This window comes from Nematostella vectensis, chromosome 7 (assembly GCF_932526225.1).
Source record: "Nematostella vectensis chromosome 7, jaNemVect1.1, whole genome shotgun sequence".
Classification (NCBI taxonomy): Eukaryota; Metazoa; Cnidaria; class Anthozoa; order Actiniaria; family Edwardsiidae; genus Nematostella; species Nematostella vectensis.
In genome coordinates, this window is record NC_064040.1 from 17,368,373 (window position 1) to 17,431,865 (window position 63,493).

The 63,493-nt window shown below is 41.5% G+C and overlaps 5 protein-coding genes across 13 annotated transcripts; 3 read left to right on the top strand and 2 right to left on the bottom strand.

The window, feature by feature from the left end:
- Positions 1-13,062: 13,062 nt before the first annotated feature.
- LOC5499735 (DNA polymerase kappa) lies at positions 13,063-17,674 on the bottom strand. The gene is made up of 2 exons (XM_048729754.1): positions 15,329-17,674; positions 13,063-13,442 (listed from the first exon to the last, which is right to left on the bottom strand). Exon 1 carries the CDS (start codon positions 17,627-17,629, stop codon positions 15,377-15,379), a length of 2,253 nt encoding a protein of 750 aa, XP_048585711.1. The 5' UTR covers positions 17,630-17,674; the 3' UTR covers positions 13,063-13,442; positions 15,329-15,376.
- A 393-nt stretch (positions 17,675-18,067) lies between these two features.
- Positions 18,068-20,216, bottom strand: LOC5510697. Of its 2 annotated transcripts, XM_048729760.1 has the most exons (3): positions 19,687-20,216; positions 18,876-19,013; positions 18,068-18,242 (listed from the first exon to the last, which is right to left on the bottom strand). In XM_048729760.1, the coding sequence occupies exons 1-3, from the start codon at positions 20,087-20,089 to the stop codon at positions 18,169-18,171; spliced, it is 615 nt and encodes a 204-aa protein (XP_048585717.1). In that variant the 5' UTR covers positions 20,090-20,216; the 3' UTR covers positions 18,068-18,168. The 2 variants fall into 2 exon arrangements, with proteins under 2 accessions (XP_048585717.1, XP_001631166.2); XM_001631116.3 differs by having other exon boundaries at positions 18,068-19,013; positions 19,687-20,214.
- Positions 20,217-20,679: 463 nt separating this feature from the next.
- Positions 20,680-26,197, top strand: LOC5510705 (rRNA-processing protein FCF1 homolog). 2 transcript variants are annotated; one of them, XM_032379877.2, is made up of 9 exons: positions 20,680-20,835; positions 20,921-20,988; positions 21,130-21,192; positions 21,281-21,429; positions 23,979-24,051; positions 24,384-24,471; positions 24,831-24,925; positions 25,824-25,858; positions 26,020-26,197. In XM_032379877.2, the coding sequence occupies exons 1-9, from the start codon at positions 20,833-20,835 to the stop codon at positions 26,031-26,033; spliced, it is 588 nt and encodes a 195-aa protein (XP_032235768.1). In that variant the 5' UTR covers positions 20,680-20,832; the 3' UTR covers positions 26,034-26,197. The 2 variants fall into 2 exon arrangements, with proteins under 2 accessions (XP_032235768.1, XP_032235767.1); XM_032379876.2 differs by lacking the exon at positions 26,020-26,197 and having other exon boundaries at positions 25,824-25,890.
- Positions 26,198-26,289: 92 nt separating this feature from the next.
- Positions 26,290-51,724, top strand: LOC5509353 (leucine-rich repeat-containing protein 74B). Of its 5 annotated transcripts, none has more exons than XM_048729757.1 (14): positions 26,290-26,514; positions 26,603-26,771; positions 28,725-28,897; positions 36,301-36,408; positions 36,751-36,894; positions 37,668-37,749; positions 38,127-38,212; positions 38,350-38,465; positions 39,405-39,483; positions 39,753-39,848; positions 40,486-40,707; positions 42,296-42,381; positions 43,150-43,265; positions 49,296-49,434. In XM_048729757.1, exons 1-13 carry the CDS (start codon positions 26,437-26,439, stop codon positions 43,217-43,219), a joined length of 1,509 nt encoding a protein of 502 aa, XP_048585714.1. In that variant the 5' UTR covers positions 26,290-26,436; the 3' UTR covers positions 43,220-43,265; positions 49,296-49,434. The 5 variants fall into 5 exon arrangements, with proteins under 5 accessions (XP_048585714.1, XP_048585715.1, XP_048585712.1 ...); XM_048729758.1 differs by having other exon boundaries at positions 43,150-43,233; XM_048729755.1 differs by lacking the exon at positions 43,150-43,265 and having other exon boundaries at positions 49,296-49,614.
- A 4,772-nt stretch (positions 51,725-56,496) lies between these two features.
- Positions 56,497-61,581, top strand: LOC116616247 (keratin-associated protein 10-4). Of its 3 annotated transcripts, XM_032378286.2 has the most exons (3): positions 56,497-56,665; positions 57,301-57,402; positions 59,523-61,581. In XM_032378286.2, the coding sequence occupies exon 3, from the start codon at positions 59,530-59,532 to the stop codon at positions 61,018-61,020; it is 1,491 nt and encodes a 496-aa protein (XP_032234177.2). In that variant the 5' UTR covers positions 56,497-56,665; positions 57,301-57,402; positions 59,523-59,529; the 3' UTR covers positions 61,021-61,581. The 3 variants fall into 3 exon arrangements, with proteins under 3 accessions (XP_032234177.2, XP_048585718.1, XP_032234178.2); XM_048729761.1 differs by lacking the exon at positions 56,497-56,665 and having other exon boundaries at positions 56,994-57,402; positions 59,527-61,581; XM_032378287.2 differs by lacking the exons at positions 56,497-56,665; positions 57,301-57,402 and adding an exon at positions 57,489-58,370.
- Positions 61,582-63,493: the final 1,912 nt, after the last annotated feature.

Sequence of the window (63,493 nt, forward strand, 5' to 3'; positions counted from 1 at the left end):
CACTTGTTAGTAATTTTGTCCTGGATACCTTATGTCAAATGACTATTATTTTTCAAACATTTTTTCAACTTATATTTTTGTTATTTTTTAAACTGAATTGTTTAATTAAATGATTTGTCAAATTCATAATAACGTCTTTTCCTTGGTGTTTCTAAATTACTCTAATTTCTCCAGTATTAACACCTGAAGTAGGTGGAGTTTAAACGGCCATTTTGTAAAAACAGGGGGAGGGGGTTGAAATCATCCCTTTAGTTACCCAATTAGTAGGGGGAAATAAAATAGGGAGTAAAAATTGACTCCCATTTTGAGGGTGAATTGTACTCTTTTAATGGAGTAACAACAAGCAACCTAGTAAATTACTCCACTTAGCTACCCCCTAAAGTGGGTAAAATTTACTCCCCTGAGAGAGTAGGAAAAAAAGGAGTAAAAAAATAACTCCATTTTGAGGGTAAATTGTACTCTTTTAATGGAGTAATAGCAAGCAACCTAGTAAATCACTCCCTTTAGTTACTCCCCTACAGGGGTAAAATCTACTCCCTTGAGAGAGTAGAAAAAAGGGAGTAAAAAATTACTCCAAAAAGGGAGTCATTTTGTACCTCGGTTTTTTACTCCCTTTTTGGAGTTAAAACTACTCTCTGAAACTAACAGTGTATACATGTTGGTTTAGAGTAAAGCCTACTTTGTACAGCAAAAGAGGATTGCTATAATTATAATATATAATAATATATATAGCTATTTGGCCGTTCTATCTAGTTACGTTATGTGAACTAGAAATTCAGCTAGTTTTTCAATGAGTATATAGTCTTCTGCTGTGCACACATCGTTTTGCCTAAACGTCTCTTGTGGCGTTTTTGGCTCTGTGAGTGTTGGTGAGCTTTTGGCCACTACGCCATAGTGTTGTGAGCTTTTGGCCACTACGCCATAGTGTTGTGAGCTTTTGGCCACTACGCCATAGTGTTGTGAGCTTTTGGCCACTACGCCATAGTGTTGTGAGCTTTTGGCCACTACGCCATAGTGTTGGTGAGCTTTTGGCCACTACGCCATAGTGTTGTGAGCTTTTGGCCACAACGCCATAGTGTTGGTGAGCTTTTGGCCACAACGCCATAGTGTTGGTGAGCTTTTGGCCACTACGCCATAGTGTTGGTGAGCTTTTGGCCACTACGCCATAGTGTTGGTGAGCTTTTGGCTACATAGCTCGAATTAGCTTTCAGTGATGCAGTGTCAATCAGAGGTGGGGAGGGGTTAGCATTTCCATTTACGCTCACTGTGTGTTGTGCGTTTAAGCTTCCGCACATTAAGAAAACGCTTAGCTACACAACGAGTCAAGTTCACCACGGAGGAGGAGGGAGCTGAATTCTTTGCGATTCTAGTGATTTTGTTGTCGGGCAGCTTTCCTGCAAACAATCTCGAAATCAATACTACTCAGATCTTAAAGGGTAGATAATTTCAAGAAGTAGTTTTCTGTATATGTAATTTAGAAAGATAAGGCTTAGGGCTATTTCTCTTTCTAATTCCTGAACATTTCTAGAATCTTGTGAACATTTTTCTGCGGGCAGCCATAACACCCCAAAGTTGAGTTTCTAAGCTGTCAGGGATTGGAATTTCAACGAGTTTATTTTCTTGTTTAAGCTTTGTAGCGAAATTCAAACAGAAGGATCTACCAGAGAGAAACATTGATATAAAGATAAACCAAAGAAAATAAATAACGAAAAATCAGTACCGGGATAGCGTCTTTTTTCATATATTTCCTGTGTTTTATTTTTGCTTCAACAAGAGTTAAAATCGAAGATCGTAGAGGTTATGTTAAGAAATTCACAAAACAAAATATATGATTCATTATAGAGAAAATTGAGGTTTTTTCTAGCCATTAATCTAAGTAATTTAATGGTTAAAATTCTTCAATATCAATTACTACAAAAAATGCATTTTTCATTGAAGTTGTCCATCGTCGCTAATTGATTTCCTATCCAAATTCTCTCTCCCAATTTCATACGAATTAAAAAGACAAAGATAAACTTGAGTTGGGCCTGTTTTTACGCCTCTCATGAAATCGTTGAGCAAAGCGGACTTTGTATAGAAACAAGAGGCTCAACGGAACCAAAAATAAATAAATTCCTCTCAGAGATCTTACGAGTACCTCGGAAGTATTACCGCCAGATATGCCAAAGCGCCCGAAAGCTTCGACAAACAACAAAAGACAAACGCTCTGCTAATGTCATCGCTCTCTTGTCTGACAGCGACCGACCACTTAAAACAGATCAATTAATGCATAGTTTGGTCATAGCGGAGTAAAAATGCATTGTAGCCTAAGTGGGTCAAAATCTATCGATGGATTTTAACCAGAAAGAGGGGCACTTTGGCAGCACGTTGCTACCATCTCAAGGCGGGTCCGAGAGCGAAGCATAGTCTGTTTATACAAGTTTTAACGATGTTGTTTATAAGAGATGAAAGGAATTTGGTCGACACGGGTAGGGGTGGGCGTACAGGACACGCATTTCCTCCCACCGACCGCCAAAATGCGGGGTTCTAATAAAAAGCATTGCCAAAATAAAAAGCTTAGATATTTAGCATACATCATGCCTGCCCTAAAAATCATTGCCTACGCGATTGCAAATACGGCAAATGTAATCTTTCAAAAACAATAATAGTACCCACGTAACATACTCGATAGGAAATTATTTAAAATAATATTTATGTTTTATAATATTTTTATTACAGAAAATAAAACATAAAATAAAACAAAAATGCATTAAATCTATATCGAGACTAGAGCGCTGAGTGCTATAGTTTAGAGCAGAAATATAATATTCAAGTAAGGAACTTAAATATATAGCTAATAAACAAAAATATTCAAATATTTCCAATAGAAAATAAACAGACTACCGTATGAATTTCCAGCCGATGGGTAAATAATATTCTTAAGTTAACTAAACACATTTCCGTTACTAATGCAACATTTTTAAAATTACATACCATCTGCTATAAATATTTCTTTCATCATCGAGGCTAAGATTACACGACATTAAAACACGAAAGTACGGTAGAGCAACTCTCCCTATGTTTTTCTTTATATTTAGCTCCAACAGATAAAAACTCTATTCTCGTGACCCCGAGAGATGCAAGACCCAAACCCTCTGATAAAAATAATAAGTCGTTAAGATGGTCAGAGCGTACATAAGGGTCGCGAAATACTCTTTGGGGATTGCGGTGGAACGGACGCCGGCTTGGCTACTAAATTAGAACAGCGGGCGTTTGATTCGACAACTAGAACACACAAAAACAAGTGGAAGCTTAACCTTTTGGTTCTTAGTCCCCACACAGAGACAACCGCTGGTGGATTAGCTTATTAAAACGATAGATAGAAAAAAACATCGAGGGGAACACCAGGCGTCTTGTTCACCCACGCGCATGCGCAATGAACAAGGCCCGGTCGCTCGATTAGTCGCTAACTTTAAAATATTTGCATGGTTCGTAAGAAGGGCTGTTCAACACACCCTGTGAGTCGGAAAATGCATGAAAATTCTTCAAGTTAGTTTGAATTAAACATTAATTTGCGTATGTGAAGGGAGTACCTTACGACGGAGTAACATTGTTCAACTATTATGTTACACATGTACTGTAAGTTGAAATGTAATATAAAATAGCTAATACAGCAGACATACTCATGCAATAAAATGTTTTTTGGCCTTTTTAAAAAAAAAAAAAAATGGCGGCTTTTTAATGAAACGCTTAATGGTTCTGAAAGCAACCCTTCCCATGTTTCCATGTTTTTGTTATTATGGTATCGTCCCACGGTTTTGGTTTTCGTCTCCTTTTCGACTATCTAATGGCATTTATCTGCATCATATTCCAAAATTTCCCAATTCGACGAGAAAATGGAAACAATGCCAAAAAAAAATATATTTCTCTTTTAAGCAACCCGTTCTTTTTTTTGTTATAACGTCAGGTATCTTTGTTAACATGGATAATCCTAGCCTCTTAATGGACCCACGCGGGTTCCTAACTCAGCGGCACTAAGCACTTAATCGCTAGATTTTATAGCGGTGCTGAAGCAAGGCGACAAGTTTTGACAAAAGCCTATCTGATTCTGCTTGATAATGTTGTGATCCATGACGCGACTGATAGCAGATAAGACTGAATTCTATACAAGAATTACGAAAAGAAGGAAACGCAAAGATTAGCACCAGCACAAACACCGGCCCGAAAGAGCTTCATGTTTAGCTTTTTTCAAGAGAAGCGTGCTCGGAAATCAGAACAGGCAGTACATTGCATGTTAGAGAGAAAGCATGTTGATAAACATTTTTTAGTTTGTTACATTTGTTGATAATTATTACAGAGAAGAAGAAATCTTACTTCTTTCACAGGAACGTTTGGTATGTTTTGAAAACACATATTTTCGTTGTAGCCTTGCCTGGGAAAGATCTTTTTTCACGTAACAATTTAAGGCATTGCTTTCCAAATACTGTGATGAGAATATCCTCGGGCGTTTTAATAATAATGATGGCATCAAAGCGAAAAAAGACGCTGTGTGTGCTGGGAGGGCAGTGATAACCCTTTTTTATGTTTAGTGTAGAAATGGCTTGCTTTTAGAAATGGGCCCGGACGAAATCGAAAAAAGTGACCGGATTTCCTTGCCCTACTAGACTAGTCATATTCTAGGAAGTGACCAGATTTCCATGCACTATTAATCATATTCTGGGATCTAACCATCGAATAGTTTCAGTACTCCAAATCAATGTATTTATTCGTCAATATTATTAAACAAATGGAACATGTTCTAAGAGTACTTCTAATATGCCATATCATATTCGGTATGTTTGATCTTTATCAAAGCATTATTATTTTCATCGAAAGATTCTTTGAAGAACCCCAAAGAGGCGACATTCATAAAATAATGCAAGTCCTGTACATATTGTCATAAAATTTTAATATTGAAATACTTTAAGACGCTCCCGAGTGAGCGAATCTAATACAACGAGAATAAGAACATCCTGCGCAAAAACAACAACAATTACTTGGGACATATGGGCTGTAATAAGCAAACCAGTGAAAAAAAGCACAGAATCCGACGAAAACAAAGAGAGTGATTAACGTGCGCTTTTTTATCACCTGAGAGGGATGTTCGTAAGCGCATCTAGGCCGGGCGCACGCACCGCACTTGGCAAGAATGAGCTTATTACTTAGTCTGATAGAGTGAGTGCTATTAAGCTGCTCTCTGTAAGAGTTTGAGGGGTTGGCGGCTTCTCCTGCTAGGTCTGGAAAATAAGATTAGTGCGTGGATATCGCGCGAGGGAAGTATTTGCGCGCGTGAGGGCGCTCCTCTCGAGGTGTGCGCTGATGTCGCGCACACATACGTGGCAAAAAGAAATCATTTACAAAAAATCAAACTTTGTTTAGCTAACAAACTGAGGCTTGTTTATCTGAACAATAAAATTTTAAAAATGACAAATTTACTTCAAAATAAAACATTTATCTCGAGAGATTTCCCCCCTTATTAAGCGCAATAAAGTAAAGCAATGTTCGCAGGAAGCTAAAAACACTGACACAGCGACTTAGAGAAATCCTTTGTTTGTGTCTTTAAAACAGTTATATTTTCAAAACAGAATACATGTTTCTTATAAAACGTAGACATCTTTAGTAGAAGAGAGCCTTCATAAAATTATACTGCAAAAACAAGAGCAAGAAGAAATCCATCATGTTTGGGGTCTTTTCGTCAGGCCATCAAGACAATTACCCTAATAGGAGGATGCGGCACATGCAAAACCGGCCATATTATATTAGAAAATCATCACCTTTTTTATTTTTTTAATAGGAATCTCCCCTTAGGTGAAAAGACGCTTGCATAAAATCAAAAAATAAAGTAAAAACTAGAGGGCCACAGAGATCCGTTCTATCTAACCATATCAAGAATCTCGATATATTACTACCATACTACTTCTGGTGAGCAGATTCGGAAATAAGTCCAAGAATTAACGGTGGGTTTCAGAACAACAAGCTATTAATATTGATTAATTTAGAAAACATAAATAAATAAACATTTTCTCATTAATATAAATATACTTTGACCTGCGGCAATCGGGTATTCAACATTCACAAGGGATGGGAACCATCAAAGTTCAAAAGATATATGGCGAATAAAATAAACTACATGCTAAAAAATACTCGTCCAACTATATCGAAAATGACACCCGAATGTCTGAAGGCCCCTGGCGGAAATTCAACGATCATTATTTCTTTTGTAAAATGTTTAGGCCGGCAGGAAATCGTTTTCTTATTACGGGTGGAAGGAGATTGTTAATGAAACGTTAATGATGAAAGTCGGAGACTGTAAAAAGGTAATTAAAAACAAGAAAAACGAACTACATCGGCACTGAGATTCGCAGATTGATGTTTTAAAAAAGATCTTGAATTCTCACTAATCAAAACGACAGGTTGACTTTGTTTAATCACTACAACATACGAAATGTATGTTAAGAGTATATTGCCTCTTGTATAAACGTGCAGAGGCGAATACAGGATTTCAAAATGGGGGGTAGATAATGGCCAGATAGACAGCTTATAACTGATCCAGTGGCTCTTGGTAGGTCACATAGATCTCAGATCTTTAACTTACAAAGGATATCAACCCAATCCACCCACCCCCCCCCCCCCCGTATCCGCCCCTGACGTGCTGTAAACGCTTCTTTAGCACTGTTGTGCAGTTTACGAGCTATAACGAACAAATCCTTTTTGAAAGAAAATAGTTTTTATTCATTTTTACTTTATATTCTATAAAGTTATTATAATAGTAATAGAGTGGAGGGTCTCGGGTTTTGGCCGTTCTCAGGATACATTAAAAAAATTAACCTGAGTCGGGCCAAAAACATATAGCCCAGTCAATCTTAATGTTAAACCTAAAAGTAATTGCGCATGTCCTTGATAACTTCCTAAAGTTATCCAAAGTTCTCTTGGGGGAACATCTCGAAATTCAAAAATAAACAATTTCTTATGTCGGTAATCTTGTATTCTATTGTTTTTCATGGCGCACTAACCCTCCGCAAACGGACTCTCGACCAGATCGCTCTGCCAGTGCGCTCACGAACAACAAAAGAATCCAAGATGGCCGACGAAAAATAATTGTTTATTGTCAAATTTCAAGATACAGTATGGCCCGCTCAGAAACAATGCAACACTTAGTGATGAAACTTTTTCTCAATACACTGTTTAATTTCTTATTGTTGATGTTTCCTTGGGCGGTATGGGAGCTTCTGGAGCTTTGGATCTCTTAAAATTTAAAAATCCATAAGTTCTTTTCAGTCCGTGCACTTGGTCTATATGAGTTATATATTGCTAGTATGTATCATTTATACTTTTTTTCTAGGGTCTTAAACAAAACATTATTGTGATCACAGACAAACACTTCTTTAAGCATATAAAAAAGGAGAAAGGAAAATTTCAATAGCTCACCAAATCAAAGGCACACAGCAGGCAAACTCGTGGTACTTTTCTTTTACACATAAGCATGCTAAATAAATTTCGTGTGAGTTGGATACTGTTACAAGTTCAGGTGAGACTATCTGAGGGCAATTTTTGAAGGTGTCAACTAATAATTTAGGAAAAGTTATTAAATTTATTACTGCTTTTAGGACTAGGCATCTATAGAAAACTGATTTTATGTTTGTTGTGTTCCTTTCCTGAAGAATTCGAGAGAAAAACGTTTTGAATAACTTTTGCTAAATTTAATCAATAGATTGTATATAAGTTTACTTACTTTCAAAATTTTGATTAAGCATTTTGGGATTAATTTACAATGAAGGAACAAAGCGCCCAAAGTTTTGGTTGTAATAGCAAAACTTGTAACCTCTAAGCCTTTTAACTTTATATCCTTTAGTCATCCATCCGTTTTTGTAAACAACCGTAAAATCACCGAAATCTAGCCGGCCTCGGCAGTCTTCATTTAGTTCAGGCTAGTCTTTGTTCGTGTACACAATTACGATCAAGTGCTGCTTTTATAAAGTTCACAAATATGGATTGCTATGTCTTGGAAACTCTCCGTTTTCCTTGCACACTTTTCTAGAACCCAGACCCTGCAATCGCGTTTCCTAGTTGGGTTTCCTGTGTGTGTAAATAATAAGACCCTCCCCGTCACATTTAGACCCCCTGCATGCACAAAAGACATCGTAGTACACATCTAATTTTCCCACGTGTTGTAACCCCCCTGCTCTCTTTGCATGGGAAATAATCCTCATTGAGTATAGGATTTGAAATGACACAAACTGATATTTTCATCCCACATGGAGATAATTAATTGTGAAAGGCTTTGTATTGAAATTTGGTTTACGAAAGAGTGTTGGAGTGAGTGAGGTCGAGTGAGTGAGGGTCGAGTAAGTGAGGGTCGAGTGAGTGAGATTCGAGTGAGTGAGGGTCGAGTAAGTGAGGGTCAAGTGAGTGAGGGTCGAGTGAATGAGGGTCAAGTGAGTGAGGGTCGAGTGAGTGAGGGTCGAGTAAGTGAGTGTTGAGTGAGTGAGGGTCAAGTGAGTGAGGGTCGAGTGAGTGAGGGACAAGTGAGTGAGGGTCGAGTGAGTGAGGGTCAAGTGAGTAAGGGTCGAGTGAGTGAGGGTCAAGTGAGTGAGGGTCAAGTGAGTGAGGGTCGAGTGAGTGAGGGTCGAGTGAGTGAGGGTCGAGTGAGTGAGGGTCGAGTGAGTGAGGGTCGAGTGAGTGAGGGTCGAGTGAGTGAGGGTCAAGTAAGTGAGGGTCGAGTGAGTGAGGGTCGAGTGAGTGAGGGTCAAGTGAGTGAGGGTTGAGTGAGTGAGGGTCGAGTGAGTGAGGGTCAAGTGAGTGAGGGTCGAGTGAGTGAGGGTCGAGTGAGTGAGGGTCGAGTGAGTGAGGGTCGAGTGAGTGAGGGTCGAGTGAGTGAGGGTCAAGTGGATGAGGGTTGAGTGAGTGAGGGTTGAGTGAGTGAGGGTCGAGTGAGTGAGGGTCGAGTGAGTGAGGGTCAAGTGGATGAGGGTTGAGTGAGTGAGGGTTGAGTGAGTGAGTGTCGAGTGAGTGAGGGTCGAGTGAGTGAGGGTCAAGTGAGTGAGGGTTGAGTGAGTGAGGGTCGAGTGAGTGAGGGTCAAGTGAGTGAGGGTCGAGTGAGTGAGGGTCGAGTGAGTGAGGGTCGAGTGAGTGAGGGTCAAGTGGATGAGGGTTGAGTGAGTGAGGGTCAAGTGAGTGAGGGTTGAGTGAGTGAGAGTCGAGTGAGTGAGGGTCAAGTGAGCGAGGGTCGAGTGAGTAAGGGTCAAGTGAGTGAGGGTCGAGTGAGTGAGGGTCAAGTGGATGAGGGTTGAGTGAGTGAGGGTCGAGTGAGTGAGGGTCGAGTGAGTGAGGGTCAAGTGAGTGAGGGTCAAGTGAGTGAGGGTCGAGTGAGTGAGGGTCGAGTGAGTGAGGGTTGAGTGAGTGAGGGTCGAGTGAGTGAGGGTCAAGTGAGTGAGGGTCGAGTGAGTGAGGGTCGAGTGAGTGAGGGTCGAGTGAAAGAGGGTCGAGTGAGTGAGGGTCAAGTGGATGAGGGTTGAGTGAGTGAGGGTTGAGTGAGTGAGGGTTGAGTGAGTGAGGGTCGAGTGAGTGAGGGTCAAGTGAGTAAGGGTTGAGTGAGTGAGGGTCGAGTGAGTGAGGGTCAAGTGAGTGAGGGTCAAGTGAGTGAGGGTCAAGTGGATGAGGGTCGAGTGAGTGAGGGTCAAGTGAGTGAGGGTTGAGTGGGTGAGGGTCAAGTGAGTGAGGGTTGAGTGAGTGAGGGTTGAGTGAGTGAGGGTCAAGTGAGTGAGGGTCAAGTGAGTGAGGGTCAAGTGAGTGAGGGTCGAGTAAGTGAGGGTCAAGTGAGTGAGGGTCAAGTGAGTGAGGGTCGAGTGAGTGAGATTCGAGTGAGTGAGGGTCGAGTGAGTGAGGGTCGAGTAAGTGAGGGTCGAGTGAGTGAGGGTCAAGTGAGTGAGGGTTGAGTGAGTGAGGGTCGAGTAAGTGAGGGTCAAGTGAGTGAGGGTCAAGTGAGTGAGGGTAGAGTGAGTGATGGTCGAGTAAGTGATGGTCAAGTGAGTGAGGGTTGAGTAAGTAAGGGTCAAGTGAGTGAGGGTCGAAACCCCCTCACCACACCGCCACACTAACCACCTACCCCCACACTAACACACCCCACCCCCCTAAAAAAACCCCACTACCCACACCCCCACCCCTACCACACCCCACCCCCCAGCCCTCCCCCCACACCTACCACTAAACGCGCCCTACTACCCACACCCCCCATACCCACCTCACACCACTAGCACACTCCTCCCCTGTACCCCACACCCCTTACCCCACCTACACAACTCAACTTAACCCCAACATGCCACTACCACCACCCCTAGGCATACAGACCCCCACACTACCCCACTCCCCCAACACCACACGCCCCAAAAAACACACAACAACCAAACCCACAACCACCCTCCCTCCTACACATAGTACAACACATACATACCCACATCCCTCTCACAAATTATATCTTACTCTATCCTCACCACACAACATACCTACCCACTACTACCACCCAACTCTATACATGTCACAACCCCCTTTCTCTCCCCCCTCATAACTGGCTAACCACCCAAGTATCCCCCTACTCGCATCACCCGCACCCAACCACCCACCTACCCCACAACAAGCACCCCCTCATCCCTCACCCCACAAACAGCCTCATACCCACTTCACCCATACCACGCCATCATACAACCCACCACGATTATTCCATACCCCAGCACAACACCAACACCCACCTAAGCCCCACACACCTACACATACACTTTCTCCCCCCCCTCACACTTTCCTACACTCTCACCTAAACATACACACCTAACACACCCTATACAAGCCAGACCCCTGCCAACACAAAAACCACACCCCCCCCCCTTCCCATGGCCACAACACTACTCACCCTACAACACAGCAAACCAACCACACCCTACAGCAGCCACTAGTCCTACAACCAGCGCCCCCTCCAACACCACACCATACAAACATTTACCCCACAGCACAAAACCCAACTACAAACGACCACACCCTATCACCCCCCCTACCTACCCACAGACCAACACCTTACGATCACCTAACATCACAACGATACATTACCACCCACATTTATACCACAACCTCACAAATTTTAATCGTCCCCCGCACCACCACCATTTTAAAACACATAGACCCATCACGCTTAATTATAAGCCTTATCTACTCCACATCTCTACACCACACCATATTATTATTATTTCTTCTTTTTCACCTACCCACCACACACTACCACAACCTATTCTATAGTCCCACTTTATCGTTTCACCACCCCCCACCACCTACTAGTCTTACCTATCCACCTCTTCACCGTAATTACATTACCACCATCTCCACTCTGCATTGCCTTACTAGCCATCCTTCACCATCACCCTCCAACATTACCATACCACATGATCACACCCACCTCACTACCACACCACTTTAGACCCCTACGTCTTGGTACGAATACCCGATCCAAACCAAAAGTCCAACACCTTACAATCACCTAACATCATAACGATACATCATCACCTACATCTACACCATAATCTCACAAATTTTCAACCGTCCTCCACACCACCACCATTTTAAACACATAGACCCATCACGCTTAATTATAAGCCTTATCTACTCCACATCCCCCTTACAACCACTCTCACCTATACACCATACTAATTTTTTTCCCCCACCAACACAGCCATTAGCCATCTCCACACCACACCACATTATTATTATCTTTTCTTTTTCACCTACCCACCACACACTACCACAACCTATTCTATAGTCCCACTTTACCTTTTCACCACCCTCCACCACCTACTAGTCTAACCTATCCACCTCTTCACCGTAATTACATTACTACCATCTCCACTCTGCATTGCCTTACTAGCCATCCTTCACCATCACCCTCCAACATTACCATACCATATGATCACACCCACCTCACTACCAAACCACTTTAGGCCCCTACGTCTTGGTACGAATACCCGACCCAAACCAAAAAGGATTGAGTGAGTGAGGGTTGAGTGAGTGAGGGTTGAGTGAGTGAGGGTCAAGTGAGTGAGGGTCAAGTGAGTGAGGGTCGAGTGAGTGAGGGTCAAGTGAGTGAGGGTCAAGTGAGTGAGGGTCAAGTGGATGAGGGTCAAGTGGATGAGGGTCAAGTGAGTGAGGGTCAAGTGAGTGAGGGTTGAGTGAGTGAGGGTCAAGTGAGTGAGGGTTGAGTGAGTGAGGGTTGAGTGAGTGAGGGTCAAGTGAGTGAGGGTCAAGTGAGTGAGGGTCAAGTGAGTGAGGGTCAAGTGAGTGAGGGTCAAGTGAGTGAGGGTCGAGTAAGTGAGGGTCAAGTGAGTGAGGGTCAAGTGAGTGTGGGTCGAGTGAGTGAGATTCGAGTGAGTGAGGGTCGAGTGAGTGAGATTCGAGTGAGTGAGGGTCGAGTGAGTGAGGGTCGAGTGAGTGAGGGTCGAGTGAGTGAGGGTTGAGTGAGTGAGGGTCGAGTAAGTGAGGGTCAAGTGAGTGAGGGTCAAGTGAGTGAGGGTAGAGTGAGTGATGGTCGAGTAAGTAAGGGTCAAGTGAGTGAGGGTTGAGTGAGTGAGGGTTGAGTGAGTGAGGGTCGAGTGAGTGAGATTCAAGTGAGTGAGATTCGAGTCAGTGAGGGTCGAGTGAGTGAGATTCGAGTGAGTGAGGGTCGAGTGAGTGAGGGTCGAGTGAGTGAGGGTCAAGTGAGTGAGGGTCGAGTGAGTGAGGGTCGAGTGAGTGAGGGTTGAGTGAGTGAGGGTTCGAGTGAGTGAGGGTTGAGTGAGTGAGGGTTGAGTGAGTGAGTGTTGAGTGAGTGAGGGTCGAGTGAGTGAGGGTCGAGTGAGTGAGGGTCGAGTGAGTGAGGGTCGAGTGAGTGAGGGTCGAGTGAGTGAGGGTCAAGTGAGTGAGGGTCGAGTGAGTGAGGGTGACCCACCACAATAACTCCTTGGCTTATGCTTCTCATAGCCTCAAGTTAAAAATGATAAAAAAAAGTTGTTGAGAAAAGAGGGAAAACAGTTAGTTCAAAAGATTACTGTACTTTAATAAATACACAACAATTACTGGTTAAAATTCACTTTCAGATTATAGCAGTATAAATACAATATGTTTTGTTATCTGTTTTCAAAATAGCCTATTCTCTATACTTTGTTTTATTTATATACAAAATGTGATGTAAGATGATTATTCTAGTTATTTAAGGATCTTCTCACAAAGTATAGCAATTTAAGCATATTAATAGGACCTAACATTATTTAAGATCAAAGCAAGGCAAAAATGTTGTCTACTTATCACGAGATTGACCTACCAACATTTTTTTAGGCTTATCCAGCGTGGGACAGGACTCATACTGCACATACAGTACATAGGGTGGCATATTTCTCAGGACTGTGGCTGACCTAGTCATGAAGAAAGTGAAGTCAAGCTACAGGAATATTAGCAAAATCAATGGGTATCAGCAGAAAGAATAGGTGAGGGGAGTGCTGTGAGGTGTGGTTTTGGAGAGAGAGAGAGAGAGAGAGAGAGAGAGAGAGAGAGAGAGAGAGGGAGGGAGAGGGAGGGAGGGCACTGGTGCAAGTGCTGAGGGGTGCAAGTGCTGAGAGGTGGGAAGTGCTGAGGGGTGGTAAGTGTTGAGGGGTGGGAAGTGCTGAGGGGTGGGAAGTGCTGAGGGGTGGCAAGTGCTGAGGGGTGGCAAGTGCTGAGAGGTGGGAAGTGCTGAGGGGTGCAAGTGCTGAGGGGTGGGAAGTGCTGAGGGGTGGGAAGTGTTGAGGGGTGGGAAGTGCTGAGGGGTGCAAGTGCTAAGAGGTGGGAAGTGCTGAGGGGTGGGAAGTGCTGAGGGGTGGGAAGTGCTGAGGGGTGGGAAGTGCTGAGGGGTGGGAAGTGCTGAGGGGTGGGAAGTGCTGAGGGGTGCAAGTGCTGAGGGGTGGGAAGTGCTGAGGGGTGCAAGTGTTGAGGGGTGGGAAGTGTTGAGGGGTGGGAAGTGCTGAGGGGTGGGAAGTGCTGAGGGGTGGGAAGTGCTGAGGGGTGCAAGTGCTGAGGGGTGCAAGTGTTGAGGGGTGGGAAGTGTTGAGGGGTGGGAAGTGCTGAGGGTTGGGAAGTGTTGAGGGGTGCAAGTGTTAAGGGGTGGGAAGTGCTGAGGGGTGCAAGTGCTGGGGGGTGGGAAGTGCTGAGGGGTGGGAAGTGCTGAGGGGTGGGAAGTGCTGAGGGGTGGGAAGTGCTGAGGGGTGGGAAGTGCTGAGGGGTGGGAAGTGCTGAGAGGTGGGAAGTGCTGAGGGTTGCAAGTGCTGAGGGGTGGGAAGTGCTGAGGGGTGGGAAGTGCTGAGGGGTGGGAAGTGCTGAGGGGTGCAAGTGCTGAGGGTTGGGAAGTGCTGAGAGGTGCAAGTGCTGAGGGTTGGGAAGTGCTAAGAGGTGCAAGTGCTGAGGGGTGGGAAGTGCTGAGGGGTGGGAAGTGCTGAGGGGTGGTAAGTGTTGAGGGGTGGGAAGTGTTGAGGGGTGGGAAGTGCTGAGGGGTGGTAAGTGTTGAGGGGTGCAAGTGCTGAGGGGTGGAAAGTGCTGAGAGGTGCAAGTGCTGGGGGGTGCAAGTGCTGAGAGGTGGAAAGTGTTGAGGGGTGCAAGTGCTGAGGGGTTCAAGTGCTGAGAGGTGGGAAGTGCTGAGGGGTGGGAAGTGCTGAGGGGTGCAAGTGCTGAGGGGTGGGAAGTGCTGAGGGGTGGGAAGTGCTAAGGGGTTCAAGTGCTGAGGGGTGGGAAGTGCTGAGGGGTGCAAGTGCTGAGGGGTGGGAAGTGCTGAGGGGTTCAAGTGCTGAGAGGTGGGAAGTGCTGAGGGGTGGCAAGTGCTGAGAGGTGGGAAGTGTTGAGGGGTGCAAGTGCTGAGAGGTGCAAGTGCTGAGGGGTGGGAAGTGCTGAGGGGTGCAAGTGCTGAGGGGTGGGAAGTGCTGAGGGGTGCAAGTGCTGAGGGGTGGGAAGTGCTGAGGGGTGGGAAGTGCTGAGGGGTGGGAAGTGCTGAGGGGTGGGAAGTGCTGAGGGGTGGGAAGTGCTGAGGGGTGGGAAGTGCTGAGGGGTGGGGAGTGCTGAGGGGTGGGAAGTGCTGAGGGGTGCAAGTGCTGAGGGGTGCAAGTGCTGAGAGGTGGGAAGTGCCGAGGGGTGCAAGTGCTGAGGGGTGGGAAGTGCTGAGGGGTGCAAGTGCTGAGGGGTGGGAAGTGCTGAGAGCAATGTTGCCTTATTTTTCATTCTGGCACAGTTTGCACAAGGCTGCAAGCCTTTTTTCTTTTAGCGACACTCACAGTACCTTCACTACTAAACACATCATCTGACCATCATATGGATATTCTCTTGTTCATTTGGACCAAAATGTTTCCAGAGTTCGTTTCTTGGGCTGAGAGCCTACTTTGCCTTGTGACCTTCTCTTGCCAGCCTTGTACTTTGTAGGAGATATCTTGGATGATGTATGTCTAGTACTCTCATTTACTGATCTTTGTTGTTCTTCTGACAATGCTTCCTGGATAGCTGTAGTATTCAAACACATATCAACATGCTTGTTAAAGTCAATAAGATAATCTTGCTTGCTATAGGACAAGAGTCTACTGCAAACTGGGCAGGTAGCTGTAAAAATTTGACTCTTTTCAAACTCAATTCCCTTTAATTCACCATCAGTTGGATCAAAACTATCCTCACAGTTTAATTCTCTTTTTTTAATTTGAACAGTATCTGATTCTTGGGGCATAGAAGGTAGCCAACTGCATTCTTCATTACCAAGACTTCTGCAGGGATTATCAGCACCAGAGGTGAAAAGCATTTCATTGTAACCTTTTTCCTCTGTGTTTGTTTCCTTCTTTGAAAAGAAGTTTGTTATGGCGTCTGATTGAGCTGACTTGGCATTAATGAAATTAGAAAGGCGAACTCCCATAAGCCGCAACTTGAGTGGCTTTGGTTCACATGCTTTGATCTCTTTACCAAGAAGATCAAATGCAGAAGCAATTAATTCTTTTTCAGAAGTTATACCTTGTCGGAAGGATACTGAACGTGTTTTTAATTCAAAGTTAATTGTTTTCAGTTTGATAGTGACAGTCTTAGGTCGTAACCCTTCTTCATTCATGTCAACAGCGATTGCCTTGCAGAGTTGTTCACACTCACTAAAAAGTTGTGCTGGATTGCTAATTTCTGAGAAAGTTCTCTCGGTGCCAAGGCTCTTTCTCCCACGATCAGTCTCAAGTCTTGTCGCCCCTAACCCTAAGGCCACTTCAATAAGAAACCTTGATGATATATCCGAATGGAGCAGAACTAACAAGTCTCTCTTTTCAAACAAATCAGCACAAGTGATCACACCTAAGGCTTTTAACATTTGCTCACTCACTCTTCCGATCCCACTGATTTTCCGGATAGGGAGAGTTTTGACAAAGCTCACAATTTCCTCTCTGTCAGGTTTCAAGTAGAACTGCCCATTGGGTTTGTTGCAGTCAGTGCAAACCTTGGCAAGCAGCACATTACATGCAATCCCTGCACTTGCTGTCAGTTGAGTTTCATTTTCAATTCTAAACCTGATTTCTTGAACGACATCTTTTACATCATTTCCAAACTCTATGGGCTCCCCAACACTCTCGGCAACACTGGGTACATTCTCACTTTCTTGTGCTGTATTACTACCACAAGCTTCAGATGACTCAGACTCTGAGGGCACTCCTGCTGACGGGCTGGTTTGCCTATACACCTTTTTGTAAAATAACCTCTTTTCTGTTTTCCTTTGTCTTTCTATCAAATAATCAGTTAAGTCCAGATATGCCTCATCCAAACTCATAGGCACAAACCTTGGATCATATTCCCTGAAGATGCCCCTGACAATCTTGCTAACCGCTCTATACTTATCAAAATGTAGTGGTACTATAATCAGATGTGGACAAAGCTTCTTTGCAATGAACCCCGGCATTGCAGCTCTCACCCCGTACCGTCTGGCAGGGTAATTTGATGTGGATAACATACTAGTCGACCCCACAGCCATTGGTTTGTCCTTGAGCGATGGGTCATCCCTCATCTCAACTGCAGCATAAAATGCATCCATATCAACATGGACGATTGTGCGACTCATGTCTCGACCACTCTCAAGCTCTTGTACAACACGATCAGCTTCAACCATAGCCTCTGCCAGCTCGTGCTCTGAGCATGCACCGAGCTTTTCACTCTGCCGCTTTATTCGCTCGTTAACTTGTTTTTCCCTTTTGAGCTCGTTCTCGTAGAACCGTGACCCTTTACTGGATTCGTAAATAATCTTATTTATCTGTTCTTTGTCCAAACCTTCCATTCCTGCTTTATGATCGTTGAGGGACATTCTTGATGGGCCATTTTGGTCCGTGTTTAAGGTACTCACAATAACGTGTTTTGAGTTTGATTCCGTCGGCGGTTCGTTACTGGTAGGCGGGAAGTTCTCACCAGCAGCAATTCTGGTCGATTCTAAGCATCTTATTTTACTAAACGAGGCGAATGGGAAAACGGCAGAAGAATCGTGGTGTGTCTGGATCTCTTTCCAGTGGAAGTCGTCTTCGTCAGTTTCGTCCTCATCTTTTGTGATCATTGAAAACACTCTGCTTTCCGCCATCTTGACTTCAGGGTATGACCGCTGGGAGTCCGCAGACGCAACCTCCTACTACTCCGTGGAAAACCTGGAAATTGCCTTAATCGGCGCGTACCCAGGGCACACCCCCCCCCCGGCGACCAAAAGGTGGGTCATTTCTTATCTTCAAATACTATGCTTTTTCCTTATGATACCTATAGCTGTGCTCCCCCTCCTAATCCTGGATACATGCCTGATCACACCTCAATCGTTTGAAATTTTCTTGTATTTCTTGCTTTGTATTTTTGTTGAATATAATCTTGACTGCTTTTACAACGCCTGGTACATTTTAAACTCTCACTTTGAATAGCGGTCACTATGACTGCAAAATGGCTCACTGTAGAGGAGCTTTAGATCCACAGGCAGCATCATTTGCCACAGGGAACCCAAGGCACAGGGAATCCAAGATGCAAAAGGCAAGTATAGAATTGAAACTCTGAAATCCCCAGCTTTTATTAATAATAGACACAATTATCGATTATTTACATGTTTTTTTCATTGCAGCATGCACAACATGGAATGAACTAATTGGATGGTAAGCCTGTGAGCACTTCCACCCATCTCACTACTGCCAGAGTCCTTGCCAAGATCCAAAACACTAAAGATGAAAAAGATGGAAACCACTTAGGGAGTGTCCATTAAATACACTGAGGGGGGGAGGGAAGATATTGAGGAGGGGCTCCGAAAAAAGAAAGAAAATTTTGGGGTTCATTATTATTATATTTATTTTCATCATTATCATTATCATTACAAGTATCATTATCTCTAGCATTATAATTATTTTATGCAAATTATATAGGCTTTCCAATTATTCCAGTTTCAAACACATCATGGAAGGGATTGTAATTCCCAATGCCTCCTTTTTTCATAGCATTTGCATCATCAACAATCGCAAAAGAAATGTGCTTGTATTGATTGAGAAACTCATCTTCATTCAGAACCTCCTTGAACAGTTGAGCTATGTGTTGGGGAGGGTTCCTAAATGCCCCACAGCCCCAGGCCGAAAGCACAAGGCTATCATGGTGCTGCTGAAGCCCCACAGCCAGCAGAAGTCTGATCTTTCTTTTACATTTCTCAACAAATTCTGGAATGAGACGAGGACTGCCTTTTATGCAAGGAGGATTGGGATAAGCAGCTACTGCAAGAAATGACATTGGCACTGGTTCAGGGAGAAATGCATAACCCCTGTCTTCTGAAGCACGAAAAACCATGACATCTGTTGAGTACACACATGAGAATTCGGGCAGCCTGAAATGCCAGTCTCGATTGGGGTCAAACTTCTTGTCTGGGTCAGCTAGGTGCTGCACATAATTTGTGCGGCGAAACAGATTTTCTTCTTGTGCTCCTGCACCAGTTAGGTAGCCACCACCTGCAAATAGATAAATCTAGATTCACATGTATGAAGACCAAGTAACATTTTACACTTTGAAAGCCAGTGCTGGAAGTAGAACTATGGCAGCTAGCCAAATTAGCTACAGGAAAGTTGCTTCAGGATAATATGAGGAACTTTATGGAACGACAATTGATCTGTTCCCATTCCCGTATCCTGGCTTTGTTTCCTTCTCCTGCCTCCCCTTAATGACTACTGTTGGTTAAAAGCAGGTATTTATACCATGGCATCTAGGGTGATAGGGGGGGGGGGGGGGGGGGGTTAAAGGGGATAATGGGTAGGATAGTTAATGAGGTATGCAGCAGGCAAAAAATAACAAGAAAGGCTGATAAAGGGTGAGATGTGCATGCTGGTGGAAAAAGTGATAAAGGGTGAGGTGTTCATGCTGGTGGAGAGAGTAGTGAGATTATGAGAAAACAACAAAGGGGCAAAGAAATAATGTATGAACTATTTCAAAAAGCTCTTTAAAAGGTTGAAGCAGCCTGATGCCTGGTATCAACAAAAACCTATTAGTCATTGTGAAGTACATATGGGTGACAATTAAAAAAAAAAAAAACAATAGAAATTGAATTGCTGCACACATTGAATTTTAAATCACAAAGATTTTCCCACCTCGCCACAATTTTGGGTAAGGACTGTTCCAATACAGTACCTGGTCTTTTTGGAGAGGCCATATTAAGAACAGCAGGTTTGAAGCCCTGTCGCTTTAGTTCTAAAGCTTCCTCCAAGCAGTCCCCATTGACAACCCGTATAGACGTGGTGATGCCACTCTCCACTCTTGTCACGCTCGCATCATGGTAGGGTTTTGTTTGAGTGGCTGCTTTGCACACGCTCTCAAAAGAGCCAAAACTAACTCTCCTACCACCAGGCAGAGTATATTCAAAGTCATTGCAGGCTTGAAGTGTACCTTGCATCACAGCAACACGAAGTTCTCTTCTTACACTGCTGTTTCCTTTCCGGAATTTCTCAAGCCAGGCGTTTGAATCAAACGACTTCGAAGTGGCAAAAATTGACCGATTGGCGAGGGATTGGGGAGTCTGAAAACGCGAAGCCATGAGACTTAAACGCTACAAATTAGTTTTGGTGAGAAGATGTTTTTTTTTTTAGTAAAATGCACATATTCAGCAGAATGTAGAATCTTTAGCAGTAAATATTTGTATGTCAGCGGATTCTTCTAATAGGGCCAGCGATAGGTCAGCGGTATCACCACAGGTAAACCACACTATTATGACTTCTAACTTCTAACTTCTATTTCTATTTCAGTTTCACCAGTTATACTGGTGCGGAAGGCACAACAGAGCTAGGCTCTAAATCAAGTACCCCCTTGAGTGTATTGTTAGTAAGCATTGTAAGCACTGTCACTGGGGGTGGTCACTGCCAGAGGGTTTATTGCGTCCCCAGTGGTTCTTTTACGTCCCTTCGGTTCAGGTTAATGTAGTGCAGCTTGAAGAGACGGGACCTCCGGTTTAGTGTCCTTATCCGAGAAGACTGGAAACACGGGAGAATAACTTCAACTCACTTGTGACACAAATTCGAACCAAGGCAGAAACTTACTACTTACTACTTACTACTTACTACTATGAAACAAATGCAAATATTGATCTACACGGAAAATAAATTTGGAAAATTCCTTTTTGCTTATTCTAATTCTCTTGTTTTTTTTTATTTTAAGATCTAAAACTCATTTAAAGTGTTTAGCTTTGATCTCTTTTATTTGAATATCCATGTCCCAGTACCTCACGGTTAGCAGACCAGGCTACCTAGGACTCTAACACACGAGGAAATTTAACACGCGAAGATGGTAAAGATTTTCTGCTTTCTCTTGGAAAATACTTGTTGAAATCCATTGTTTCAAGTAGTAACTGTTGTTGGTCTCTATATTACAGGGTAAGGCGAAGAAGACACGGAAATTTGCGGCGGTGAAAAGGCTGATTTCGCCAAAAGACGCCAGAATGTAAGCTAATGCTAACGTAAACAAAGCGGTTCTGTCGCTATTTACATACATTGCTCTAGTCACTGGTCTTTGCATTTTATCGATAACGCTTTAAGTTTCAAATGACTATTTGTATGCCGTTTTGATTTTTTGATCGATTAGAAAGAAGAACAAAGAAGAGGAGGAAAAGAAGAAGAAAAAGAAAGAAGAAAGCACTCGCCACGTGTAAGAATTCCTGGAGAATTTTCGAAAAAAGCTACCCAAAAATGTCAGCTAATTACATAATGTATTTTGTTTTGTTTTGTTTTAACAGAGAGCAAACTTCTTCAGCTCTATTTTTTCAATATAACACCCAGCTCGGACCGCCATATTATGTGCTTGTGGACACCAACTTTATCAATTTTTCGATCAAGAACAAGCTAGAGATTCTCAAATCAATGATGGACTGCCTCTATGCTAAATGTGAGTAATGTGAAAATAGTCACAGTACCCGTATGGTATATCAATATAGTAACAGAGGTAATGTCAAAATAGCTATATTAATATAGTGACAGAGGTAATGTCAAAATATAGCTACAGTACAGCCTGGAAGAAACTTAACAGCGTCGCGCATGTTTTTTTAGTGTAGTTTGAGTGTAGTGCATGCACAGATTTTGCATGTAAAACGCTGAGTGTACTACACGATCAGTGCGTGTACATTTCCTTTGTTATGCAGGAATGTTGGCTATTGTTCGCTCTAACTTTTAATTCAGGATGAACTATCGATAATACCAGAAATACTTTCGTACAAAAGCCACATGAAACGGGGACGTTTTAGTTGAAGCATACGGGCATGTATGCATTAAAATAATGCGGTACGTTGTTCGTTCTCTCGGCTTGCGTACGGCTCAAACTAATCAACTACTTTACTGATTGTTACGTTCTTTATAGCAAATTAAAGCTCAGATTTAGAGGATTCTTTTTCGAGGGGTTTGTTTGATGCACAAGTTTAAAAGCAAGAGAAAACAGTCATAGTTTAGTTGTCGCCAACACTGCACTGTTTTTGTTTTGCAAAGGCAAGCGAAGATCAATTGTCACCTTGCTCTCTCGGCTTGTGTACGGCTCAAACTAATCAACTACTTTACCGATTGTTTTGTTCTTTATAGCAAATTAAAGCTCAGATTTAGAGGATTCTTTTTCAAAGGGTTTGTTTGATGCGCAAGTTTAAAAGCAAGAGAAAACTGTCATAGTGTAGTTGCTGCTGACATTACATTGTCTTTGTTTTGCTTTGTCAAGCAAAGATCAATTGTCACCTCACTTTCTCGGGCTTGCCCACGACCCAAACTAAATCGACTACTTTACCAATTGTGACGTTCTTTATAGCAAATTAAAGCTGGGATATAGAGGATTTGTTTATGAGGGGTCTGTTTGATGCGCGAGTTTAAAAGCAAGAGAAAACAATCATAGTTTAGTTGCCGCCGACATTAACATGCTGTTGTCATCGTCAATGTTTTACACTAGCGTTTTCAAAAAGCAAAATAGACACAACGTCCTGTCATGCAAGTGACAAACAACTACATGTAGTGTCTGACTAGCAGGCAAGACTTTGTATACAGTGACTAGACTAGACGGATCTTCTAGCCGGCGAAATTTTGTATACAGTGACGAGACGGTGTGGCTTCGCACGTTTGTTTGTTGTTGGTGAAACACGCTGTCTGATTGTGGTGATCTTTTAATGAGCATTTCCGCGAATTAGACTAACATACTTTGTTTGACTCAGAAGCTCAGAAAAATTTTATTGCCGATATAAAGTAAAGGAGCTAAAGTTGTATCAGGCTTTTGAATAGTGGAATTCTATCACATCAAACGCCGAATGCCCAAGTTTTCTTTTCACATACAAATGCATGGCATTGAGTTGTAGCCGCAAATACCCTCAAGGGATTTGGTAGAAGTTAATGAGGCAAACAGCGTGTAGCTTGGTGTGTGTAGTCCACACAAGGTGTGTGGAGTTTGAGTGTATGAATCTAATTACACTCAAACTACACAAAAAAAACGTGCAAAATTCGCGAAGAAAACAAGCACAAAATGTTAAGTTCCCTGCAGGCTGTACTGTAATATTGACTTACCACCACTATATCAATATAGTAGCATAATGCATTAGTCAATTGAAACCCCCACCTCCATGGTCCTGGGGAAGGGTGGGGTATTAGAGATTGACCCTGTACAAAACCGAAAACTCCAGTCAAATGCCCCTATCCCTTGGATGCAAACTATAGGCAACAACCCGACAAAAAGTCATCTGAAGAAAGACTTAATATTTTAAAGCCGGTACACTTCAGGGAAACTGACATGACTTTTGCAAAGTACATTTGTTATGTTATTCATTTGTACCCAAGCCCCCATGGTGGGGACAAGTCTTAGAGAAAAAAACTGTCAATTCCCCCACCCTCTCGGGACAGATTCTTAATCATAAGTGCTCTAAAGCCCCACGTTAGACCAACACTTACCCGGGACCATGGGGGTTGGGGTTTTAAATGGCTAGTGCATAATATTGACTTACACCATGCTTGAGGTTTGCCTTGCTTTTTAACAACAGGCTTAAAAACCCTTTGCACAAGTGAAATATCAGTTAGTAGATCAATGAAATTTAGACATATTTATTCATTTTTTTATTGTGACATGTTAAATTGTTTGTGAACAATTATTTATTATCATTTGAGTCCAAAATTTACAATTTCCTTATAACTCATGTTACCACAGTGTTAGTGGCTGTTTGTTAAATGTCATAGTGACTACATGGATCAGCATATACTGTAGCATGAGCACCTCCACATGGCTTATTGTTCGCCATGGACCACCTGAGAGCTGTAACAGTGATTAGAGTCAACTAATTGCTAAATGTTTGCAGAGTTGACCAGTAGCTTGTTAAAAAGTCAAACATGGTCATTGATGTGATTATTGGAATGACAATGTGATTCGCTTTGCCAGTGAAGTATTGTATTACATCCAGCTCTACTGTTTTCTATTTTAAGGTATCCCATGTATATCAGATTGTGTAATGGCTGAGTTAGAAAAACTAGGGGCAAAATACAGAGTTGCCTTAAGGTGAGATATTGAAAGTGTTTATCAGATACAGCCTACAGTACTGTTCAATGCCTTCTTCCAATCTTCCCAGGAAATGTTAAGCAGCTAGAATCAAAGCAAGATTTGTCCTGCTTTCATACTACCGTAGTATTTAGATGACTTGCTTCAATTTATACAGGATAATGTTTCATGGTTTCAACCATTTTGAGTAGACATGAGTAGGATTAATAAAACTTTAAGGCGATATTCAGAACCTTGTCCAATGTACATTCAAGATATTTATACCGAAAGTATGATAGTCATGGCTTGGTATTGTGCTGAGAATTTTACACAATATCTTTCTTTACTTAAAGGATAGCAAAAGACCCAAGATTCCAGAGACTGCCTTGCATGCATAGTGGGACTTATGCAGATGACTGTATTGTTAACAGAGTAAAACAGGTATATAAGTTACAGTAATCATTCTGTATAAAACCCCAGGGGGCAGGGGAGGGGAGGGGAGGGGAGGAGGACTATAATATTGACTTTGCCTTCCAAATAATAGCATATGAAGCAAATGTTATCCTTCCTTGCAAGTAATAATGATAATTTGGGCAACTTTTTTTTTTGCCCTTTGAACCTCTCTTTGCCCTCAAGACCTCTGCTGTGGTACACTAACAATATGTATTGTTAGTATCTAATGTAATTTACTTTTATAGGATTGAAATTGATTTAATCAAGTACATTCCAATACCTGTCTGAGGCAGCTGGACCTAAAGTATTTTTATTTAATTGTTTAACCTCTTGATTTACTTCCTCAGCATAAATGCTACATAGTCGCAACATGTGACAGAGATCTAAAAAGAAGAATACGGAAAGTTCCTGGCGTCCCAATCATGTACATCTCACAACACAGGTACTGGGCCCCACAGTCATCCTTGGAACTGCTGCCAGGTGGTGGAGAGTGTTTTATTACATAAAGCTCAAACCATCAGCTAATAGACTACCCTCCTCTCCCCCAATGTTTTGCTATCTTGCTGACCTGCGGCATTGTGCATGGCCTCAAATCCAAAATGGCAGCCAATTAGCCAATAGATAGAGTACAACTGTATAATAGTCCAGAGAACTTATCCTACTGTATACTAAGTGACGGCTAGTCAAGGGGTCGAACCTGAATCTATTTTGAAGTTTTCTGTTTCTAATTGAATCAAGCACTGTGCTCTCTACTTGTAAGCACTAAGAACTCAGGTCTCTCAAGCCTTTCTCGGTTTATTAGTATTTCTTAATTAACCAGCATCATTCCAGTTGTCTAACAAGCATCATCCTAGTATTGCAGCCATTTTGTAAAAAAGTAAAATAAGTATCCCATCCTTATGCCAGCAAGTTGACTGATTACCACAGTTTAAGCGCAAATATACCAATAAACGCGAATATACCTATAAACGCGAATATACCAATAAACGCATGACTTTTAGATCTGGAAGTCAAGCACTTATTAGCCTCAAGCCCTGGCACATTACGTTGAAACGATTGTACAGGAGACTCTTATGAAAATACATATATCCGCCCTTAAGTAGTCTTATTAGAAACTAAAATTTGGCAGAGTAGAATTCCAGTTTTGGGTGTATTGACAAAATTCAAAATACATATATCGGACAGAATCCAAAATACCGTACATATATCTGACAGAATCAAGAATCAATATATCTGACAGAATCCAAAATACATATATTTCACAGAACACAAAATACATTTATATGACAGAATCCAAAATACATATATCTAACATAATGCAAAATTTTGATTTTTTTTAGATACACCATAGAGCGAATGCCCGATGCTTATGGAGGTATGAATAATAAATAATCCATTTTATTAGAAACATTCTCCCCTTTTTTTCGAACTACGTTTCCAAATCCTCCCAAATATAATATAGATAACTTCGGGAACGGATTGAGCATACAGTAAGCAGTATTTCAGTATAACGTATTTATGTATTCTCTTTTTCAGCCCCAAAGATTTGAAAGAAGACAGCAACACTATTTGGAGTGCTGGGGTGTAGAATATTGTTCTTCAAACTTCTCCAGGCTTGGCATGGGTTGTGAAAAATATGCTCTATAATCAACATCGTAATATAAATGTAATTTCGTTTTCATTCGTTGTTGTAAATAAAACAAATGACCAATAAGCTGTGTATGAACTTTCTTCCGATAAACAAATCCTTGCGATGATTAGAAACCCAGTTGAGTGTATAGTCTGAGTCTAGCCAATCAGCAATTAGTGCGCGCTTTTAGCGTGTCACAAAGAAGCTCACAGATAACCATGGCAACAGGGGATTTTTACTTCTTTCTGATTCATCCCACTGGCGTTGATTCAAGTGGACAGCAATTGAAGAAATTTGTCTAAAATAAAAACAGATACGGCGTTATGTCTGATACTGCAATTACGCCATCTATGGAAGAAAAGAGAGAAGATGAAATGGAGATAACATTTGCGACGGGAAAGGCAAGCTTGGTTTTCGAGTGATCATCTTCATATGATCATGATCATCTTCATATGACATGTTTCGTGTTTTACTTATATTTGAACTTAGGCGGAGGATTTGGGTGGTAACGATAGAAACACGGCCTCTGGAGGAACCACTGACCAGCCTATTGGCGACTTTATATCTAAACACGGCGTTATCTACGAAGACAAGCAAGAAGCAGGTTTCTGCTCCGACGGCAGTGGTGATGAATGGGACACCGATCTCGAAACGGAAGGTTTGTTTGCGTGAATTTGTGTTTGTTATAAACACGGCCACATCTATCATTACCCTAAAATACTTATTCAAATAAATAATCTTATACAAATAGTACCAAATGCAGTCTATTTATTATACAAATCAGTCCCGTAGCCAGGATTTTGAGCGGGGTGGTACGTTGCGGACCGAGCGTACAAAAGACCGAGGTTTGAGATTTTCCGGTAATGACCGAACGGAAGAGGTTAATAGGTTATTTATTACATGGCATTTATCTTAGACAAAAAGCGAATAAAAACTCAAAACGGAAATTGGAAAAACTTTCGCTTGCGCACGCAACTTTTGGTGAAAGTGCTATGAGTGCTCATTCAAATGCCACACGACAAACACGAAACTGTTCTAGACTTTTTCTTTATTTCTTTTAGGCAATCTCAACTGTTTCGAAAAGACATCCTAAAAAGAGTTTATTGAAGTATTTGAAATTAACATAATGTCAAGAACTTTTGCGAAGAATTTCCTGGTGAGAAAGTGATTCTGGTGTTTTTGCGTGAGCGTAAACACGTGTAAAGTCAGAATAACTTGTTATTCAAAGTTTTTATGCAAAGTTAATCCTCATCGGTGAAAGAGGAGTTCGACTCTGGCAGGAACCTTTGAATGCTACGCTGAAATCCGTGAGTGTGCCAGGCTCGTATTCGTCCCCGTTTAACTTCCTTACATCTTTAAAAAAAACTTGGAAAGTACGCGGTCGACTTCTGACATTTCTTTCAAATCTACGTTTTCCTTGTTTATCTGAGAAAGGAAACGGTAAAAAGTATTCGAATCGCTTGACGTCTTCCGAATGGTGTTCCTACTCTTCTGCCCTTGTATAAATTGTTATAGTTCCTCCTGGCTGTTAGGCGTCTCCTCTTCGTTATAAAACATTTCACTATTGTTGTTGTTCTTGTTGTTTTGATTTTCGCCGGCAAATTCTTCCTCTGGGTAGTAGAATTCGCTTTCGCTTTCACTGTGAAAAGATATCGTTGTGTTCAATGTTTTTGTTTTCGCTCGTTCTGACAGTCTCCTGTCCAGAAAAAAAGTTATTGCCAGGGCTCAGCAGTCAATCATAGCGTGCGTACTGTCGATGCTTGCTTTGCTATGAAAATTATATAAGCTTAAGTACTATGCTTAGTCGATTTAGGTGGGTAGTCTAGTTATCCTGTGCAAATTGTATGCTTGACGTCACCGATTTCCACCAATTTCTGACTACGGCACAAAAGTTAGTGGAACCCTAGTTTACACGCCGTTCTTCATGTTTTGTTCCGAATGCACCTTTGGCACGGTGGAAATAGACAAAAGCACGCCTGGCAATTTAGACTTTTAAACAAATTGAAATTTGTAATTTAAAAACGCACTGATATTTTAAAAGCTCGACATGCTCGAAAGTCTTAACATGAAATTCAAGAGAAACAACTTGAAGAGGCAGCCCCCGTAATTTAGCATCTAGGCGATGAAGGCGATTAGCTACTCCAATTTTTTTTATATTTATTTATTTATTTATTATATGCTTCACAAGACAAGCACAAAATTCTTTTTCTACAGTTTTGTGGTGTTTCTTTTTGTGGTGTTTAAATACATCCTCGAGGAACGTTGTGCACTTAGCATTTTCGCGAAATTAATTGCCTCGAGTTAATTTTGCACCAAAATCGCGAAATAAAAGTCGCGAGACATGCAATCGTTTTCAGGAAATTAATTGCTCGCGAAATAAAGTACCTATATGGTAGGCAAAGTGATTCCAGGAAACACCCAAAGAAACCTAGTTTTTTAAAATACAAACACTGTAATTTGACAAAAATATGATGAGGAAAATTCCCTCTGGGGGAGCAGGCGGATGTATCTTTTCAAAACCGTAAAATATTAGTTTGAAATAGCAGCGTTATATTTTAGCGTGATAATAATAAGGGTGTTCAAGTTTGCCACATTTGCGTGTGCTTTTCAGAAAAGGCGGAAGAGTATGACCCCACCGGCCGCAAGGTGTACCTACAGGCGTGCAAGACGCTCGAGGTCACCCCAGTCTCCTACTTCCTCCGTCACATACAGGACCCCCGCGTCGACATGAAGCATCGAGGACTGGGAGCAAAAGGAGCCAAGGCCATGGCCATAGCACTCGTGGTACTATACCGTAGTTGCCCGAATAAGCATGGGACATAAGATAAGCACCGCGGCGCTTATTCCTGTAATTTATATAGTATAGATAGTAGCCTATCCATCGCAAACCCCTAAAACACGAGCGCGCGCTATAAAAGGGATAGCTCCGCCCTTTTTCTTCGCAAGCTCTCGCGCAAGTCTTTGTTATTCACAACTAGACTTCATTGAATGCGGACCTCTGTAAACCGCCGGAAGAAAACATGCTAAAAATAAAGCCGTACGGCAAACTTTCGGTCCCCCATCCGTAACTTTTGAAGCATTGGAGCTATTATGACCAAATTTTTAAAGAATCATTATCTGAGAAAGAGAAACTAAATGATATATTGTGTTGCCATAGCAACATAGATTAAGGCACTGCCTAAAAGCGCTGTTGACTGATTGAGGTATTTTTGGGAGATCTAGGATCCTGCTCTGAGATTTATTTATTGTACCAATGGATCCAGGCCTTATTCAAAAATTTAAATTATGCAGTACATCAAAGTTAACAAACACAATTCCTGGTGTGAATATGGCTGTCAAAGTTGTCAAGAGTCTAATGGCAAATTCTTATGTCCCATCATAGAAGTTCCATTATAAATATTTTTTTTTTAATCAAAACAATACTCCGACAATTTTTGCCCTTGTGCAGAATAGGTCATGGATGTAACAGCATTCCAAAGATTTGAAATAATATATTTAGACTGTTTAGATGCCATACTGTAATTTTTATGTATTGATTTAGTGGCGATTCTCTCCTTCATTGGACCGAATATTCAGAAAAATGTCTGGAATTAAAATCCAAAAATATATCTCCTTTCATGCATTACATATTTGGTGAACCCACCATTTACCATATAGTGGCCTTGTTGTTGGTGGCCTACTCCAAAATGAATGCAATGAAGAAAAATCAGATTGATTTTGGAAGCAAATCCTAAAAAACATCTAAGGAATCACTGACAGTGCTAAAATGCTAACTTCTAATTTCAAAACAAACCCTTTCATTGATCTATGTTTGGGGTAGAGAGGAAGCAAAGAATATCAATTGATTAAAAAATAGTCGACGGGGGAGGGGATATAAAGGGAATTAACTCAACTTGAAAGGTTTGTTGAAAAAAATATAACAGTAATGAAAATAATTTAATTGAGCATTTCTTGACATTTCCCCTTTCCCATTATCTTAACCCTTTCATCACCACAGGCCTCTAAAGAGGCCATGTCTATGCTATCCAAGCTATGTGAACAGAATTCTATTATTGAAAAAGAACAAGGTTGTTGCTAGTGTTATAAAGTTTAAGTATCTTGCCCTAAAAAACCCTTCCCTTCATAAAAGTTCCATTAATGTACATTTGTAAAGCTACATTCTGACAAGCTTTGTCCTTGCGAAGAACAAGTAATGGATAAAACAGGATTTCAAAGATAGAATATAGTGTCAGACACAATTTTAGATAAGATGCAATACTGAAGTTTTAATGTACCATTTTAAGTGGTGATTTTCCATCCCCATGGAAATTAATATCTACAAATATACATCCAGTAATGCATTATATTTTGGTGTTTTTAGAAACCCTGGATCCAACCATTCCAATGAAATAAATCTAAACCTTTAAAATAAATGTAATGGAAAAGAGACTTGGAAAGGAAATCCTAAAAAGAAGATATAAGTGAAAGTACTAAATGAAAATTTCTAATTTAAAAATCAAATCTGTTTATTAATTTATTTTTGGTGTAGAGGGGAAATAGCAAAGAGCATCAATTGCATAAAAATAGTCAACAGGGAGAAGGAAAAGGAAGAAATATGACTCTTCTTTAAATGTTTGAAAAGAAAATATAATAACAATAATGTGATAATTATATTCAGTACTTTCCTAAAATATCCCCATTCCCATTATCTTTAGGTTAATAGAAATCTGTTTTCGTTACAGATTTATTATTTAAAAACCAAAATTATGTTTTTAGTTTTATATAATATAAGTATCTTGTTCTAAAAAAACCTATTGAGTGTGTACTGCTGAATCAAATAGTAATGCCCTAGTAATTTGAGCCCCCTCCCTTATGGTCCTGGGGAAGTCAGGGGTTAATGTGGGGTTTTAGATTACTTTTTAACCAGAATATATCAAGAGGGGTGGTGGTATTGACTGTTTTTGACTCTTAACTTGGAAACAGGCTTTTATTAAAGTCTAATCCCCCACCCTTTCCTGGGACCATGTGTGTGGGGGTATCAAATGACTAGTGAATAAGAACTCCCTACTGTTTTTCAGACATGACTTTCAAGACATGGTTTTCAATTCTCATGTCTTCCAGTCTTTAGCATTCATCTTGGCCCTCAGGTAGTCCCTGGTTCATAAAAGAGTGACATTTCTTTCAAAACAATCTTTTCATTAAGACATTTATAATCTGACAAAATATTTGAAAAAAAAAAGAATAAACACATGAGATGTAAGATGCAGACAATAACAATACATATTGGCAATAGGAGTTGAATTTTGTTTTGTTTTTATCCTCTTGTAAGTTGAAAAAGTTGCTGTATCTTCTAAAGATATGTATCTTCTTAGGACTAAGAGCACAGGATATAAAGACAAGAACGGTCTTCTTTACCAGTATATGACAAATGCAACACGATATTGGTTAGCCGTTATGAAATATTTCAACAGAATCAAGAATAAAGATAGAACAAAGAATGTCAAAACAAAAGGTGTTATGCTCATTCTCAAAGCAAACAAAAAGGACAACAAAAAGCCCAATAACATATCATATGTGAACTATTACTTACTTAAATTTACTAGCAAAAACCAGACATATCCTTACATAAATCTTGGCGTGAATGAATGTTAGTAGATCTCCTCTAGTTGACTTTATCCTTAAGTCACAAAATTTGAGGCAAAAAGAAATAATCAACGCATGACAAGAACTTTTCCCTTGCTCCGTGCTTGTATTTAGCCGCCATTACGGGGCCGAGTGAGGCCTGGGAGTTGCGCGGCTGACTGGCTGGCTGGCTGGCGAGTGACACCACAGGGCACCCGCGCAATGGCCACAAAACCAAGTCGCATAGTTATACCATATTTCTATACCTATGGAGCTCCGCGTTGTTGCCATAGCAACACAATATGACGTCATTATGGCGTCATTTAAGGGCATATGGTTATTAAAATAGCCTATCTTTCGAAACCTTTGCATAGAACATCCAAGTAAGTTATCTCATTATTTTGCAATAGACATATACAAGAGAGCATAAGATAAGAGAGGGACACTTTGGTATTACCCGCGCGCCATGTCGATTTCGAATCTGGCTATTTTTAGTAAACACCAACCCAACACTGCGCGTGAGGATTTTTACTCACCCTACCCCCGCGCTTTGGGATTTACATCTTGTTGTTTGCCGCTGTTATGTGACTTGAAACCGAAAAAAACCCACCCTATTTGCACAAATACCATCAAAAAATTTCATTCTAGCATCAAGGATACAGGCACTTGCGGTTTATTAAGGGGATATAGTACTTCGAGGATTGCAAGATTTTGAAAACGTTTAAAAAAAAGAGACTTCATTCAAAATCAAGAGCGGAAAACCTTGTGCTTCAAATACCGCTTCCGCTATAACTTGCTGCTTTTTCGTGGTTTTTCAACATTCATTATCTTCCTAATGGTCAAAACGAAATCTGTAAGTTAGATATTAGATTTGATATTCATTTTTGTAAATATTCCGGTGAATGGGGAAGAAATCCAGGAAAATACATTTCATAAAACTATCCTTGTAGCGAGGGAATGCATTTTTGTGATGATCAAAGCCAGCAAAATGAAGTATCTGGGCTTTTCTAATAGTTAGAAAATAAAGAAAGAGATATTACTGAACTTCTTTGTTTCTAGGCATTTCCATAACTATTAAGTATATAATACAAGCTGGAGTCGAGATTTGAATCAAACGCTGTATCACATCCATTTTATCGCCCGTTTGTGTTTTCTTTCTTGTTGACTTGACTTCGCTGCTCAGACAAACAAAACAGTCAAACTATTTAGGGATTTAGCTTTCTGTGAGAATATTTGCCAATCTTGCTTACTTAAGTTAGACTTGTTTTCTTCTTCCGAGTTATTTTTCATGGTCTCTTTTCATTCCTATCGAGTTGGCAAAACAACAATACGCAACCTGCGGGGGTGTAGGACAAAATAAAAGGAGCAAATCCTCACGCGCAGTGGTGGGGTGGTGGTTACTAAAAATAGCCAGATACGGAATCGACATGGCGCGCGGTTAATACCAAAGTGTCCCTCTTTTATCTTATGCTCTTTTGACATTTATTATTAGTGACACTGTTTCTATGACAAAAATATATGACACCTGTGACGTCATTGATTGGCATGATACCTTTAATATAGCGTAAGTTTGCAACTGGACTCTTAATTATAGTAATAATTTAAATATCTTTCCCAAAAATATTTTCCTCTTCTTATTTATATTTAAAGTAGAGGAATATAAAGAGGATTTTGCCAAATTAAGATGTTAGTTTAAAAAAAGGCGATTTTTAGCTAATTATGTGACATCATCTTGGATTGAATGAAAGTTATTTATTTTAATCAATAAAAACTGGGTGGCATAATCTGAAGCTTTTTGACAATATTTAATCTTCGTTTCAAGTTTTATTAATGATTTCAGGTGGATATGAATGTTTTTTTGCTATTTCTACAAGCACTATTTCGAGAAGGTCGAAATTGACAAAAAAACACCAAACCTCCCCCCTGAAATAGAGAGTTTTTATTGTGTTTTTTCAACTTTATGTTGAGCACGTCGTATTAATAGTTGATCTTAACGACTTAAGGATACCGTAGACCCAAGCGGTAATTACCCCGATCGTCCCGGCAAAATCGCTCGCGCTCGCGTCGGATTAAAGCAAATGCCAACAAACTACATATCAATTTAAAGCTTAATGATTGTACTTTCCTCCTAAAATAATCATTTTTTATACGCGCTTAATTTTGAGTGCTTTTGCCTGGTCCGAAGTGCTAAATCGACCAGTTTTAAACATGCGAATTATTTATACACCCCCAAAGCGCGTAACCTCCCGGGATCTGCTTTATATCTTTCGACATGTACTGAACTGAAAAACCCTTGTCTACATTTGACGTCACACAGCCTCGTTGATTAATAATCAAGGGTCAAAGTTAGGCGTGGAATAATTTTGCTTCTTTGGCTACAACGAGCTAATTAAGTCCGTAGCAAAAAGAGCTATTGATTAACCCCGGCACGGTGTGACAGAACAATATCTATACTAGACGCTTGCCAAGTTGCGTAGGAATCGGGCGGTTAGAAGTGTACCTTTAATTCACATATTTAGAGTAAGATGGGGTGAAATTTGATTGCGAGTTATCGGGGATTGAAGTTGTGTAAACATTAGACGCAGCGTGACAGTAATGACAGATGAAGAGCAAATAGAGCCGCGTATGGCAACCAATCACATTGCACGCTCTACACGCAGCGGGAAAACTCTTAGGCGCTCAAATGTCATATCGCTAGTCGTGCAAGTGAAAGAAGATGCCTAGACCGAAGCGAGCTTGCACTTAAGAAAAGAAGAGCGCGGAAAACTTAAAAAGACCGCGAGCGGAGACAACTCTATGTTTTGGGCTTTCTTCCTCGCTTAGCCTTCTTCGAAGGAAGCCAAGGATACTTACTTAATCTTGGCGTAGTTTACAACTATGCAAAATTTAGAGTAAACGTTTATAAAGTTGATATTAATACGGATAAATCTCGGATAAAACGTCGATAATGATACTGACGCGCTTGTATTCTAATTAGAGGGAAAAGCCGTAAAACTTAGTTCCCCGGATGTTGATCGCGGGACTTTGAGCTAAGTAAACAGGATTATGGGATTATTGACGCCTTCGAGAATAACGCTACACACGTTCGAATTAGGTTTTTCTTGAATATCTGGCGGAGTATTTAAGATTTTGGTGGTATTTTTTTGCTAACATCGAGAGTGTGCCTATTGTCGTCGAATGGCATAATAAAAAAATTTCACCCGAAATGAAGCCATTTGGGTCTACGGTATCGTTAAAACGTTTTGCCTAATTTTCATTAAACTTGGTTGCTATGGTCACCAGGGTCACATATCAAAATTTTGATATAAACAAAATTTGATCCCAGATAAATTTCAGGAAAAGGAAAATTAATCAAATTTAAATGCTCTAGCCCTTCTAGTTCAAAAATTATTACAGATCAAAGGTGCTGGGGTCCTCAAAAACCCCCTCCCCCCGGTCTGAATAGGTTTAAGCACCAGGAAGCCCAATAAATTGAAGGATTGAAATATACCTTAAAAAGTTTTGCAGAATTGCAGAATTGCTTTTCTTGAGTATTTCACGGGTGACCACTAGTAAATAATATTATTCTTCCCCACGCCCGTGAGAGGAAAAAGATCTCTTCAAAGATTCCTGCCCGGAATTTGAAGGGACACGTAGGAGGGATCTGAATGAAAATTCCCTACAGTAGATTTGTTGTCAGCGTAACATGACCATGCCTCATGTCTAACGCGAAACGTCTTTTTCGTGTTAAGTGCTTATGCAGATGATTCTTAAGGAAAGTAGGCCATTTTTATGTTCTGCCTTAGAATTCTGTGTTGATCTAAATGTCTCTCATCATCACAATCATTGTCACTACCATCACTCATCCTCACCCACCATCACTACCAACATCACCATCAACACCCACCATCACTACCAGCATCACTATCAACACTCACCATCACTACCAACACCACCATCAACACCCATCATCATTACCAACGTCACCATCAAAACCCACCATCATTAACAACCTCACCATCAACACCCACCATTACTACCAACATCACCATCAACACCCACCATCACTACCAACATCACCATCAACACCCACCATCACTACCAACATCACCATCAACACTCACCATCACTACCAACACCACCTTCAACACCCACCATCACTACCAACATCACCATCAACACCCACTATCACTACCAACATCACCATCAACACCCACCATCACTACCAACATCACCACCAACACCCACCATCACTACCAACATCACCATCAACACCCACCATCACTACCAACATCACCATCAACACCCACCATCACTACCAACATCACTCATCATCACCCACCATCACTACCAACATCACTCATCATCACCCACCATCACTACCAACATCACCATCAACACCCACCATCACTACCAACATCACCATCAACACCCACCATCACTACCAACATCACCATCAGCACCCACCACTACCAACATCACTCATCATCACCCACCATCACTACCAACATCACCATCATTAACACCCCCCATCACCGTCATCGTCATTGTTGTCATCAATTCTCTATCAAAACCGTTAAATGTTTGTGCCTTGTTTGTTTTTGCAGCTGAATACGTCAATCGTAAGTCTTAATCTCCATGACAATGCGCTGGGTGGTGATGGCGGCGTTTACATAGCTGATATGCTTAAGGAGAACTGCTACATATCCGAACTGGTAGGAGTAAGTTATAAGCTTTGGAGCGTCCAGTAGCCAGGCTAGTTTTCTTTCGCATATTCTCAACCTGGCTCATAATGTTCTCTTCCACCTTATCCTGGCTTCACTCCCGCCTATCTTTGGTGTCTACTTACGACTAAATACGCTATGGCGTACCGCAAATTTAAAATTGTGAGGAAATTTTTTTGCCCCCCCAATTCCTCTTACACGAGGGGTGGGGGGCAGGCTCAGGCACTTTGGTCAAATTTGTAAAATCTGACAATAGCTTGATTGAAACACGACGAGGGAGGAGGTGGGTGGGGGCACCATCTCGCCTAAAGAATGTGCTTTTGGCATTTGTAGGATTTGTCGTGCAATAAGCTTGGTAGTAGCGGCTGTCAGGCCCTTTCTGATATGCTACAGTACAATGTTAGTCTACTCAAGCTGAACCTGTCCAATAACAACCTGTCGGATAAGGACACTGTCGCCCTGCTGGAAACATTCAAGGTAAGTCATCAAAAACAAGTGACATGCACAAAGCGCGGTGTCACACACGGTAAGTTGTCATACCAACTCGGGTGTCACACACGGTAAGTTGTTATACCAGCTCGATCGGGTGTCACACAAGGTAATTTGTCATACCAGCTCGGGTGTCACACACGGTAAGTTGTCATACCAGCTCGGGTGTCGCACAAGGTAACTTGTCATACCAGCTCGGGTGTCACACAAGGTAACTTGTCATACCAGCTCGGGTGTCACACAAGGTAACTTGTCATACCAGCTCGGGTGTCACACAAGGTGAGTTGTCATACCAGCTCGGGTGTCACACAAGGTGAGTTGTCATACCAGCTCGGATGTCACACAAGGTAAGTTGTCATACCAGCTCGGGTGCACACAAGGTAAGTTGTCATACCAGCTCGGGTGTCACACAAGGTAACTTGTCATACCAGCTCGGGTGTCACACAAGGTAAGTTGTCATACCAGCTCGGGTGTCACACAAGGTAACTTGTAATACCAGCTCGGGTGTCACACAAGTTTAGACATCATGGTAGTCTACTAAAGCTAAACCTGTCAGATGAGGACGATGTTGTATTACTACTAGAAACAGCTGAAGTAACAAACTCGTGTTAAAGGCGCCTGTGTCACGTGAAATGAAGTACCACGAGGCTTTCAATGGCCACCAGGCCTCATGTGACATGCGCAGGGAACCCTTTATACAGGATACTGAGAGGGAAATATGTGGTAGAATGTTAACTTTTAAACTCTTTATCTTGTTTTAGGGAAACGAGAAGTTACTGTGGCTTGATCTTAGTCATAACAGATTCTCAGAGAACGCCGGGGAAAATCTGGGAATCTCAATAAGTAAGTTTACATTATCAACTTACTGATGGAGGTTGTTATACATTATGCTATCCTCAAACAAACTGGGAAGAGCCACCCAACTGTGACTGTGTATTGTATCTTGGAGAAATTAAGCAAGACGAGTTAGAAACGCTCACTTTCTAGAAGCTCCGGGGTTTTTTTATCACAATTTTTTCTGATTTTATTATTCTAGTCTGGAGCGAACTAAATATTATTCATATTAATGCCTTATTCTTTCTAGCATCGAATGACTCGCTAGAATACTTGAGTCTTAGTTGGAAGCTCCGGGGGTTTTTTTATCACAATTTTTTCTGATTTTATTATTCTAGTCTGGAGCGAACTAAATATTATTCATATTAATGCCTTATTCTTTCTAGCATCGAATGACTCGCTAGAATACTTGAGTCTTAGTTGGAATTACTTGAGACGAAAAGGAGCCGTCGAAGTCGCTAATGGTTTGAGGGTAAGTACACTTGCTTGCTGATGATGGCTTGATAGACCCCCCTCCGCCCTCTCCATTATGAGGTTAATTCTACACTCGTACCATGTTTTTTTCTGATGATGCCTTGCTAACGACCCTACCCTCCCACTTATGATCAGGCGAACTGCACACTTAAGACTCTCGACCTTTCCTTTAATGGTTTTGCCGATGATGGCGCTGCTGCAATGGGCGAGGCGATCCGTGCCAACAACACACTTATGGAACTAGATATAAGGTCAGTTGAATGACTGTGACGCTAATTTTTTTAAAAATTCAATACTTATTGGGTACCTTCCCCCTAAAAGTTCTGATTAGATTGATTGAAGTGGTATGTTGTACCAAGAAGTATATTGTACCAAGTGGTGTATTGTACCAAGTGGTATACAGTACCAAGTGGTGTATTGTATCAAGTGGTGTATTGTACCAAGTGGTGTATTGTACCAAGTGGTGTTAGTACCAAGTGGTGTATTGTACCAAGTGGTGTATTGTACCAAGTGGTGTATTGTACCAAGTGGTGTATTGAATCAAGTGGTGTATTGTACCAAGTGGTGTATTGTACCAAGTGGTGTATTGTATCAAGTGGTGTATTGTACCAAGTGGTGTATTGTACCAAGTGGTGTATTGTACCAAGTGGTGTATTGTATCAAGTGGTGTATTGTACCAAGTGGTGTATTGTACCAAGTGGTGTATTGTACCAAGTGGTGTATTGAATCAAGTGGTGTATTGTACCAAGTGGTGTATTGTACCAAGTGGTGTATTGTACCAAGTGGTATATTGTACCAAGTGGTGTATTGTATCAAGTGGTGTATTGTACCAGGTGGTGTATAGTACCAAGTGGTATATTGTATCAAGTGGTGTATTGTACCAAGTGGTGTATTGTACCAAGTGGTGTATTGAATCAAGTGGTGTATTGTACCAAGTGGTGTATTGTACCAAGTGGTGTATTGTACCAAGTGGTGTATTGTACCAAGTGGTGTATTGTACCAAGTGGTGTATTGTACCAAGTGGTGTATTGTACCAAGTGGTGTATTGTACCAAGTGGTGTATTGTACCAAGTGGTATATTGTACCAAGTGGTGTATTGTACCAAGTGGTGTATTGTACCAGTGTTGTATCCAATTTCCTTATCCTCTGTTTTTATGTCTAATGTTAAACTTTATTTTTTTTTTACTCAGCAATAACAGAATCACCTCTCAAGGGGCTTTATGTATCGCCAAGGGCCTCGAGGGAAACAATACGTTAGAGGTTCTAAAGGTACGTCAATTGGATCCCAGGATCTTTTATAACGAGCGGCAAAGGCCAGGTCAAGTCGCGCATGAGACATGCCGGAGGGAAAGGGGGCACGATATAGAAACATTCAGAACATATTGGGGGGAGGGCACCCTACTGGCGTATTTGTTGCTTACCTGCTACGGCCTTGTGCAAACAAGCAAAAATCTCGTTTTTGCGTTGTGGCCTCTTTGGCAAAAGTTAAAAAAAAGATAAAACACGAAATAATTACCAACGACGTGTTATCTTTGCAGATCGGCTCCAACCCGATTGGCAGTGAGGGCTTGGTTTCTATACTAAAGGCCATTTTAAGCTACTGCGACAGTGCACTTGTCCATATACATTGCCAGGTAATTCTCAGATCCTTCTTAGATCATTACAAGATGCCGAGTGCTGTCGAGTAGAATCTTGAGCTTCTGTACTAAAATGCTGGGACAAACTTCAAACTCGAATTCTGTGTAATTGATGATTTCCTGATTTCCCCGTTGTTGTTATCAGGTTGTATGTTTTCTGTCTCTTTTAAACCAAACTGTTATGAGATAACAGTGTTTGCCTAGGGCAAGCTTTTGTTATTGTTTTCGATATTGGAAGACAAATAAACTAAAGAAATCTAGACCCTCTTTAATAATCTTCAATTACCAGTTCCAATAGTAAATATCTTTATATCCTTCCAAAATCAGCCGATACAAATGTCTTTTCACACTTTCGTATTTTCTTGAGTCTCGGCCAGCCGCCATCTCGTCATTCAAGCAAAATACAAAGTGTGAGAAAGCCTCCACTTCCATAATCGGTTTATTTAGAAAAAACAGACTATAGCGATATCTTGAATATGGGAAATAAGACTTTGTTTTTAGGTTGTTTCAAGATTTTATTACATAATTTCTTTAACAATATTGAAAGAAACAATATCGAAAGAGACAATGACAAAGGTTTGGCTAACAAGGACTCTTTCAGAAAAGCGCTTTTTTAACAGTAGCTCATGACTAGGATATATACTTGGACCATGAGTGTGACACGTTGTACAACGAACTCCGCAAGATCAAAAATTTCGCGATCTACCCCATGCCAGGGGTGGGGGGAAAAGACCCCTCAAGGGCGGTACGTCGGTACGCGGAGGCTAACCAGCAACAGTGGATGGAAGCCTTTCAGGAGTACGATACGGACAGACTTTACAAAGTGACAAGGGCGGATTTTGTCAAAGGGATTAAGGTAAGGAATGATGGGCATCGATCATGCCGTCATCCTCATTACTATAATCATTATGATACGAGACCTTTAAAGGTCGTGAATATTGCGATATTAATGACGGTGAAGCGAAGAAAACTGTGTGTACGCAATATTGCCGCTCGTACTGCTATCCTTCTCTTCTAACTCGCACTGCTATCCTTTTCTCCTAGCGCGCACTGCAATCCTTCTCTTCTAACGCGCACTGCAATCCTTCTCTTCTAGCTCGCACTGCTATCCTTCTCTACTAGCGCGCACTTCCAATCCTTCTCTTCTAGTGCGTACTGCTATCCTTCTCTACTAGCGCGCACTGCTACCCTTCTCTTCTAGCGCACTGCTATCCTTCTCTTCTAGCGCGCACTCCTATCCTTCTCTACTAGCGCTCACTGCTACCCTTCTCTACTAGCGCGCACTCCTATCCTTCTCTTCTAGCGCCCACTGCTATCCTTATCTACTAGCGCGCACTGCAATCCTTCTCGTCTAGCGCGTACTGCTATCCTCTTCTAGCGCGCACTGCTACCCTTCTCTACTAGCGCGCACTGCAATCCTTCTCTTCTAACGCGCACTGCTATCCTTCTCCTCCAGCGCGTACTGCTATCCTTCTCTACTAACGCGCACTGCTTTCCTCTTCTAGCGCGCACTGCTATCTTTCTCTTCTAGCGCTCACTGCTATCCTTCTCTACTAGCGCGCACTGCTATCCTTCTCTACTAGCGCGCACTGCTATCCTTCTCTACTAGCGCGCACTGCTATCCTTCTCTACTAGCGCGCACTGCTATTCTTCTCTACTAGCGCGCACTGCTATCCTCCTCTACTAGCGCGCACTGCTATCCTCCTCTACTAGCGCGCACTGCTATCCTCCTCTACTAGCGCGCACTGCTATCCTTCTCTACTAGCGCGCACTGCTATCCTTCTCTACTATCGCGCACTGTTATCCTCCTCTACTAGCGCGCACTGCTATCCTTCTCCTCCAGCGCGCACTGCTACCCTTCTCTACTAGCGCGCACTGCTATCCTTCTCCTCCAGCGCGCACTGCTACCCTTCTCTACTAGCGCGCACTGCTATCCTCCTCTACTAGCGCGCACTGCTATCCTTCTCTACTAGCGCGCACTGCTATCCTTCCATTCTAGCTCGCACTGCTATCCTTCTCTTCTAGCAGGTACTGCTATCCTTCTCTACTAGCGCGCACTGTTATCCTTCTCCTCCAGCGCGCACTGCTACCCTTCTCTACTAGCGCGCACTGCTATCCTCCTCTACTAGCTCGCACTGCTATCCTTCCATTCTAGCTCGCACTGCTATCCTTCTCTTCTAGCAGGTACTGCTATCCTTCTCTACTAGCGCGCACTGTTATCCTTCTTCTCTAGCGCGCACTGCTATTCTTCTTCTATAGCTCGCACTGCTATCCTTCTCTTCTAGCTCGCACTGTTATCCTTCCATTCTAGCTCGCACGCTATCCTTCTTCTCTAGCTCGCACTGCTATCCTTCTCTTCTAGCGCACATTGCTATCCTTCTCTTCTAGCGTGCGAATAGATCCTTGTGATCGCTGCACCCATTTACAATAATTATTTCTCCCAGAAATCAGGTCTTCAATTTGATATCGAAGAGACGGCACGACTTTTAAAACAACTTGACCCGAAGAAAGAAAACCTGGTGTCCTACATGTGAGTACACTGTAAACAAAACATTTTGAGACTATCAGGTATGGAGGTTTATGGAGATTGTTCGTCGTGTAATTAAGTATGAGCGATCTCGATCTCGACGGCTGATTCACACTTGGTGTCAGGCTGTCAAGGTCTGGTTTACACCTGGTGTCAGGTTGTCAAGGTCTGGTTTATACTTGGTGTCAGGCTGCCGAAGGTTGGTTTACACTAGGTGTCAGGCTGTTAAGGTCTGGTTTACACTTGGTGTCAGGCTGCCGAAGGCTGGTTTATGCTTGGTGTCAGGCTGCCGAAGGTTGGTTTACGCTTGGTGTCAGGCTGTCAAGGTCTGTTTTACAATTGGTGTCAGGCTGTTAAGGTCTGGTTTACACTTGGTGTCAGGCTGCTGAAGGCTGGTTTATGTTTGGTGTCAGGCTGCCGAAGGTTGGTTTACGCTTGGTGTCAGGCTGTCAAGGTCTGGTTTACACTTGTTGTCAGGCTGCCGAAGGCTGGTTTACGCTTGGTGTCAGGCTGCCGAAGGCTGGTTTACGCTTGGTGTCAGGCTGTCAAGGTCTGGTTTACACTTGTTGTCAGGCTGCCGAAGGCTGGTTTACGCTTGGTGTCAGGCTGCCGAAGGCTGGTTTACGCTTGGTGTCAGGCTGTCAAAGGTTGGTTTACGCTTGGTGTCAGGCTGCTGGAAACGCACCACGTCCTTTGGTCGTAAGTGTGATAAAGTACTTCAGGCGAAAATAGTGAAATAGCTGACAACAGTCTTTGTTAATACTTCTATAGGGATAATAGGTTAGGCTTGCAAACACCAGCCTTCGGCTTGGAACAGACCCAGGAAGAACAGGGAGAATAGGCGATAGAAATACGGTAATGCTTACGGCCCAGGGAGAGAATAGACGGTAATGGTTACTGCCTAACTGTCGAGGTTATCATTATATCTGCATGAAGTTATCTAATTAAAATTCTTTGTAAGAATATATTTTGACTCGACACCCGACTTCAGTTTTCTTTGTCCATTTTTTGATTATTTGAAACAATTTAAGTTGCAATACAGCAGGACAATGGGGGGGGGGGGGGGGGGCGCTATTTTCGCTCAGGCTGACTTTGTTTCCTTTTGTATCTGTTGCCTCAAATTTTGGTACTACCCCTGCTATTATGGTATTGGTATTACCCCTGTGTAAGCTGGTATTATGGTATTGGTATTACCCCTGTGTAAGTTGGTATTATGGTATTGGTATTACCCCTGTGTAAGTTGGTATTATGGTATTGGTATTACCCCTGTGTAAGTTGGTATTATGGTATTGGCATAACCCCTGTGTAAGTTGGTATTATGGTATTGGCATAACCCCTGTGTAAGTTGGTATTATGGTATTGGTATTACCCCTGTGTAAGTTGGTATTATGGTATTGGCATAACCCCTGTGTAAGCTGGTATTATGGTATTGGCATAACCCCTGTGTAAGTTGGTATTATGGTATTGGTATTACCCCTGTGTAAGTTGGTATTATGGTATTGGTATTACCCCTGTGTAAGCTGCTATTATGGTATTGGCATAACCCCTGTGTAAGCTGCTATTATGGTATTGGTATTACCCCTGTGTAAGTTGGTATTATGGTATTGGTATAACCCCTGTGTAAGTTGGTATTATGGTATTGGCATAACCCCTGTGTAAGTTGGTATTATGGTATTGGCATAACCCCTGTGTAAGTTGGTATTATGGTATTGGTATTACCCCTGTGTAAGTTGGTATTATGGTATTAGTATTACCCCTGTGTAAGTTGGTATTATGGTATTGGTATTACCCCTGTGTAAGTTGGTATTATGGTATTGGTATTACCCCTGTGTAAGTTGGTATTATGGTATTGGTATTACCCCTGTGTAAGCTGGTATTATGGTATTGGTATTACCCCTGTGTAAGTTGGTATTATGGTATTGGTATTACCCCTGTGTAAGCTGGTATTATGGTATTGGTATTACCCCTGTGTTAGTTGGTATTATGGTATTGGTATTACCCCTGTGTAAGTTGGTATTATGGTATTGGTATTACCCCTGTGTAAGCTGGTATTATGGTATTGGTATTACCCCTGTGTAAGTTGGTATTATGGTATTGGTATTACCCCTGTGTAAGCTGGTATTATGGTATTGGTATTACCCCTGTGTAAGTTGGTATTATGGTATTGGTATTACCCCTGTGTAAGTTGGTATTATGGTATTGGTATTACCCCTGTGTAAGTTGGTATTATGGTATTGGTATTACCCCTGTGTTAGTTGGTATTATGGTATTGGTATTACCCCTGTGTAAGTTGGTATTATGGTATTGGTATTACCCCTGTGTAAGCTGGTATTATGGTATTGGTATTACCCCTGTGTAAGTTGGTATTATGGTATTGATATTACCCCTGTGTAACCTGGTATTATGGTATTAGTATTACCCCTGTGTAAGTTGGTATTATGGTATAAATATTACCCCTGTGTAAGTTGGTATTATGGTATTGGTATTACCCCTGTGTTAGTTGGTATTATGGTATTGGTATTACCCCTGTGTAAGTTGGTATTATGGTATTGGTATTACCCCTGTGTAAGTTGGTATTATGGTATTGGTATTACCCCTGTGTAAGTTGGTATTATGGTATTGGTATTACCCCTGTGTAAGTTGGTATTATGGTATTGGTATTACCCCTGTGTAAGTTGGTATTATGGTATTGGTATTACCCCTGTGTAAGTTGGTATTATGGTATTAGTATTACCCCTGTGTAAGTTGGTATTATGGTATTGGTATTACCCCTGTGTAAGTTGGTATTATGGTATTGGTATTACCCCTGTGTAAGTTGGTATTATGGTATTGGTATTACCTCTGTGTAAGTTGGTATTATGGTATTGGTATTACCCCTGTGTAAGTTGGTATTATGGTATTGGTATTACCCCTGTGTAAGTTGGTATTATGGTATTGGTATTACCCCTGTGTAAGTTGGTATTATGGTATTAGTATTACCCCTGTGCCATTTTGTAAAAGAATGATTGTATGAATGATTGTATGAATGATTGTATGAATGATTGTATGAATGATAGTGTGAATGAGTGTATGAATGATTGTATGAATGATTGTATGAATGATTGTATGAATGATAGTGTGAATGAGTGTATGAATGATTGTATGAATGATTGTATGAATGATTGTATGAATGATAGTGTGAATGAGTGTATGAATGAGTGTATGAATGATTGTATGAATGAGTGTATGAACGATTGTATGAATGATCATATGAATGATTGTATGAATGATTGTATGAATAATCATATGATTGATTGTATGAATGATTGTATGAATGAGTGTATGAATGCGTGTATGAATTATTGTACGAATGATCATATGTCGAATGATTGTATGAATAATTGTATGAATGAGTGTGTGAATAATTGTATAAATGAGTGTGAAGGATTGTATGAATGATTGTATGAAAGATTGTAGAATGAGTGTATGAATGCTTGTATTAATGAGTGTATGAATGATTGTATGAATGAGTGTATGAATGATTGTATAAATGATTGTATGAATGATCATATGAATGATTGTATGAATGATCATATGAATGATTGTATGAATGATTGTATAAATGAGTGTGTGAATAATTGTATAAATGAGTGTGTGAATGATTGTATGAATGATTGTGTGAATGATTGTATAAATGAGTTGTGAATGATTGTATAAATGAGTGTGTGAATGATTGTATGAATGATTGTGTGAATGATTGTATGAATAAGTGTATGAATGATTGTATGAATGAGTGTATGAATGATTGTATGAATGATTGTATGAATGATTGTATGAATGATAGTGTGAATGAGTGTATGAATGAGTGTATGAATGATTGTATGAATGAGTGTATAAATGATTGTATGAATGATTGTATGAATGATTGTATGCAGAACAATCTGGGGGTAGACTATGCGTATTTCTTTAAACTTCCAGGAAAGAAGGGATGACGGGGGGGCCATTGGCGGACTCTCTGGACTCGCCACTGCAACATGCCAGACAAAGCATTGTGTTTTTTAACACTACTCGACCAGACTAACCTCCATTTCCACCCAGCCTAACTACTCTTCAGGCTTATTATCTGTTAACTTGGCCTATTTCCATCTAGCATATAGCTTCTGTATAGACGGGCTATTATCAATTCCTTGTCTTGGCTTATTTCCACGAGACATACGCCCTTTATAAAGGGTTATTATCAATCCCTTAACTTGGCCTATTTTCATCTAGCATCCTTGCTACTATTTGAGAATGCAGATCCCGCTTTAAAAGCAAGGTCTCTTTGATTCGCTGCGCTTTACGTTTTATAACATAATTTCACCAGCCTCTCTTTCCAAAGACTGACTCACTATTACAAGCCACTCACTTCGAGTATCGTGCTTTGTGGCCCTGATTGTTATGAAACATGCGCTTCTGATTGGTCTCTCAGGAGGGTTTATCGTGTATAACCCCAATGTCCCTTCCTACTCCATTCAGTAAGCCCCTAAGTGCTGACAGCAATGTGCAGGCGTATTTTACTCACGTCCACTATCCAAGTTTGTGTGGGCAGGTTCTATTTCACGGCTCTTCGCTGACCTCATAGAACTCTGCAATTCAGCGACTGCGTAGCGTTGCCACAAACAACGGTTTGCCTACAATTATGGGCGATTTTACGGGTGGTTAAAAGGGAACAGAGCAAGCACGGCAGAACAGTCATGGATAAGCCAGAGCGAGCGCGGCGGAGCTAAGTGAAGCCACACAAATGCAATGGCTTCCCTAGGTATGCCAACATAACTCCGATTTGGATGCATAGGTTGTTTGTGTTCGAATTGACCTGTGTCTCATGGCTGATACCACATGGAACCTTTCTGAAGCGCTAGCTCTTAATCGTGGGTCTTTTATTTTGATATGTACAAGCTGAAAGACGTTTGCCCCCCATAAATGCGTCATTGTCTATTGGAAACACTTTTTTTTCTAGTGCCAACATTTAGATGGCTTTAAAAGCTGTGTTAAAGTTCGTTATTTCAATGACTCTGCAAGTCATTGCTATTTTGTCTGGTAATTTTGTTTGTACGTCTAGAGGTCTTTTTTGTGGTGGACGATGAACTAGCGACAATTTGACATACTGGCCAGATTTCTCACTTCATTTTATCTATTTTTCTTACCATGTCATTTTTTGGTGCGCTGGGACAGCTGCCAGACATTACTATTGTCAAGTTGAAAACGCAAAAAATTTACCTACAAATTGTTTTAGCCATTAGAATGTCGCTAGCGGTAAGGTCACGATCAATTTGCTGACAGAGATGAAGGCCAAGCAAAGAAATAATTATAAAATTATAGAAATAATTTCATAGCTTAACCGATAAAATCACCTCTGCCTAGGCAGCGCAAGTAAACCAAGTTTTGGACCGACCATTTGATGTCTGACGGGGAGGGTATTGAATCGACCATTTGATGTCTGACGGGGAGGGTATGGAATCGACCATTTGATGTCTGACGGGGAGGGTATGAAATCGACCATTTGATGTCTGACGGGGAGGGTATGGAATCGACCATTTGATATCTGACGGGGATGTACCATACTTTCTAATTTCTTTCTTTTCGATTTGGATTAATAACTTTGTTTGTAACTCGTCTTCCGATATTATGTCCTACTAATTCTTGATTGATTGGCGTGCCGATGACAGGTGATTTAATATTGAATTTCCGCACACATAGACGCTAGAATCCATATAGTGATGCCTCCTGTGCGCTTCGATTACTTTTTAACCAGGCATGACATGTACAACAGAGACCATTCTTATCAACTACACTCGACTCTTATCTGTTTTTTTGCTATCTGTCTGGAAAATAATTGCCCGGCGATTTAGATGCAAATGTAGTTCACGGGGGTCCTCAAGTGTTAGAGAGAGTTTAATACATACATGAATCGATATCTTTCTACGGGTTTTGCAATCCATATTGGCTTCTATTCAAGTTGCCCTATTTTTCCCAAGGCTTCTTTCGACCAGCTTATCCTCTCATATCATATCATTACGGAGATGAATGACATTAGCATACTTGCACGCCAAGGATTAGAAGTTCACGGTGACGATAGCCTAACTACATCACATCGATAAAGGGTCATTCGAACGCAAAGTCCCAAGTTGAAATCATTTCTTCTTGAGCTAATGATAAAGTTTATGATAACGAAGTACGGGGGACGAAAGGGTGAGTTGTAATCTTGAAGTATTCCGATCAAGTTCGGAACAATTAGATATCAACGGTTATCACTTGAACCATTCAGGAAGACGACGTCACGCGAATGCGCAAAATGCAGAAAAGTATACGTAACTTTCTTACGTCTTTGTCGACATAGCGGAGATGTGAACACTTTAATGTGTAACTGTAATTGTCACGCAGTTATGGCGTTACTGAAGCACTGGATAATGCCTGTTTTATTGTAAGCACTTCAAGCCACGGCTAGCTATTCTTATCACACCATCGCTACAGCCCTTAGGGGCATGCCCGCTTTGCGCACTGTAGTGTGTCTTCTACTGTCACAGTATTGCTACCGTTCTCAAGGGAATTAATAAATATCTAAGTTACGCGCTCAGCAGATAAATGTTTGCGTGACATCTCCTCACAACGGTTTCATCTCTCGGCTTATCATCGCTTGACCAATGTAAGGCCAACTTAATTACGATCATAAAACATTTTCATTTATATGCATCGTGTAATACTTATATGCGTTTTCATTGTAAATGTGATATTTATTTACGTTGTCATCATTTATGTGATATTTATATACGCTGTCATCATACATGTGATATTTATATACGTTGTCATCGTACATGTAATATTTTTATATTTGTCATCATATATGTGATATGTATATACGTTGCCATCGTAAATAACCAGGGTTGTACTTCTCCTGGCAGAGTTGCTCCACGCCATGCCATGCGTCCTCGCGGCACTAGTGCTCATAGCACTCACCCCTTGCACTTCCATCATCCCGACGCGAGCGGACGACTCAACCGATCAGCCCATACACTGCAACGTGCACGCTCGAGCCACGTGCCACCAGTACCGTCACATGGGTCACTATGACGTCACGTGTGACGTCACTAAATACGACACGTGTGGGCAGATCTGCAACAGCGCCAAGTGCAACCTGCAGTGCGCTGTGAAGCAAGAATGCAACCAGACGTGCATAGCGGGCCGATGTGTGTCAGCGGTGTGCAGCTCGCGCATGTGCAATCAGACCTGTATCCGCGCCGGATGTAAGATGGAGTGTTATGGGGAGGAATGTCACCAGACCTGTCAATCATCCGGCTGTGACGTCACGTGTCCGGCGGCCTCTAAGGTGTGCGTACAGGTGTGTATTACGGGAAGATGTACCATGCGATGCGGACGCGGCGTCGGGAGATGCGAGCAGAAGTGCTTGGCCGGGAAGTGCGCGATGATCTGTGAAGCGCGCGAATGCGTAAGCACGTGCAGTGATAGTGATTGCGTGTACAAGGAATCAGGAATCAGGGTCGTCCCTACGAGCCCTTACCGGCCAATGCGCCAATGCAACAAGCCCGATGACTCCGAGACGTGTATTCAGAACTGCACTGAGGGTCGCTGTAAATTGGCGAACTTGTACGGCCAGTACGATCGATCCTTACAGGTCTGCGCAGGGGGGTACTGTTCCTATGTATGTAAGGCCCCCCTACTGTGTAACCAGGTCTGCACCGGCGGGAACTGCATGCGATACTCCTGCACGACTGAGTACTGCGTGCAGGAATGCGTGGCTGGCGAATGTGAGATGGACTGCGACTCGAAGACATGTTTCCAGATCGCGCGTGGTGGTCGTACTACCATGCGTTGTTCACCTACCGTGGATAAATGCCACCAGTTCTGCCCTGGCGGCGATTGCAACTTGATCTGTCAGGCGAAGCTATGCTATCCCCATTGCCCATCGGGAGGTTGCGTGACTTCTAACATTAAACCTCGGATCGTTGCTCTACCGACGCGCGTGCGTTGCGAGGTCATATCAGGGGGGTGTAGTCAAAACTGCCATACCAAGAGGAGTTGTATCTGCAGACGGTTTTCCGCGTTGTTCCATTCGTGCGATCAGCTGTGCTATGAGGGCTCGTGCCGCAGTATGAAGTGCTACTCGTTGAACAAGTGTAACCAGGTATGCGAAGACGGGCGCTGTCAGCTCATGCTCTGTAAGTCCGACCTGTGTGTGCAAGACTGTCGAGGCGCTGATTGCTTCATGGAGTGCCGGGCGCGTAATTGTACTCAGCTGTGTCCACGTGGGGGCTGTCGCATGAGATGCACATCACGCGTGGACAAGTGCGTGCAAGCGTGTAACCCGCGCGAGGGCCAATGTAGGTTCGAGTGTCACGCAAAGTCGTGCTCAGTGACAATGTTGTAGTTTGATACGCGTCTTGTGTACGCGTGGACAAGTACGTTCAACCCGCGCGATGGCTAGAGGCGGTTTTAGCGCCAAGCGAAGTCATGCAAAGCATTGGTTTGTGTATCACGCAAAGCCGATACCACAGATGCATTCGAAGATTTACTTTGACATATTTTTATTTCTCTTTTGTAACAATTGTGACGACTGCCCTATGGTGACTATATAAATAGGGACACAAGCAAACTATTCGTTATACCAAAGCTGTAATTTTAATTGTCAGAAGTCTGTCAAAGAATGCGGTATATTTCACCCAGGCTGGTTAGCGTTCCTTAGGGAAACGCCCGGTAGTGAAGATAGCAAAGATGTCGGTAAATAACTTTTGCTCAAGAATATATCAGCTTTTTTATGAAATATAAACATTGGAATATCCAAATAATAATAATAATAATAATAATAATAATAATAATAATAATAATAATAATAATAATAATAATAATAATAATAATAATAATAATAATAGCAATAATAATAGCAATAATAATAATAATAATAATAATAATAGCAATAATAATTAATTAATAGTTCCTGTACGAAAATGTAGCGCACATGATTCAATGCCCCGTCTACACGAGCAATTTTTCTGTGGCAATTCTAATGTAACAAATTCTAACTACCGTCGTGTAGACAGGGCTCAAGCACATTGTTCTCATACCTGACAAGTGCGCATGTACTCTAAGTAAAGCATTGCCCAAATGCCGAAAAAATATAATCCAGCGATTCAATTATTTTTATATATAGATATAAAGGACCAACACTACTTATATAAGGCAATTATTCTCATACCTGACCAGTGCGCCTGTACTTTATGTAAGACCATGCATTGTTCTCATACCTGACTCAGTGGGCCTGTACTTTATGTAAGACCATTGTTCTCATACCTGACTCAGTGGGCCTGTACTTTATGTAAGACCAGTCCACTGATGTCTAATAGCGAAGTTTATCTATCAACGCTGTCTTGTTGTGTGTCTGTTGATTGAGCGTGGCGTGGTTAGTAAATTGTGGCGAGTTTGCGGAAATAGTTTCCTTGTATGGTGAGGTGATCGCGTTTGGCAAAAACGACAATTTTTGGCTAAATTTTCTCGATGTGTGAGCTGGGGGGGGGGGAGGATTTTCTCCGGTTCTAACGAGATATAACTGTAAAAATTATTATAATAGTTACGGCGCGACTTGAGCCTTAACTGCTCTTTCCCACGAATATTTTCTGTATCTTATACCCGATTAGCATTATCTGGATATAATAAATGCTGCGCATTAAAAATTCATATTAGCAGATGCGAGGTAAGAAAGTAATATATAGATTTAGGCACTGCCTAAAAGCGGAGCCAGCATAAACACCTTTTGTGTTGACTGATCAAAGGTATTATTGGGGGATCTTTGATCCTGCTCTCTACTGAGATTTATTTATTGTACCAACCAAATGGATCCAGGCCTTATTCAATAATTCAAATTATGCAGTACATCAAAGTTAACAAACACAATTCCTGGTGTGGATATGGCTGTCAAAATTGTCAAGAGTCTAATGGTAAATTTTTATGTCCCATCATAGAAGTTCCATTATGAATATCTTTTTTTAATCAAAACAATACTCCCACAAGCTTTGCCCTTGTGCAGAAAATGTCATGGATGTAACAGCATTCCAAAGATTCAAAATAATATATTTAGACTGTTTAGATGCCATACTGTGATTTTTATGTATTGATTTAGTGGCGTTTTTTCTCCTTCATTGGACCGAATATTCAGAAAAATGTCTGGAAATTAAAATCCAAAAAATATATCTACTTTCATGCATTACATATTGGTGCAACCCACTTTACCATATAGTGGCCTTGTTGTTGGTGGCCTACTCCCAAATGAGTGCAATGAAGAAAAAACAGATTGAAAATGCTAACTTCTAATTTCAAACCAAACCCTTTCATTGATCTATGTTAGGGGTAGAGAGGAATCAAAGAATATCAAATGACTAAAAAATAATCGATGGGAGAGGGGAGAAAAAGTGAATTGACTCAACTTGAAAGGTTTGGTGAAAAAAATATAACAGTAATGAAAATAATTTGATTGAGCATTTCTTGAAATTTCCCCTTTCCCATTATCTTAACCCTTTCATCACCACAGGCCTCTAAAGAGGCCATGTCTTTGCTATCCAAGCTATGTGAACAGAATTCTATTATTGAAAAAGAACAAGGCAAGGTTGTTGCTAGTGTTATAAAGTTTAAGTATCTTGCCCTAAAAAAACCCTTCCCCTTAATAAAAGTTCCATTAATGTACATTTGTAAAGCTACATTCTGACAAGCTTTGTTCTTGCGAAGAACAATGGATAAAACAGGATTTCAAAGATGGAATATAGTGTCAGACACAATTTTAGATAAGATGCAATGCTGAAGATTTAATGTACCATTTTAAGTGGTGATTTTCCATCCCCATGGGAATTAATATCTACAAATATACATCCAGTAATGCATTATATTTTGGTGTTTTGAGAAACCCTGGATCTAACTATTCCAATGAAATAAATCTAAACATTTAAAATAAATGTAATGGGCAAGAGAATCCTAAAAAGAAAATATAAGTGAAAGTAATAAATGAAAATTTCTAATTTAAAAATCAAATCTGTTCATTAATTTATTTTTGGTGTAGAGGGGAAATAGCAAAGAGCATCAATTGCATAAAAATAGTCAACAGGGAGAAGAAAAAGGAAGAAATATGACTCTTCCTTAAATGTTTGAAAAGAAAATATAATAACAATAATGTGATAATTATATTCAGTACTTTTCTAAAATATCCCCTTTCCCATTATCTTTAGGTTGATAGAAAACTGTTTTCTTTACAGATTTATTATTTAAAAAGCAAAAGTTTGTTTTTAGTTTTATATTATATAAGTATCTTGTTCTAAAAAAAACCTATGAGTGTGTACTGCTGAATCACATAGTAATGAACTAGTCATTTGCGCCCCCTCCCTTATGGTCCCGCAGAAGTCAGGGGTTTTTAATGTGGGGTTTTAGACCACTTTTTAACCAGAATATGTCAAGAGGGGTGGTGGTATTGACTGTTTTTGACTCTTAACTTGGAAACAGGCTTTTATTAAAGTTTAATCCCCCACCCTTCCCTGGGACCATTGGTGTGGGGGTATCAAATGACTAGTGAATAAGAACATCCTACTGTTCTCTTCAAGACATGATTTTTAATTCCCATGTCTTCCAGTCTTTAGCATTCATCTTGGCCCTCAGATAGTTCCTGGTTCATAAAAGAGTGAAAACAATTATTTATTATTTCTTTCAAAACATTCTTTTTATCAAGCCATTTATTATCTAACTAATTTTCCACAACTATTTGAAAAAAAAAAACACATGAAATGGTAAGGAAAGAAAAGTTTCGGTAAGGAAAATTTCTCTTGTAAGTTGAAAAAGCTGCTGTATCTTCTAAGGATATGTATCTTCTTAGGACTAAGAGCACAGGATATAAAGACAAGAACGGTCTTCTTTAGCAGTATTTGACAAATGCAACACGATATTGGTTAGCCTTTATGAAATATCTCAACACAATCAATCTGCCCTGAAGAAGTCTTATTAAAGACGAATTCCAGTTTTTGTTGTATTGTATTTTATTCAACACAATCAAGAATATAGATAAAACGAAGAATGTCAAAACAAAACCTGTTATGCTCAAATAATTTGATTACTAAGTTAAGTACTCGCATTCTCAAAGCATACAAAAAGGACAACAAAAAGCCTAATAACTGTCATATCCTCAATAGACAATACAAATCGTCGTCCGAAACTCACCTTGCATTGTTTTTTTTATCGTTTTCTTGTGGTTCTTTTCGCTTTTTAATGTGAACTCTTACTTGCTTAAATTTACTAGCTAAAACCAGATAAATCTTGGCGTGAATGAATGTTAGTAGATCTTTTCTAGTTGACTTTATCCTTAAGTCACAAAATTTGAGGCAAAATAAATAATCACCGCATAATCGACAAGAACTTTTTCCCTTGTTCCGTGCTTGTATTTAGTCGCCATTTCGGGGCCGAGTGAGGCCTGGGAGTCGCGCGGCTGACTGACTGGCTGGCTGGCGAGTGACACCACAGGGTACCCGCGCGATGACCACAAAAACCAAGTCGCATACCTATACCATATTTCTATGCCTATGGGGCTACGCGCGCGGCCTGCGGCCGCGCATAGCTCCGCTATAATCAGGTATACAGCAAAGCATCAGGGCCGAAAATTACCGCCTTTTTAAACTTTAAAGGAAAAAGAAAAAAACACTATATCAGCATTCTTTACCGCTGGCCTAAAGGATATCACCTACACAACTGCATGCATGTGTTCTGTTCCATATATGGATTGATGATCCATGGTCTCATGCCAACACACAAGAACGAGGTGCTGGCTGAACGCATGCGCATGATGCTTTATTGTGACGTCACTAATTCGTGCGCTTTGTATCCTCCACAGACGATAAGGAGGTACATTTACTTAAATACTTCTCTTGATTGTGATACATTATGCAGTTATGCAGGCCTAAACTATGTGTAACTTGTCGTTTTCCTTCGTATTAAGTGAGGATGTGCTGTATTTGTAAATTGCAAATAACTGCAATGAATTCGTCACCGATGACGTCACTATCCCGCAAAACTATCCCGATGTCATATCTATATTTACATCTCCTAGACGAAACATCATATGACAACCAAACTTGGTATGACAATGTGTGATGTATGTGTCAAGGGGGTGAACCAATACAGTCACGTGATTGTGACGTCATCGATGACGATGCTGACGTCATCAAATTATATCAATTATGTTTCACGAAGGAAACATTGTATGGCAAGCAAACTCGGTAGTTGTCATGTTGGTGTCAAAGGGGATGCAAAAATATGGTCACGTGTTGTGTGACGTCATTGATGACGTCACCTAAAGCAAAAAACGTGATAAAAAGAAGCTTTGCTTCTCGGCCAACTGTTTATTTTTCGTACCATTTCTCATCCTTGGACATTATCCCGCCGATGTCCCAGCCGCCAGAAGGGGTTTATTTACTAATTACCCATTCGTTAAGCTTTAAAAAGTTCAAGGTGTGAAGTTTGAGAATAAACAATCTGGAGGTTATTGAATTGAGAAATTAGAAAACACAACGGAACACGACTGATTGATTTGTTCTTTTTTCACTCCCCTATACAAATCGTTCTGTTGTTTGAACGTTTCGCTATATGGATGCGCAACAATGTTCCAAGGTGTTAATCGATCGATGTTTTTCTCGTGTTGTCTATAACAATATTGATCGTCGTAGTACAGTGTTTCTTTGGGGAAAATTCGCAGACGATCAACAGATCAAGTGCTTTCGTCTTCAGAGCGGTATTGCTCTCTTTCTTCTCGGTCTTGGACACTAATGACTTCGAAAAGAATCTATGGCAGTAAGATAATTTGTTATTATAGAAAAGTCTATCAAATTATGCCTGAGTTCAGTGACTTGTTTAGACATTTTAGAGAAATCGGCGAAAATCGCGGATTTACTTGAAATTCGCAGCCGCAACCGCGCGAATCATCATGTTATAAGTACGACTGTTTTTGGGTAAACAAGTTTTCACACTTCTAGTTGGCCGCGCCGAGTGTTTTTGTGCCTTTAAGAAATCGATCGATAAATTGATCGATATTCGCACGAAAGCGGAAGTTGATTGGTTTCATAAAATAATCGATTTATTAACCTCGCTTGCTCGGTGTGTACGGAAAAATATCAGACCTCGGTCTTTTCTGCACGGCGTCCATTCCAGCTCCGTACAGACCTCGCGCTTGGTTAATAATCCTTTAATAGCGAATAATTTCATCTGACCTAAACAACAAAGATGGCTCAACAAGGTAGGATTTTCATTATTATAGCCCCTCATCAGGACAGGTTGAACAATATCTATTGTCAACGGTGTCTAATATTAGGTGAATGCTCGCTTCAAGAAGCTAGGCGATCTCCTCCAAGACAGCAATTAGAAACATGTATAAAAACCAATACGCAGTATGCAGTACGACTTCTTATTTGGCTTCTTGCAAAGATTACGAGCTAAAAGCTTAGTTTACGGATTCCGAATCAAAGCTTTCTCAGACCATATATATGCGATCGATTGGAATTGATAAATTTGAAAATCGAGTTTGTTGGAGTTGATTTGTTTTGCTCGTTTGGCTTTGACTCGTGATATGACAAGTGATGACTGTAGTCAACCGCTGAGCTATCGTCATGCACATGAATATCTTGATGCTCACATGAAGAAATTCAATGTGCTCAAAGATTCCAAAAGCAAAATGCCCCAACAAATATTTGATGTGTTAGTATGTTCTTCTAGAACCATTCCCTGTTCCATTCCTTGTATGGAATCTCCCTTCCTGCGTCCCGTCATGCAACGCGGGGGTATAATGACAGCGTTTTGTTGTCACGGGCCTGTGTAAATCGCCGCTTCATCCTCCCCCACCCACCGCTGATAGGAACTCAATCTTTCTACCAGATGAGGGCACAAGTGCGGTTAAGACCAAGAGTGCTGTCACGATCTCTTACAGGATTTTAGTGCACAGAGATCCCGGCCACCGGAGAAACAGAGCGAACCACGGTAAGATCACAACCTTTGGGTCATTTCTAAACACACGCACACCACACATTGCTAGCTGTACATGTATCATACTATTACGCGTGTAATTTGTTAGGTAACAAAAACGCTGCAACTTCTGCCGTAGAGGCGCCTTTTCGAAGCTGGGAAATGCGTTAAGCTTGAGGTTAGCATGCAATCAGTGGGGGTATTATGGGTAAACACGGGGTTAAGGCTTCGAAATATTCATCGCTACTCGCAATGTGAACAACATGATTCACAGAACCATTTATGTGCAAGGCGCTTCTCTTTATCTTTGCTCGATCGGCCGGGTCAGTTGGAATTGTAGGAGCGCGGCATTGCTCTTAGGGGAGGGCTTCCCTTTTCCGGCTATCTCAATACCAGCTCTTCTCATCTGAACATCGATAAGGGAGATTTATAGCTGACGATATACGATGCATGGATTGTAATTCTCCCTCTTGTTAAGCTTTATTCAAGTTTACCCTCTTGGAATTAAAGGCAATACGTTCTTGCGTCAGCGAATAGCTTAATTATTGTACTTGTCCAAAACTGAATGAAAAGTTTATTAATTCAATGACGTTTAACCGGAAATAAGGTCCCAAACCAAAGCAAATTGGAGGGTTACGATTACATCCAACCAATCTCACAATTTAGCCGCTGCTGACTTTACTGTAATCTTGAGTCAATCAACGGAAAGTTTAGCTCCTTGTTGAATAGGTCACAAGTCGCCAAGAAACATTTCTCTCCCACTAAAACAGCACGAAATATAATACTAAAACTCTTTGTCTCTGCGTGCTTTGACAGCCGGCGGTCTAAAGTGCACCTTTTCAACTGTCGGTATGCAGATATGAAAGATCTTTGGCAGATTATCCGCTCTCTCTCGGCAGCGAGTGTAACATCTATCGCAGCAAAAAACTGACCCGCATCGGTATGGGGCGTCGCCGGACATTAAGAAAGTCTTTTCATAAACGGTAAACCAACCGAGCCCTTGATTTGTCTTCTTTCGTGACGATAACTTTGGATTTGGTGTTAACTCTGTGTGAGAAATATAAACAAGCCACTTGTCTTTAGCTTCCCTCACTGTGAGATGTGCCGACAGTCCCATAGCTATGGGATACGTCGTTTATCAACATTGTTCTCGTGCTTCTCTTATCGCGTTGAGGTAAAAAATAAGGCGCATTCTATGTACCCTCTTGTTGGCCGTGTTTTTATAACCTTTTAGTGGACTTTTTGAGTAACGCCAAAATAAAAGAGCGTGTTCGTGAGATTCTCCTTTGAGGTGTCAGGAGATTTACGCGCTAGTAGATACTTGACCCTTAATATCACCAACACAATGTCTTGTTTTAACCTCGATATCGCCCTGTATTATTGTAATGTAATCCTTGTGTATCTTGACCGGAAAAGGAGCTGATAGGAAGTGAGATCAGGAAGTTTGATACAGGAAGTAAAAAGATTATTACCCTCGGAAAGGCTTCTGATATTTGTCGCCACACCGATCCGCAGACATACTAACAGACCCTGCAACTCTCAACTAACAGACCCTGCAACTCTCAACTAACAGACCCTGCAACTCTCAACTAACAGACCCTGTCGTCTATTAGTATTTACTCCCTCTTTGAAAACCAGTCAAGCTTTGTATTTACTCCCTTTTTGATAATCAGTCTAGCTTTGTATTAACACCCTCTTTGACCATCAGTTAAGCTTTGTATTTACTCCCTCTTTGATAACCAGTCAAGCTTTGTATTTACTCTTTCTTTAATAACCAGTCTAGCTTTGTATTTACTCTTTCTTTGATAACAAGTCTAGCTTTGTATTTACTCTTTCTTTGATAACCAGTCTAGCTTTGTATTTACTCCTTCTCATAAGATAACACTCTAAAGCGGACGCAGACACCTCAAAGCTAAAAAAGGGATTTTTTATTATTCTCCCTATACCCTACAGCAGACAATCACAATGGTTTTACCCTCGACATTTGTCTCAAATCTTATTTTTTAATAGGCTACCAAATCATTGTCATTTTCTAAGTATAAGTAGTTCAGACAGTACGCGCGCTTTGATTGGTCGAAAGGTGTATTGAAATCCAGATCCCATTGTGAGTCTAAGCCAAGTTCTGTTGTCTGCAGACAGGCCATGGTGTCCCCCGGTGTTTTGGCTGTTGTCCTTTTCACTTTGGTCAATCCTGGACGTGGACAGACCGGACAAACTGGACGGACCAGACAGACCAAGGAATTTGACGCGGAGTCTTCCCAGTGTACACTGCGCGGCGACTCGATGTGTCACCAGTACTGGGCAGTACGCATGCGCAACATGACGTGTCACGTGAGCAAGCAGTTTAATGCCTGTGATCAGCTGTGCCATGGCGGGAAATGCAACCAATCATGTGTTGCACCGAAAGAATGTCGCCAGAGATGCTTTGCTGGCGCTTGTAAGGACATGAAGTGTGACTCTCATAAGTGTCGGCAACATTGCTTGCGCAGTGCTTGCAGCTCGCAATGTAAGAGCAAGGAGTGTAAACAAGAGTGCAACCTGAGTAGCTGCAACTTGGCGTGTGAACCTGGAGTCAAACGCTGCGTACAGAAATGCAAGGCTGGAAATTGCATCATGCGTTGCCCGCGAGGGGTGCAATATTGCGAGCAATCTTGCGTATATGGTAACTGCCTCATGTTCTGTGAGGCGGACAAGTGTAAACGGTCTTGTCGTGCGGGAAGCAAGTGCGCGTACTTGGATCGGCCAAAGCCCCCTCCTACACAGCGATCCCTGATTGATAACTGCAACTATGGCGAGGTGAACAGGACGTGTTACCAAGATTGCATTGCGGGCTCATGCGACATCAAAAGCGACGCCCCAGACAAGAACCACAGCCAGGTGTGCTTTGGTGGTAGATGCAATTTCGATTGTACGAATGACTTCAAGTGTAGTCAAGTATGCATCGGAAAAGGATGCGGGAAGCTGATTTGCACCGCGGATATGTGCCTACAAGAGTGCGTTTCTGGTAACTGCGAAATGGACTGTAGATCGACGAAAAAGTGCAGTCAAATTTGCCGAGGCGGGGGTTGTAGGATGACTTGCCTTTCGTCGAAGACACATCTTTGTCGGCAGTTTTGCACGGGCGGGGGTTGCGATATGACGTGTAATGCTAAAAACTGCGCACCCTCGTGTCACGCAGGGCATTGTAAATACACTCGTAATAGACCAGCCGAGTCTAGCGTGCTCAAGATATGCGATTCCAGCGACCATGGTGTGTGTAGGCAGGTTTGCGCCCACGTGGAGGGGTGTGACTTACAGTGCAACCATTACAACTCCTTTCACTCATGCAACCAGACATGCGATGATGGTATGTGTAAAATGAGTTGCACTACCAAGGAAGTGTGTAATCAGAATTGCGCGGGAAGTCAATGTTACACCATGACTTGTAACGCCAAGTCGTGCGTACAAATATGTAATGGCGGCGAGTGTGGGCTGATAGAGTGTAATGCGGAGCGCTGTTCGCAATTGTGTTTCGGGCACGGATGTCACATGAAATGCTCGGCTAAAGTCAAGTACTGCGACCAGGCGTGTACAGGAGCAGGGAACTGTATATTTGATTGTCATGCACAGACTTGCACTGTTACACTCTTGTGATGGTGCAACCATTCACTATTAATGAATCAGAGATTACTGTGTCATATGATGAAAGCTGCCTGAAAATGGAGGGGCTTGGCCCCTTCTTCTAGAATCACACATTGCGCGTCCTCAATGGTGTGGCTGGCATGAAGGGGGAGAGAACACCTTTGTATTTCTACACTTTCTCTTCGATTATTTCTCTTTGAGAAACCATAGACTTGGCTATTATGGGTACTTCATAGGTTAGATGCTGATATGAATTAGCTAGGATTTTTGAATTGATTATAGGATCGTTTGCAGTCGCGTAGCTGTCAATGCAGGAGATGAAAAAAAAGGCGAATCCTAATTGTATGGATAAAAATCGCGAGAAAGGCATTAGCGAGCGTAGCGCAATGGCCGTGATAAAGAATTAGTGGTACCCAAAAGATAGTTAGTATATCACGAGGCCATGTTCAATGCTTCAATGATTGTTTGTTTCGGCATCAGATCGCCTGCAAATCACGCTGGGTCTGTAGATTGATATTTGGCCCCTTGGCTTGTTAACATTTAACACAGGATTTAAATTGACATTTAACTGTAGCCGTGGTTTTAAGTCTTTTCCTGTACTTTGATAGGGGCGACCATTTGATGTATGACGGTAGAGGGTGTCAGGGGAGGGGATGAGAAATTCTGGACCAATCGGATTTTTGTCTAGGATTGCTTGTTCGTTTTTTTAAAGACTTTGGCCTGCCCAAATTGTTTTGGGGGGAGGGGGGGGGGGGGGGGGGGTTGGGGTGGGGGGTGCGTCACCGGTTTGTCAGTTTGTCGGTCGTTGTATCTCGCGACCCAAATTCTTTCGCCGTCGATCAGCAGCACTTCTATCAAGGCACGCTTCCATTTTGATGTTTATTTATTTTGTGTGTATTTTGTATAATTTGTAATGCTTACCTGTATGTTATATTTTAATTTCTCTTAAATGAACCATTATATTAAAAATTGATAAAAAGGCCTTTTTGTTTAACGTTGTCTAAGGGGAAAGTGTGTCATTTCACTACTTGCAGTTTGTCTGCGTCTTTTGTTGCCATTTTGATAGACGCTTACCCTAGTTACCTGACTGTATATACAAAAAGACAATTTGATATTTTTCTCATATCCTCTCGCTAGTAGCCGTAACTAAAGACAGTTTAAGATTAAAGGAAAAAAAAACGGAAAACATGGTTCTATAAATTAGCCAAGAATGGTAATTAGCATGGGCGGTGGGTGTCTAATTAAATGATTTTGAATTTCAAGACTTATTCATTATGTTATTTTTTACCGACCTAATATCGAAAGGGATCTGGAGGAAAGGTAATAACGAAAGAAAAGGTGCTAGCACTTCTATCACCCTTTTTCCCTCCAAATTTTTTTTAGCCGTGACAATGTAATGTATCCATTACTTGATTGCACAGTCCGACAGATTATTAAACGTCACCGACGCGAGACGTGCTACCGCTATGCAGTAATTGCATTAGTCTTCAATTCGTTCGGGGTTTTATGGCCTTTCAACAAGACCGGTTCGAGGATTACTCGAGAAAGATCTAACGAAACAGGAGCTCAGGATCAGATGAAAGCTTAAGATTAGAATTTTTAATTTCAAATTCACTTTCACGAGACCAAAATTGTCACAATAATGCCGTTGCTATAAAATGTTTCATAAATAGGAGCGAGGGAAAAGTAAAACTAATTTGAAAACCCAGTAATCATATTTTTGATATTTCAGATATCTTGTTCGAATTTCTGACTATCAGTCTCAACTTTCGGTCTAAGCCCTAAGGCACTGGTCTCCGACTCTCTACTCTCGGGGGTCCCCTAGACTTGCGGGTAAATCTGTCCAATGTCATGTTTGTGGGCGGGATGTGTGCGCAGTTAAATATATGTGGCAGCACCGGTTATTGTAATGGTATCAGTGCTGGACAACTGTGTTTTTTTTCCCTTTTTCGTGGATTCAGATAAATAAAGCTATTTGAGAGGACCATTAAAAATATGTTTGATGAGGGGGGGGGGGGGGGGGGGGGGCAGGATTGCTCAGAAAAAAAAAGAATAACGGTGAACGAGGTGTGCAAAGTCAACTAGCCCGTCACTCCGACACACCGTGAAGAGACTAGAACTAGCCCGTCACTCGACACACCGTGAAGAGACTAGAACTAGCCCGTCACCCGACACACCGTGAATAGTAGAACTAGCCCGTCACCCGACACACCGTGAAGAGTAGAACTAGCCCGTCACCCGACACACCGTGAAGAGTAGAACTAGCCCGTCACCCGACACACCGTGAAGAGTAGAACTAGCCCGTCACCCGACACACCGTGAAGAGTAGAACTAGCCCGTCACCCGACACACCGTAAAGAGTAGAACTAGCCCGTCACCCGACACACCGTGAAGAGTAGAACTAGCCCGTCACCCGACAAACCGTGAAGAGACTGGACTAGCCCGTCACTCGACAGACCGTGTTTAGCGGCCTGCATGTGTGACC

What these genes read in the sequence shown, in the direction of transcription:
- LOC5509353 (XM_048729755.1), top strand. Translation starts at nt 26,437, where the DNA reads ATGTCTGATACTGCAATTACGCCATCTATGGAAGAAAAGAGAGAAGAT. An exon ending in TAACATTTGCGACGGGAAAG is followed by an intron (nt 26,515 to 26,602) that starts GCAAGCTTGGTT and finishes ATTTGAACTTAG; the next exon opens with GCGGAGGATTTGGGTGGTAA. An exon ending in ATTTTGTCAAAGGGATTAAG is followed by an intron (nt 40,708 to 42,295) that starts GTAAGGAATGAT and finishes TATTTCTCCCAG; the next exon opens with AAATCAGGTCTTCAATTTGA.
- LOC116616247 (XM_032378287.2), top strand. Translation starts at nt 58,330, where the DNA reads ATGGGGCGTCGCCGGACATTAAGAAAGTCTTTTCATAAACG. An exon ending in AGAAAGTCTTTTCATAAACG is followed by an intron (nt 58,371 to 59,522) that starts GTAAACCAACCG and finishes TGTTGTCTGCAG; the next exon opens with ACAGGCCATGGTGTCCCCCG.
- LOC5510697 (XM_001631116.3), bottom strand. Translation starts at nt 20,089, where the DNA reads ATGGCTTCGCGTTTTCAGACTCCCCAATCCCTCGCCAATCGGTCAATT. An exon ending in GGCCTCTCCAAAAAGACCAG is followed by an intron (nt 19,014 to 19,686) that starts GTACTGTATTGG and finishes ATCTATTTGCAG; the next exon opens with GTGGTGGCTACCTAACTGGT.
- LOC5510705 (XM_032379876.2), top strand. An exon ending in GGACTGCCTCTATGCTAAAT is followed by an intron (nt 21,430 to 23,978) that starts GTGAGTAATGTG and finishes TTCTATTTTAAG; the next exon opens with GTATCCCATGTATATCAGAT. An exon ending in AAATACAGAGTTGCCTTAAG is followed by an intron (nt 24,052 to 24,383) that starts GTGAGATATTGA and finishes CTTTACTTAAAG; the next exon opens with GATAGCAAAAGACCCAAGAT.
- LOC5499735 (XM_048729754.1), bottom strand. Translation starts at nt 17,629, where the DNA reads ATGGCGGAAAGCAGAGTGTTTTCAATGATCACAAAAGATGAGGACGAA.